Source organism: Taurulus bubalis (genome assembly GCF_910589615.1).
Source record: "Taurulus bubalis genome assembly, chromosome: 12".
NCBI lineage: Eukaryota > Metazoa > Chordata > Actinopteri > Perciformes > Cottidae > Taurulus > Taurulus bubalis.
The window spans coordinates 373,669-445,757 of NC_136600.1; the positions used below are offsets into that span (position 1 = coordinate 373,669).

Here is a 72,089-nt window from a genome sequence, read left to right on the forward strand (position 1 = left end):
TGTTTGTTTGTTTGTTTTCTCTCGTTCTAACCAAAGAGACTCACACAGCGCCCTCGCAGCTCCAAACTCAAATGTACAAGTTTTTAAAAATAAACATTACTTTTCAACATACTTTATATATATATACATACTCCGTACGCGAGTCGACACGCTGCACCCGCCAGCTTTGGGTGACGCGGGGTGCAGGTGGGACTGAGAGAACAAACTGATGCTTTTATCAGCGACACACTTCAAATATAAGATCAGCAGTAATATGATCTCTCTAATGAGAGACCGACAAGTTTCTCCTGCTGACACTGAACAAGTGTCCCTTTAAATATAGAGACACTGCCCCTTTATTTAAAGAGACACTGACCCTTTATTTAAAGAGACACTGCCCCTTTATTTAAAGAGATACTGCCCCTTTTAAATATAGAGACACTGCCCCTTTATTTAAAGAGACACTGCCCCTTTTAAATATAGAGACACTGCCCCTTTTAAATATAGAGACACTGCCCCTTTTAAATATAGAGACACTGTCCCTTTATTTAAAGAGACACTGACCCTTTATTTAAAGAGACACTGACCCTTTATTTAAAGAGACACTGACCCTTTATTTAAAGAGACACTGCCCCTTTTAAATATAGAGACACTGCCCCTTTATTTAAAGAGACACTGACCCTTTATTTAAAGAGACACTGCCCCTTTTAAATATAGAGACACTGCCCCTTTATTTAAAGAGACACTGCCCCTTTTAAATATAGAGACACTGACCCTTTATTTAAAGAGACACTGCCCCTTTATTTAAAGAGACACTGCCCCTTTTAAATATAGAGACACTGCCCCTTTATTTAAAGAGACACTGCCCCTTTATTTAAAGAGACACTGCCCCTTTTAAATATAGAGACACTGCCCAAATTCAACGGTGGTTTGACGGATGAGCTGAAGTGGAAATCATTTTTAATTGATTTTTTCAAACAACATAAAACGGATTGTCTGAGTGCAATATGAAGTCCAGACTGGAGTAAAACATTAAAATGTTCTCTCTCCTACATGGATTCATAGAAATGTAATCCACTTTATAATCAACATTCAGTACAGCACTGTGGTACAGTTCAAGTACCACAGAGTATTAGCTCTGTTGTTACAGGAAGGAAACACATTTTAAAAAGAAAGAATAAAAATGTAATATTTTGAGAAAAAATACAGCAGTGTTTTGGGGATAAAGTTGTAATTATAAATGTAAGAAATATTAGAAAAAAAGTAACTAGTGGAATTAAGTCTGAACTTTTCAAGAAAGTCACAATATTATGAGAATAAGTTATTGTCTGACTTTATTCTTGAAATATTTAAACTTTCCTGAAAATGAACAACTTTATCTTTTTTTTGGTTCAATGACTTGTCTCCCAACATGACTACTCATGATGTTGACCTTTTCTCCAAATGATTCGTAACAAAATGTAGTTTTCCTCAGTTAGCTAAAAGATGTGATGTCATACCTCCCATCTCCAGTTACCAACAGGCTCTAAGGCCAGCAGACTGGGGGAACCGGGTCCTGAACACACAAACAGGGTTAGGGTCAGGCAACAACAAGGCGGTCCAGCTCAGACGACCTGGCAGCAGCTGGCCGGAGCCGAGGAGCAGAGGAGGCCGTCCCTGGAGGCCCCGCCCCGCTGGATGTTGACGGAGATGGTCTTCTCACACAGAGGTAGTTGGAGCACGCCGTTCTTCAGAGCGCTCAGGTGACCGTGAGCGTCCCTGCTGTGCGGCGCTGTTTTGCGGTGGTGGTGGGCGTGGGTGCGCGGCAGGGCGGCGGTGGTGGGCAGGGTGATGGTGTCCAGGCTCCCGGTGGAGCCGATGCACATCCTCCAGGCTGATTTCTCCTGGGTCTTCACGCTCCCCGCTGAGAGGCCGAGCGGGTCCATGAGAAACTCCCCCCCCCGCGCCCCCCGGTGCTGCAGCTGGGAGCTGAAGCACAGGCTCATCAGCTTCAGGCTCTCCACCAGCTCGGTGCCGCGGCTCGCCGTGCGGGACGAGCGGGACAGCACGCTGGGGGCGGGGCTAGTGGTGCTGCTGTTGTTGCAGCAGCTGGAGGGCCGGTCTTGTCCTTTGCTGCCCCCGCCTCCCCCTCCCCCGCCCCCTCCACCACCTCCTCCTCCCTCGTCGCCACCACCTTCTGGAGGACTCCCCCGGTCTGGACCCGAGGTTCCCCCTCCCTCTCCGGGAGGTTTGCCTTGCCCCGAGCCGCCGCCGCCTCCCCCGTTGCCCCCCGAGCTGCCGGGCGGCCCCTCGCTGCTGTCCCTCCGGTTCCAGCCGTAGCTGAAGCCCGAGTCTTTATCCAGACGCCGCCGGTGGCTCTCCGAGTCGTCGTCGCTGGTCTCGGAGCTGGAGCAGGACGAGCCGCGCCCCTGGCTCTTGCGCCGGTGGTAGCGCTTCTGCGTGGAGCCGGGGGACGAGGAGGCGGCGGCCCCCGAGCCCACGTCGGCCGCGGCCCCGGCCAAGTTCATCTTGAGGCGGCTGAGCTTGGGCGGCAGGCCCTCGTCCACGGCGAAGTCGTCGTCCGACTCCCCCTCCTCCTCGAAGATCTGGTTGAGCACGGGGGCGCTCTTCCTGGAGGTGAGGCGGTTGGTGATGGAGGGGGGCTTGCGCCTCAGGACCACCTGAGCTGGGAGGGGGGTCCGGCCCCGCTCTTCCTCATCCTCTTCGTCCTCCTCCACCCTGAAAACGCACGAGATTTGTGACTTTTTCTACCAGATGAGAACGGGCTCACGAAGCAACGCCAGACAGTTATGAATTATTGAATTATAAAACGATCAAATAATAGTCCGGTTAGAATGGTTTTTTCTATAAAGTCCAAAAATCTAGAAATATTGAAACTGAATCCCACCTGAACAGGCAGATCCGCTGCTTGGCTGAGGTGGATGGAGTGGGGGCCCTGGTGGAACCAGATCCAGGAGTGGGGCCCAAAGCAGCGCCGGCTCGCTGGAGTGAGATGGACATTTAAAACCAACATTCATAGCGGTGTGGACATGAAAGCAGAGCGTGAAGACGGGGTACCTGTGCCAGCGGTCTTGGGGAGTCGGCCACCGTGTCCTCTCCGCGGCGGCCCAGCTCCAGCAGCCCTTTGGAGCGGTGCCCGTTGAGCAGGTTCTCCGCGCTGCGGGCCGGGGACTGGGGCCCGCCGGCGTGGGAGATGGAGGACGCCGCCAGGCTGTCCTCGATGTCCTGGTGCATGTCCACTCTGGTGGGCCACGACTGCCTGGGGGGGCACAGCAGGGGGCACGACGAGACTCAGACTGCAGTGTTTAAGAAACGTAGCATCCTCCCATCCCTTTACTTCCCTCTATCCGGGGGCAGGTAAAGGTAAACACAGATCTGTAGTCGTTGTTAGCGCCGTTAACACGGTTAGCTGCGGGCTCGGCCACCGCCATGTTGAGAGCCGTGTGGAGGGAATAGACTTGATTTGTCACCTTAAGTCAGGATGTGATGGAACATCTACGAGACTCAGGCCCATATTAAATACATGTTATGAGTATGTCTCGACTATTTTCTCTCCCCCTCAGCCCAGCAGGTGGAGGCCTTGTGAACCCAGAAATGGAAATGAAACCTTTGGGGATCTAACCTTATAAGCCAATGCGGCAGGGCTCTGCCGAGGCGAGCCGGACCGGCAGTAGAGCGAGACGGGTCAATTACCCTCTCACGGCTCCACCGTGACTCAGATGGTCGTTATGATGATGAGCAGCAATCTTTCTGCTCCAATAAATAATAAAGAACTGGAATGGTGCACACAGCATGTGAAACGTGAGATGGTTCCTGTACCTGAAGTGGGCCTTGCTGTTGCTGGGGCTGGAGGAGCGAGTCTGGACCTCCTTCTCCTGCTTCTCCCTCAGGATCCTCTCTGCTAGCAGGTAGTACGTGGCTGTGATGTGGTTGTACTTGTTGGTCTCCAGGGCTCTGAAACACAGTCACATACTGTCAACTAGTACAACAAGAAGAAGAAATACAGTGCTGGGGGTCAACAGCAGACAATTCAAAATGATCAAACTGGACGCTTTCAGTTGAGGCGCTTTAAGACACTTCGCTGGGCAGAAGCAGCTCCGCTACAACAGCCCGTTTCCTTGTGCAGCACGACCTGCTGACCCCTGTGAGCCAGATGGAACGTGTGTAGGTGTAAAGAGAAGCCCATTCTGATGCCAACAGCTGTACACACTGGAGGCAAGAAAGCATTTGTGCAACTTGTGTTGTGCAACAGTAAATAACTCGGTGCCCCGGATACCTTCAGGAGTCAGAACATGCATCTGATAAATCATTCAACACATGTCTGTTGATTCCCACGTGTGGCGACAGTTCACGATGCATCATGTGCAGTGCTGCGGCCTCTTGTTCACTTAAAATATATATATATATATATATATATATATATATAGTATTATATCTTGTGTTGCGCTGCTGATACTGTTCCAGAGTGTCAAATACATACAAATAAATAATGAAAGAAATCCTGTAAGTTGTAGACTATTGGCCTTTAAACACCATAACTGCAGAGAGCAGTAGGCCTTTACTTCCAACACGTTCATCTTGGACATACGCTGTTTTTTAAAGTATATTTAGTCTTTATGTCAGTGATACAAACATTGTTTTGTTTTTCCAATTTGCTGCTGATGTGGTTTGCCGAGTTTACATTCCACACTTCAAAGTTCAATTCCCAAAAATCCCCAAAATCACAAATTCTCCCCAGAGGGCTTAACAATCTGTACACATAGGACATCCTCTGAGCCTGGACCTTCAGGAAAAATACCTTTAAGGGGAGAAAAAGGGCAGAAAGTTGAGGTAGAGCATCAGGACGTCCTTAGTTCACCTGTTGATGGAAGCCTTCCAGCGGCTCAAAGGGCCACAGATGTGAATCACCAAAGGGAGCTTTCCTTCAGAATTATTGTATTAAGAAATGTGGTGCCGCTGCTTCTGTTAAAAGTGGGGGCCAGTTAATAGACTGGCAGACCAGGGGCCCAGTTAATAGACTGGCAGACCAGGGGCCCAGTTAATAGACTGGCAGACCAGGGGCCCAGTTAATAGACTGGCAGACCAGGGGCCCAGTTAATAGACTGGCAGACCAGGGGCCCAGTTAATAGACTGGCAGACCAGGGGCCCAGTTAATAGACTGGCAGGCCGGGGATCCAGTTAATAGACTGGCAGGCCGGGGATCCAGTTAATAGACTGGCAGACCAGGGGCCCAGTTAATAGACTGGCAGACCAGGGGCCCAGTTAATAGACTGGCAGGCCGGGGATCCAGTTAATAGACTGGCAGGCCGGGGATCCAGTTAATAGACCGAGATAAAAAGGGAGGAAAGACGGGGCTAAGGGTGCAGATGTCCACATTATCCGGGTTGCCTTTAGTAGTCTTTTAGAGCCATTTACAGTATTTTAGAGCCATTAGGAGCCTTTTAAAGTCTTTTAGAGTCTTTGAGGTTTAGGTTTTAGGACTAAACTAGACTACATGCAGGACTGGTACAGAGTGCGTTGGTTCACCAGAGAAAAGATGTCGCACAACTTACTCCACGATGGCCTCTCGGTCGGCGATGTCTCCGAGCACCATGCGCTGGATGATGCTGCTGTGCTCCTCCTCCGACAGGCTCTTGTGGGACACCAGCGGCGTGTTGTACTTGGTGGCCGGGGACGGGTCGACGCCCTGCAGCCAGGCGTGGCTCTCGATCTCCTCCAGGGAGGCCCGGTGCTTGGGATCCCTCTGAAGCATGCGGTCTATCAGGCTAGTGCCGCGAGGAGGGCGATATAACAGAGGGAGGATAAGAGAGAAAGAGCACACACACACACAATGGGTTTTTACACCATCATATTCATGTGGTCTGAACATTCGGTTCTGGTTAAGTCTATTGTTTTTCCAACCCGCTTTAGATTAAACCACACCCACTTCTGCGTTAATGAACTGACAGACTGAATTGATGCAAGAGTTAGCAAGCTAGCACACCTAGCGCCCGCTCCTCTGTGAGACTACTTTGCCTGGGAGGGAAGTGAGGGCTGGACCCGATGCTGCTGCTGGATACCAGCCCGCTATGCGGCTCATTTTCTGGACCCCTGTGTGGCATGAAAGCATGGTGGAAATAGCAAGCTGGCTAGCTAACTAGCCAGACGCTAAAGGAGTAAAACGCAACGCTTCAAGGCCACAGAAGGAAGAGAAAAGGGCATGCTAGGATTTTAGGGCTTTGCTTCTCACTCTGAACCCCGGCAGCGCCCCGGCAGCCCCCCGGCAGCGCCCCGGCAGCGCCCCGGCAGCGCCCCGGCAGCGCCCCGGCAGCGCCCCGGCAGCGCCCCGGCAGCCCCCCGGCAGCGGTGTACCGCACAACCCTATGTGTAATGTCAAAAAATCATATTGGTTCAAATAAATTCATTGCATACGAGTTCATAGAAACATTACAAATAGGTTCAAATAATTAATATGTTTTAAGTTCAATACAAAGAATGGAGTTAGTACTATTCATTTATTTACTTAAGTATACCTAACAATAAATACTTGAGTTAAGCATTTTTTTCCACGAAAAGGCTTTGAGGTATTTAACTTAAATGGTTCAAGGCAATCAGTTTCCTTAAACTATTTGAGTTGACTTTACTCATCAGGTTTTACAGTGTGTTTTTGTACATGTGTGTCTGTCTTTGTGTGAGTGTGGATTAGGGCTGTGCAGTATACAGGTTTCAGATTTCCATATGAATTTTTCACACACCATCATACCAGTGCTTAGACACAACAACCAGCATATTTTCTGCACAGGTCAATGATAAGAGCACAGCGAAGCTACTTACCCGTCAGGTATGCTAGCTTCAGTCATGGTTAAAAATTACACCGCCGAGTGCATGCTGGGGGCAGGCCAGTTGTAGCAGGTTGGGCGGCGAACAGCTGTTTGTGTGGCGTGTCTTCCGCTCTGTCTCTTCCTGTTTTTGTGTGCGAGCTCTACCAAGCATACCCGCGGTGACATTTTATAACCTCGACTAAAGTTTGAACCATGACTGAAGTTAGAACCCTGACACTTAAGTAGCTCCACTGCGCTCTTAACATAAAGCTGTGAAAAATAAATGTTGCTCCCTGCTGTAGTGACGGCTCGCTGTCTCGTGTTACTCGGTAAACAAATAATGTTATACTGCCAGAATCTTACAAAATACCATCATATGAATTATTGGCCATACCACCCAGCACTAGTGTGTGTGTCTCTCTGTGTGTGTTTGTATGCGTCTCTCTGGCTACCTGTGTGTATGTGCATGTCTGTGTGTGTGTGTGTCTGTTAGTGTATATGTGCATGTCTGTGTGTGTGTGTGTGTGTGTGTGTGTGTGTGTGTGTGTGTGTGTGTGTATCTGTGTTTGTGTGTGTTTGTGTATCTGTGTGTGTCTCTCTCTGGCTATCTGTGTGTGTATGTGTGTGTCTCTCTCTGTGTGGGTGTCTGTGTGTTTGAGTGTGTGTCTGTTGACTTACAATGCATTTTTTGTTCTCATAAAAAGCTTAATATTTCAAGAACTTCAAAGGCAAGATGCCAAAATAATGATACTTTCTGAGAGAGAACACTCTTGTGAACGTGTAGAGGTTGTTTGTGGGTCTCTAGGCTACACAATGTGTCTCTAGTTGCAATTTCAAAATCAGGTACGGTCGTCAGGGGGAGACATTTTTGAGGAAGATTTAATATGGCGCAGTATGGAGGAAGGAGGAGGCCACCTCTCACATCTCCATCTCACAATCTGTTGGATTCAAATCAACCCAAGTTTACGAAGTAAGACAAGATTTCCAACATTTTGATGTATAAATTATGCCCAAAAAGTTAGTATTGTGGAGGAGATGGCAAAAAGCAAATAGTTTTATGACGAAATCTGGAAGTCTATCTACACTCTAGCTGTGACGTCACCCACTCTGAGCTGCGCAATACACACCCATGTTAAACGCAGAAAAGGTCGGAAAAAAGCATAAAACAAAAACGCTGACAGTTAAAAAGTTATTAAGGATATCAAAAAGCTGAGTCATACGGTAATAGCTGAAGGTTTTGTCAACATTTTAAAGTTGAAATGGTGTCACCGCCTGAAAGCAGGGCGAACCCTGAAGCTTTTGAAGTTGAAGAGATTTAAGCGGATTTGAAGATGTTCTCTATAGGATTCCATTCATTATTTTTTTCAAAAAAAGCTTAATAATTTGAATATTTGAAAGAATATCAATCATATGAAATTATAGAATAATAGCTGAAGGTTTTGTCAACATTTGAAAGTTCAAATGGTGTCTTTAGCTGAACGTATGCAGAACCTGTACGCTTTTGAAGTTGAAGAGGATTTGAAGATTTTCCCCATCCGCTCCCAGTCATTTTAATTTTCATAAAAAGGTTAATAATTCAAAAATTTGAAAAGTCAGAAATATGAAGAGGTCATTGCCATCATGTCCTTAAAGAGCTGAACATTTTAATAGCTGAACGTTTTAAATAGCTTAATATATGAAGGAGTAGAAGAGATTCAAAATACGTACAGAAGAAATAGAATAATAACAAGAAATTGCATTTCCTGCTGAAAATGCGTTGGAATGCAAAAAGCTGAAGCTTAAAGACTTGAAAATATAGCTGAATATAGAAGAAAATAGCTGAATATAAGAAATATGAAATTATAGAATAATAGCTGAAGGTTTTGTCAACATTTGAGCGTTTAAAATGTGTCTGTAGCTGAAGGTATGCAGATCCTGTACGCTTTTGAAGTTGAAGAGGATTTGAACATTTCCTCCATTGGATCACATTCATTTTAATTTTCATAAAAAGCTTAATAATTCAAGTCAGAAATATGAAAAGGTCATCGTGTCCTTAAGGAGCTGAACAATTGAATAGCTGAGCAGTTTCTGTAGCTGAATATATGAAGGAGGAGAAGAGATTCAAAATGTGTACGGAAGAAATAGAAGATATACAAGTTGAACGAGAGAGGTATAAAAGAGAGAGGGAGAGAGTGAAACAGAAGAGAGAAAGAAAGACAAAAGAGGAAGAGAGAGGGGTATAGAACGAGAGAGGTATAGAAAGAGAGGGAGGGAAGGAGGGAAAGAGAGACAGACAGAGAGGGAGGACAGAGAGAGCGAGGGGGAGGGATGGAGAGAGACAGGACATAGAGGGAGAGAGAGGGGGAGAGAGAGCAGGAGAGAGTGAGAAAGACAGAGTGAGAGGGATGGATGGAGAGAAAGAGAGACAGACAGAGAATACGTGAGTTGTTATGCCGTGTTCACACCGGACGCGACGCGAGTTTGTGGCGCCGCGTCCACCGCGGAAGTTTCCTCGCGCGAGTAGAAAGAGGGCGTTCACACCAAACGCGAATTCGCGGCACGACCAAAGGGGCGTGGCTTAGCTCTGTCGCTTGCCTCTGTGAGAGACAAGCGACGAAGCTTTCATTTCCGCTATCGACCATGGAATAAATAACCACTAGTTCTGCTTTATACTTGTTGTGGAAGTCCCAAACATGTCGGAACATGAAACGCCCTCGTGTTCGGGTTCATGACATCATCCGTAGCCGCACACAGCTCGGTGAATTTCACCGACTCCTCCAGGAACTGCGTCTCGCGTATCTCCGTAAAACGATACCGATTATGCCATCCACCATGGAAACAACCACCAGTTCTGCTTTATACTTTTTGTGTAAACTCCACATATGTCGGAACATCAAACTCCATGGCGTCTGGGTTCATAATATTATCCGTAGTCCCACAACAGCGTCTCAATGAAGCCGCTGTCAGCGCTGGTTCAGGCGGAGCAGCAGCAGTTTCATTCAGAAACGGGGAGACGGCGGTGGTGACGGGCGGGGCTTCTTAACGCTGATTCTCAACGCTGATTGGCTGCCGCAACTTTGCGTCACGCGATTTCTCCGCCAGAGTTGGGAGAATTCAACTCACGCGAATTCGCGCCGCGTCCTTCGCTTCGTTCGCCCCAGGTCAAACGTTCTGTTCGCGCCGCCTCAACGCGTCTATCTCGCCGCACATTCGCGCCGGATTGACTTTACATGTAAACTGGTCGCGCCGCGTCCGGTGTGAACACGGCATTAGAGGGAGCGGGCTTCAGAGAGAGAGGGTTGGTAGCATGTTAAGAAGCTAACCTGGAAGGACTTTGGACCCAGGGGAATGTAGATGTGAATATACCATACACTCAATACCCATAGTGCATTGCACTCTTGGAAGAGAGAATCATTTAATTTTCACAGAATACAGCTGAGAGCGCAGGGGGCGCTACTTACCTGACAGGGTACAAATGCTCAGTCACGGTTTCACATTCATAAAATTACACCAGCAAACTGAATGCTGGGAAAACTCCGCCCACTTATCATGATACTTCGTCGCACAGAAGAGAGCGTCTCCTGTGTGGGGGAGTTTCCCAGTGTGTGTGTGTTTGTGTGTGTCAATGTGTTTGTGTGTCTGTCTGTCTGTGATATGAATACCAGCCCCTTTTGTCTTTGATATCTAAAGAATCAGCAACTCCTTGACTTCAAAAAATATATATATTTATTATTTATTTTCTACGTAAGTCTGAGTGCACGCAACTGTATTACCACGTGCACGCGCGCGGCCGTTCCTTCACCAACAGCTGCAGTGTGTGTGTGTGTGTCCCCACAATGACGTTAAAACAAGAATGAGTGTGAAGCGGTGATTAGTTCAAACTGAAAACACCTGTGACATGAGGGAGAGACTGAGTTGTTTGATCTCCATAGACTCCAGTGCGTTTTCTTTTTTTATAAAAAGATTCATATCTCAAGAAGTTCAAAGGCAAGACGCCAAAATAATAATATTTTCTGAGAGATGATACTCTTGCGAACGCGTCGATGTTGTTTGTGGGTCTCTAGGCTACACGATGTGTCTCTAGTCGCAATTTATAAATCAGGGACGGTCGTCAGAGAAAGACATTTTTGAGGAAGATTTAACATGGGAGGGAATGGAAGAAGAAGGAGACCACCTCTCACATATCGTCTGATTTAAACACGCCTGAATCTGTTGGATTCAAATCGACCCAAGTTTAAGAAGTGAGACAAGATTTCCTACGTTTTGATGTATAAATTATGCCCAAAGACTTAGTATTGTGGAGGAGATGGCAAAAAGCAAAAATAAAATCTAACTAATCCTCCAGGGGAACTACACTCAAGCTGTGACATCACCACTCTATGCGGCGCAATACACACCCATGTTAAAGGCAGAAATGGTGGGAAAAAAAGCATGAAATGAAAACGCTGACAGTTAAAAAACTATAAAAGATATCAGAAATCTGAAATTATAGAATAATAGCTGAAGGTTTTGTCAACATTTTAAAAGTTTGAATGGTGTCTTTAGCTGAACGTATGCAGAACCTGTCAGCGTTTGAAGTTGAAGAGGATTTGAGGATTTTCCCCATCCGCTCCCATTCATTTTAATTTTCATATAAAGCTTAATAATTCAAAGATTTAAAAAGTCAGAAATATGAAAAGTCATAGCCGTCGTCTCCTTAAGTAGCTGAATATTTTAATATTTGAACGGTTTCTGTAGCTGAATATATGAAGGAGGAGATGAGGTGCAAAATACGTACGGAAGAAATAGAAGAATAAAGAAGTTGAATAAAGAAGACAATAACAACAGTTGGAATGCTTCAATGCTAAAGCATTCCAACTAATACACATTTGAAGAACAATAGTTGGACTGCTGAAGCATTCCAACTAATGAAGTGAGCGAATGCGACTCCTGAGACTGACGAGATGTGATCCACTAGAGAGAAGAGGCATCACTCCCTTGGGAGTTGTGGAAACCACAGAGAAGCCCTCTCGGCTGAAGTCAGCTTGGACCAAACATCAGCGATGCTTCTTTGACCCCAGAAACAGCTAATGGATGTCCATTAGAGTCAGCGTTTATGACTGTTTCTTGTTATGCCAACATGTGTGCACCTGAATCATGTTGCTGATTTCAGTCCAATCATCTTCAAATAGTTTGCTGAGACAAACCGTTGAACCGTTGAAACAACCGTTGTAATAACTGTTGTAATAACTGTTGTAATAACTGTTGTAATAACTGTTGTGCAGGCCGAGCCGACGCTGTGGTTCCAGTTGTTCATGAAGAGGGAGGCTTTGTTTCTATTCTCAAGAGCTAAAATGCAATAAGAAAACACAAAGCCAGCTTAAGCTTAGTTTAACCCGTTCACATGTCACACAGTCCATAAAAACACCATTTACATCATACCAGGAAGGCTTTAAAACAGGAGGGCTGAAACATTCAATATGTTGCAGCCAAATCAAATAGTTTACAGGATATTCAACCTTTGCTTCTTTATAATGCATTTCATACTTGTATAAGGACCATAAAGTAGTCCATGAATATGAGATATGAGTTTACAGATAACGACAAACCCTCCTCGTCACAGTGGAAGTTTGTTTGTGTCTTTTTGCCGTTACACCTCTAGCTGATGCGTCTCTCTGGGTCACTCGCTGCCTTATAGGAATCTTCACATTGTATTTAGCTGGTACGCCCTCTGGTGTTTGGGAGTGTAATGCAGCGTAAACGCCTGCGTTGTGCTTCTCACCACCTTCCTTTGTACATTTACTCCACCAGACATTAGGACCCGGCTCCCAGGACACGACCCTCAACACAGCTGATGGAAAGCAACCACTTCAGTTATTTAGCTTCCATAACGCGCCTTCTTTCAGACCAGTGAGAGAAAGCACACAAAATACTCATGTAATCGTTGGGTTTTACTACTTTGGATCTCCTGGTTCCCCCTCTGTGTCACCGAGAAGTGATCCAGCAGAGAGGAGACCCACTGGACTACGCCGAGTCCAGCCCGAGTCCAGCCCGAGTCCAGCCCGAGTCCACTTCTGCAAACCCACAAGGCTCGGTACCCGCCGCACTTATCCCAGAGTCAAACCCGGACCCCGACCTGTTGGTATCAGACCGGTGAGCAGCTGATGATGATGCTTGATATTATTATAGCCTCATTTAGTTCATACTATTATGTATTCATTGGTGGTTACCGCGGGCAACTGGTGCAGGACTCCGCCCTGCGCTGCAGGCGACGTGTGCAAAAGAGACCCACAAGTGTAAGGGACCCAAACCCGGTTCCAAATGGGGACGGTGCTAAATGAGTAAAACCTGGAGTATTGATGAGGTCCAGAGGGATAATGGTTCCGCTGTCGGCATTTTAAAACGTCATGTATAAATGTATTTAAAAAAATATTTTTTCATGAAATATACAAGAATAAGAAGGCAATGTCAGTTATTTTTGATATTCTCAATTTTTCCGACAAAATAATAGCAAAGGTGTGATGAGCAGCGTCAAAGCCCTGCAGCATCAGCAGAGAAACCCAACCCTGTGCCGTGAGCGGCTCATTCACAAGAAGACCCTGAAGCTCGGACCCAGCACGCCACACACAGCCCTGCTGCTCTGGAGCCAAAGCCCTTCAGGTTCATCACAGCTGCTTCGGCTTAGCGCTTCAATCTGGCCGCATCTCTGCTCGGACTCGCCGGAGATAAGCGTTTATTTCCTGTGTCTAAAAATACTCAGAGTGGAAATAAAGAACATGCTGAGCACTCTGAGGCCACGGCTGCTCATGACATCCACTCATGACGCTGGACAGCAGTAACAACAGCTACCTTTTGTCTCTACGTGTGTGTGTGTGTGTGTGTGTGTGTGTGTGTGTGTGTGTGTGTGTGTGTGTGTGTCCAAGTAAGGTACAGATAAGGTAAATAGTGGCTGCACAAGGCTCTGGTCTCTGTTGTAAATCTTGACTTCAAAAAATCCCTGCTGTGCATCTGGAGAGAATTAATTAGTACTAATTTAGGAGCGTGACTTTCAAACACAAATGACGAATTACACGACTGCTAATTTATCTGTGTGTGTGTGTGTGTGTGTGTGTGTGTGTGTGTGTGTGTGTGTGTGTGTGTGTGTGTCACTCACTCTTTGCAGGCGCTGGAGACGTGGGCCGGCACAGTGTATTTACAGTCCATGATCATGGTGAGAGTCTCGCTGTCGTTGGCTTCCTGGAAGGGCGGCTGGCCGCATACCAACATGAACAGGATCACACCGAGACTCCAGATATCTGAGGCAGAAGGAACCAAACAGAAGCACCACCTGAATCCATGTGTACTGCTGCTTGTTGTGTTTACCTTCTTTCTTTACAGCATATCAAGACATTTCTGTATGAATGGAATACCAAGTTCTTTCTTTACAATATGAAACACATTACATTTAGCTGACGCTTTTATCCAAAGCGACTTTCAATAATTGCATTCAATTATGAGTACAAACTCAGAACATGAATCAAGAAAGTACAATTTCTTCAATAAAGTTAAACTACAAAGTGCTATCAGTAAGTGTTAATTAAGTGCTACTAATTAACTAAATATATATATATATATATACACACACACATACACACATAATTGTTTAGTAGTGGTGTAACGGACCTTGCGGTTCAATGCGTATATGAGATGCCAATTAATTATAGTTTACCTTAACCATCACAGCGTGGGATACAGTTTGACTGACAATCGTTATCTGCCAATATTCAGCCACATATGTGATCAGAAAATCAATATATATGCTTTTCTAGTCGCCGATCGACCACTAACGGCCGACGAACGAAGGCTCAGGTTAACGCCTCAATAACGATGACCTAGGGACACAAAGGTCATTCTGCCAGCCTGGGTTCATCCAGGAGTTGAGCTATTTCACAGACTGGCTGTCTGATACTTTTATTTTTCTCAGCATGGCTAAAAATAAAGAAAACAATTATAATTTGGATATAAACTCTATTTCCGTTAAAAGTAAACATTATGAAAATGATTTTGAGCAGAGTGATCATCCATCACTTCTCCTTGGCACATCTAATGACCAGAGCAGCACAGGACTGGCCCTGGAGTCCCGTCTGACAGCACCGCGTGGTGCGGGTGTGCTGCCAGTCTGACGACAGCTTCCACGCGCTGCGTCTTATTCTGGTGGCCGTTGAGTTATGAAGCAGACAATCGGCGCTTCATGCTCCGGCACAGTTCCCCGCAACATCAGAGCTGCTTTTCGGAGCACTTTCCACCTCGACGGTGTGCTGCCGCATGTACACACAAGCTCAGCTAGAAGCCAGGAGGCGGCCGCGCACCGCCGTTTCCTTTGTGCTGTAAAGGATTTGTGTTCAACTTCATTTGTGTATCAAGACATTTTTAATTAGTGGTTTAGGAGGAAAAAGCTATTTCATTTTAACTCCGGTAACCGCTCGCTTCTCTGAGCGACTGCAAATCATCAAGTCTACACTGGAGCTTTCCTCAAGCAAAAACAACACCGTCACAGTCCAGCTGCTCTAAAGTCTGAGGCGACTACAAGCAGCAAGGCGCACAAGACGGCGGTGGCCCTGAAACACTGGCCCAACATCAGAGGAATCATTTTGTCACTGCATCCCGTGGGAGAGGAGGTGAGCGAGAATGAAACGCAGGAACAGGAGGAGGTGCAGGAGCTGGAGGAGGTGCAGGAGCTGGAGGAGGTGCAGGAGGAGCTGGAGGAGCTGGAGGAGGTGCAGGAACAGGAGGAGGTGCAGGAGCTGGAGGAGGTGCAGGAGCTGGAGGAGGTGCAGGAGGAGCTGGAGGAGGTGCAGGAGCTGGAGGAGGTGCAGGAACAGGAGGAGGTGCAGGAGCTGGAGGAGGTGCAGGAGCTGGAAGAGGTGCAGGAGGAGCTGGAGGAGGTGCAGGAGCTGGAGGAGGTGCAGGAGCTTTAGGAGGTGCAGGAGCTTTAGGAGGTGCAGGAACAGGAGGAGGTGCAGGAGCTGGAGGAGGTGCAGGAGCTGGAGGAGGTGCAGGAGGAGCTGGAGGAGGTGCAGGAGCTGGAGGAGGTGCAGGAGCTTTAGGAGGTGCAGGAGCTTTAGGAGGTGCAGGAACAGGAGGAGGTGCAGGAGCTGGAGGAGGTGCAGGAGCTGGAGGAGGTGCAGGAGCTGGAGGAGGTGCAGGAGGAGCTGGAGGAGGTGCAGGAGCTGGAGGAGGTGCAGGAGGAGCTGGAGGAGGTGCAGGAGCTGGAGGAGGTGCAGGAGGAGCTGGAGGAGGTGCAGGAGGAGCTGGAGGAGGTGCAGGAGGAGCTGGAGGCATGCTCGACCACTACAACGACAGATCGAGTTGTGTTCAGTGAGCGTTGGACGAGTCAACGTCGGTCCTCCGTCGTAGGGAACAAAACCGCGTCCAACGTGCTGAAGCACATTCGCTGTTTATCGAGCCACTTTCCCTGCTACAAGAGAGGGTCTTTAGTGTGTGTGTGTGTGTGTGTGTGTGTGTGTGTGTGTGTGTGTGTGTGTGTGTGTGTGTGTGTGTGTGTGTTCTTTTTTCAAGAAGCATCTTTATTTTTATGTTTAAAATGAAGTTTATTTAACGTAAGGTTTGTCGTTTATTAAAATGAAACAAGTTGCAGTCTGAAGTAGAAGAGCATCATCATCTCATATCGGGTGTGAAAACAATCAGATTTTATTTTTTATTTAGTTTGTTGGCATGTGCCCCGTTTGGACCTGAGCCAGAGACCACCAGAGATCACCTCACACCTGAGACCCGCTCACACCTGAGATCACTTTTTTTTTTTTTTTCAAACGCAAAAAAAAAAAAATATGTGTAAAAACATTTGACGTGCAAAACTGTTTTAAATGGCACTAAATGGACACTCTGTACAACTCGTTGAACAACAGCGTTGAGTGTGTTTCCTCAAACCAGTCATATTATTTTGTTTACTCTTTTACCATTCAAAAATGTATAAATGATGATCAAAAGAATCCCTCCTATATGCCCATTCAGACACCGTCAAGACCTTTTGTGTTTTTGTTTTCTGATACACGACATGTACACACAATTCATTTTGCTGAAGGCGTTCTTTCCGAAGAAATGTTTTCTAAAATGCTCTAATGCATCTTGTTTTATGTACATCATTTACTTGGGTAGCAGTGCTTGTGTATGTTCTCAGATGGATGCTGTTGTCATAAACTAATATCTCATTCTATTTTACAGATGTCTGCTTACACTTTTGTACTCGATAAAAATGCATCAAAACATTATAAATTAAATTTATACATATTTCTATGTTTATTTATACATATTTCTATACATATTTCTGAGCCGCACGCTTTGCTGCGGCGCAGTCGGCCAGACACTTACCAAGACCCAGAATCCCCAAAACATGATTCTAAAACAGACAACTTGTATTCTTCCCCTTTGGTAGTTTTCAGCACCCGGTTCTGATAACTATACGGCGTCAACAGTGGCGGTGCGTCAATAGAGGGCGCTAGGGTGCCGCCCCTCTTAAAATGTTGCGATGAAAAAAAAAGAAGAAGAAATAATAATAATAATAATAATAATAATAATAATAATATATACTGTCAAAAAACATTATATACCAAATAATTTCAATAAGAAATATACCGTGTTGACGCGCTACATGTGTGTGGGAGACCGTAAGCCAAGTCAACAACCACTTAAGTTAAATGTGACCAAATATAATAATAATAATCGCGTTCATCGTCACTGAGGAAAGCCCCTCCCCTCTCGGGGCGCCGGACAATGTGAGTCTATGGAAGCGAGCAAACGTTTCAGGGGCGTTACGGCGAGGACAGCTTCTCATTGGCGGATGAAGGGGAATCTTCAATGACATCGTTTCTTATTGCAACGTGGTTGGACTATTCGTCGAATCAGAGACCTTTATCATTCCCTCACAGCCCATACAGCTCCCACGTAGCTACGAGCAACACTAGCAGAGGCTTTGATTATGTTAGCATGGCGACTGAACACTCTGTGGCATCTCTACGCGAAACACCTTTCAACCGACGGTCAGGTGTTGACAAGAAGAGGCTGAAAGAGTTGGGACCCGAACGTCCGGATTTAAAACTTCAGCAGCAAAGCACTGACCGCGGGAGCTTCTCCTCAAGCTATATGCTAACCGGAGCTGGTTAGCTGGATGCTAAGTGTGGAGCAAAGCAGTGGCTCTGAGCAGCGAGGAAGCGCCGGGCTGTGAAGGAAGATGAGCTTGAAGGATCGCTGCAGAGGTGAGTGTCAACATCAGCAGATGCCTGTGTTAGAGTTTAATGTTTTATCTTTCCCACAGCAGGACACATGCTGGACATTGTTAGCTTTGGGTGGATATCACATCAGACTATAACTTTATCTAAAATACCAATTTAACCCCGTGTGTGTGTGTGTGTGTGTGTGTGTGTGTGTGTGTGTGTGTGTGTGTGTGTGTGTGTGTGTGTGTGTGTGTGTGTGTGTGTGTGTGTGTGTGTGTGTGTGTGTCATAGCTCCAGGCTAGAGCATCAAGGTGCTCCTGGCCTTTAGTCTGTTGATCAGCCATCAAGACACACAAAACATAGTTTTTTGTCAACTCTGATTGTTGGCTTTTGTCTGTAGTATGAAGCCTGTTTGTAGGAGATATTTCCCACATCTTATCTGTCTGTCTCTATATATTTATCTGTAGGTTGGTGACACCATACTTGGACACACCAGGGAACGCGTTGCCTTCAAAGACCACCTCACCAGTGCCTCCTTACTGCAGGGCCCCAGTTTAAATGTCTTTACAAGTAGTGGGGCCTACTCTGTCAAACAACCAATGTGATGCCTCTCTTTCTGACTCTATTCTGCTCTAAGCCTCTTTCATGTGAGGGTGTGGGCACCTCTTTTATTCTGTAAACCTCTGAAACCCAACCCAATGTTTCTTAAACCTGCTCTGAACCTCTCATGCCCAAAGTTACAGTTTGTTGATAGTTGTTATTGGACAGTGTTGAGCACTAAAGCTTTGTTTTTTAGAATATTCTACTCAAAACCTCTTTTCTTCTCATTGTGGAGTGCTATTTAAACCACGCCGCCCAACTGCGCCCCCTCCCCCAAAAAAATTCACCAGCTGCCACTGGGCGTCAACACAACGTGGATTCAAACCAGTCGACAAGCGAGCTCAGAGACAAGCCAACAAAGTGAATCCTGACTTCAGTCCAAAGCAAAGCAGATGCCTTGCCCATCACAATCACTAAAAAGCTCCCTGGCAGCATGAAGGGCCTTTTCCACCCACACTTGTTAATGTCTTTGAAGTGCACTCTAAGCTTTCCAAGGCCGGGTCTAAAGAGGGTTTAAAGCCATTCAGAGTGCAGCGGCTACAGAGGAATTACTGCAGGAAAAAAGAAAGATGGCATTGCACATATTGCACTATTCCTTATGTTCCTTTGAATTCCCTGTCACAGTCTCCAGAACAAAGAGAGCAAGTGTCTAAGGCTGCAACGAACGATTATTTTAATAATCGATTAATCGGTTGATTATTTTTTAATTAATCAATTAATCGGATAAAAAAAACAACAGAAAAGCACTAATTTCCAACCCTTTATTGAAAAACAGAAGTGATGGTGCAAATTCACAGTGGAAAACATCTTCAGAAAGTGCTAACAGGTTGCTTCTTGAACATCCCTGAGCTGTTAATTAAAAGAATATTTAAAAAGTTGACTAACACAAAAAACATACACATGTATGCTTTACATCTGCCAAATGTGAGCCCTTTTTACTGTAATTGATCTCCTTGGAGCAGAGGCTGCATATAGCATACCCTGCTTTATCAATATGTATGAAACACTGGACAGAGGGAAGCTGTACTGCTCCTTTCATGTCTGTTTTGACCTCCACCTTCAGGCCCAGCTCCACCTCATCTCAGCCCTGCATTACGTTTTTTCCCAAGCAAGACTGAACTGTAACGGAACATAAAGTAACTCTAACGACAATACACAACCCAGTCACGTTAGCTAACGTGATAGCAAGCTGACTAGCTTCCATTCAAAACAAGTTTGAGGGAAATGAAGCCGCTGGAAACATCTTAACGCTGATTGGCCAAGACTCGATACGTCACATCAAAGATCTTTTATTTTTGAGAAGATCACAACCTCAGCTTTTCTCGTGTCTCACTCCAATCTCAGAAACGCTGGCCGGCCAGTTGCTCTGCTCCGCTCTTTTTTTCCTTCTCCGCGACTTATTGAATGGCGTAATAATCGCGCGACACAATGAATCGATAATGAAATTCGTTGCCAACTCTTTTGATAATCGATTTTTATCGATTTGTTGTTGCAGCCCTACAGGTGTGTCCCACCTGTCCTGTGTTAGCGACCGTAGAGCCAGTCGGTGAAAGACGATAGCACACTACCGTCAAACCAAGTCCCTCAAAACCTGAACACTCAATTGGTTTTTAGGCCAATTAAGGATGATCATTTTACACATTTTCAGAATGATGTAAGGAGAATACGTCAATATAGAAAACAGAGCAAGAAAATAAGCACTGTTAGTCCAATTCATAAAATATTATGACTAATTGGGCTGTTAGCAGTGTGGACTGCCCCTGGGATGCCCCTCCTCTCTACCTCCTTCTGCTTAATGGATCATGGTTATCTGGATCATGCCTACTACTCATTATATGAATCATTTCTGTCACATTCATGTAATGTGCTGTAACTCCGTTACGTTATTCATTCTGGTCACATGACATCTATTGCTTCTGTCCATCCGGGGAGAGGGATCCTCCTCTGTTGCTCTCCCTCAGGTTTCTTCCCCTTTTTTTCCCTGTGAAAGGGTTTTTACTATCTTTATTGGGGGAGTTTTTCCTGATCCGATGTGAGGGGACAGGGATGTTATGTGTACAGATTGTAAAGCCCTCCGAGGCAAACTTGTATTTGTGATGTTGGGCTATATAAAATAAACTGAATTGGGCTCTGGTCCTGAACTCAAGCAGCTTTGAGCGTGTCGTCATGTCTCCAGCCGAGTGCAGTTAGTTCCCAACAGTCGCCACCTGTCACCCCATTCATGACACGGTCTCTGCCTGCCTGTCTCTGTCTGGAACATGGCGAGCTTTGACTAATCCCAACAAACTGACAGCTGACCATTTGCTCCCTCAGCCGCCGTGCCTAAGTAGGCCACAATCCTTCCTAGGGCCTAGAACACACACAAACCTGCAGTGTTTTCCTGGTCTTTCGAATCCAAAATGTTGCCATATTGATGTATAGCTTTACCTCGATACTAATGTTGCAAAGTCTCATCACCCCAAAACCCACCTGAACGTTCTAGAAAACAAACGGTTCAAAAAGTGAAGCTGATGCTTCATGTGTTAAAGCTGCATTCTCTCCCCCAACCACCAGGGGTGACTCCTCTGGTTGTATAGAAGTCTATACAAATGACTACTCAAACAGACCATAAAGCAGAAAATACTTTAGGGCGGGGCTACAGGGTGATTGACAGGTTGCTACGCTGACGTATACGGCGTCACTCCTTTGCAGTCCTAATATGGTCACTTCTGTTCATTGGTTGCAAAAAGTAAAGATGGCGACAGCCAACAACTTCAGAAGCCCACAAACCGATGGGAGGCGTCACAACGTGTACGTCCATGATTTTGATGTTCAACTGCATGCTCCTTGTGTGTTCATTCTTTTCTTATAAAACCCAGTAAGAAACCCATGAAGAGCCGGTTACATTACTAATGCATGACAAGTTCATTTTAGCACCCCAACTCTGTCGTTTTGCCTGAAATCAAACCGGTTTAATCTTGTTCACCTGACCGGGGAAAAATGGAAATCGAGCCAACTCAGCCTGCCAACTGTCATTAGTAACACGGTTTGATGGATTAGAACGGGAAGTGGGCAACGTGTTCTCTCACACACACACTTTGGCTCAACATGTAGAGAAACGTTCTAAAACGAGGGAGGGTGGTTTTGTTTAGTTTTTCCTTTACTCCTTCCTCTGACTACGGGAGGCTGGCCACGTATTATATTAATCTGCGTATAGCAGGAGTATCAAACTCATTAGGCTCGTTGGAGATGAGCATGTCCTGATCAGAATCGATCACCTTACGGTTAGTTTTGTGTCCGACTTGGTCCTGACTTGCTCTGACGTCATGCACGCGTGGTCAAAGTTATTCTCACAAGATCAAGGCGGCCGTCGATTTGAGAGCCAGGCGCCGCAGTAGCCCTCCACAGAATGCGTGGCCCAGTGCATGATGGGAAACGCTTGGCTGTCTCCATATCAGAGAGCTGATTGGCTCTTAGATCTGACAGCTAACACCACGTCGGGTCGCCGGCTCTCCCGGCTTCAAACATCCGCCTGGCAGGCGAACGTTCTCGGACGGACGAGCCGGCGGTCAGTTCATTTAATATAGCCCAACATCACAAATACAAATTTGCCTCAAAGGGCTTTACAATCTGTACACATAACATCCCTGTCCAGGGACCTCATCACATCGGATCAGGAAAAACTCCCCTGAATAAAGATAGTAAAAACCCTTTCACAGTGAACAAAGGGAAGAAACCTGAGGGAGAGCAACAGAGGAGGATCCCTCTTCCCAGATGGACAGAAGCAATAGATGTCATGTGACCAGAATGAATAACTGAACGGAGTTCCAGCACGTTACATGAATATGACAGAAAGTATTAATATCATGAGTAGTAGGCATGGTCCACGATCCATGAAGCAGAAAGAGGTAGAGAGGACGGGCATCAGCAGGGCCGCCATTGCAGGAGGCAGGACTGGCTCTAGGCACAGCCACAATCCATGGAAACTTGAGGCGAGGAAGCACAGAGGCTCACGAAGAAGAAGAAAAAGGGGGAAAAAAGCAAGCTGTTGTAACTCCACTGTACTTTGTCAAAACTGTTCCAAAGTTAACATGCTTTATGAGAGGCATGGCTGGAAGACTTCTGCATGCCAATATTAACTCATAGTCAGAGCGCCACCTACTGGGAAACTATGGCAATTTGAACTAGAATTAACCTCTTTGGGGCGTGGCTCAATATGTCAATACACATAACTTCCAAATTACTTAGCCTATCTTCACAAACTTTGTAGCATATGTCAACATCGTGTCCCTGCCAGGCGGATGTTCGAGGCCGGGAGAGCCGGCGACCCGCTGATTATGATTATAGCCCTACACCCACCTGGGAAACACTAGCCTTGTTATTAGACACATTTTATGATTTGATGCTTCACTGATCTGGTAAGCGTACTACGTCACTTCCGGTTTCACCGTGTGTGTATGTGTTAGCCGATAACGTACTTGTCTCAGCTCCAGCTAAACCGAGCTAATTGTGTGATATTCTCCAGTACAAGCGCCTGATCACCTGCTGTACATCTTTCACATCTAAACACTCGACTCTCTTCTTCTTTTAGCGACTCAACGCTTAAATCTAACTGTCCTATTTTTCACTTTGTTTGTTCTGCTAATCGTTAGCTACCTTACTTAGCAGCTAGCGATGTCTTCCCCCTCTCCTGCTCAGCGTGTCACATGTATAGCTATTCCCCTGCCTTCTTTAATGATAACGGTACATGTAATAAGTGTAGTTTATTTGCTAGGCTGGAGGCAGGTCTCAGTGGGTTAGATGCACGGTTCCGCGCCATTGAAGCTCAGACGTTAGCTACGTTAGCCAGCCCAACTCCCATAGTCGGTGCGGACCAACTAGCTTTAGCTTCTGATAGCGTTAGCTGTTCCCCGGCAGCCCCCGAGCAGCTGAGGGACTGGGTGACTGTACGAGGGAAGCAGAAGTCGGGGTCTAAGCAGTCCTCTGGACACCGCCAGCCTCTTCCTGTTTCCAACCTCTCGCCACTCAGCGGCACTGAGAAACACACTTTGGTTGTCGGGAGCTCAATTGTTAGAAACGTGAGGATAGCGAAACCGGGGACCACAGTCAAATGTATTTCTGGGGCCAGAGCGGGTGACGTTGAGTCCTATTTAAAACTGTTGGCTAAAGACAAACGTAAATACAGTAAGATTGTAATACACGTCGGCGGTAATGACTCCCGACTTCGCCACTTTGAGGTCACTAAAATCAACGTGGAGTCGGTGTGTGCTTACGCCAAAACAATGGCGGACTCCGTAGTTTTCTCTGGCCCGCTCCCAAACACGGTGACGGATGAGATGTATAGCCGCATGTCAGCTTTCCACCGCTGGTTGTCACGTGGTGTCCAGCAAACAATGTGGGCTTCGTAGATAACTGGCGGTCTTTCCGGGGAAACCCAGGTCTGATTAGGGGTGACGGCATCCATCCCACTTCGGATGGAGCGGATCCCCTTTCTGCAAATATGACCAAGTTTATTGGTCGACTTGGTACATGACAGACCAGGAAGCAGAAGCAGAGTTGTAGTCTTACACCCTTCTCTGCATTCCCTCTTTTCTTTAGGGCGGCTGCCCACATTTACTCTATAGAGATTGTGTCTGTCTCACGGCCACTTAAACTAATTAAATTAAAAGTAACCAAAAAGATGAGTTACAGAAAATAACCTCATAAAGGTTAACACCACTATTGCAAAAGTGCAACATGATAGGAGAATTAAATGTGGACTCCTAAATATTAGATATTTGTCTTCTAAAGCTGTATTAGTAAATTAATTAATATCAGATAATGATATTGATGTGTTGTGTTTTACTGAATCCTTGCTGAGACATGAGGAATATGTCAGCCTAAATGAATCTACTCCTCCAAGTCATGTTAATATACACATTCCTCGAGGCACCGGTGGAGTAGCTGCCATTTTTGACTCGGGTCTGTTAATGGGTCCTAAACCTGGATTGAACTGCAACTCATTTGAAAGCCTTGTTCTTAGTCTTTCACATCCAACCTGGAAAACAGTACAGCCCATTCTGTTTGTTGTGGTATATCGAGCACCAGGTACGTACTCAGAATTTGTCAAGTTTGGTCCTTTAGACTGATGAGGTTATTATTGTAGAGGATTTTAATATTCATGTGGATGTCAGCAATGACAGCCTTAGTGTTGCATTTAGCTCATTGTTGGATTCGATTGGCTTCTGTCAGAGAGTACAGGAACCGACTCACTGTTTTAACCACACCCTCGACCTTGTTCTTACATATGGCATTGACGTGGAGCATTTAGTAGTGTTTCCACAGAACCCTCTTTTATCAGACCATTGCCTTATAACTTTTGGGTTTATACTACCGGATTGTACAGCATTAGGCAAGAGTTTTTACACCAGATGTCTAACTGACGGTGCTGTTGCTAGATTTAAGGAAGCGATTCCTTCTGTATTTGATTCATTACCATGTCTCAATATAACAGAGGACTCCTGTGCTAACTTTACTCCCTCCCAGATTGATCAGCTCGTCGATGGTGCTACTGGCTCATTGAGAGTGACACTGGACTCGATAGCCCCTCTAAAAAAGAGGATCATTAAGCAAAGGAGGCTCGCTCCATGGTACAACCCTCAGACCCGCATATTGAAGCAAGCATCACGGAAGCTTGAGGGCATATGGCGTTCCAACGGTCTGGAGGAGTCCCGGTTGGTTTGGCGGGATAGTCTGAGAACATATAAGAAGGCCCTCCGTAATGCCAGAGGAGCCTACTACTCATCACTAATAGAGAAAAACAAGAGCAACCCTAGGTTTCTCTTTAGCACTGTGGCCAGGCTGGCTGAGAGTCATAGCTCGGTGGATCCGTGTATTCCTAGAGACCTCAGTAGTAATGACTTCATGAACTTCTTCAAATGGTAAGATTCTGGCTATTAGAGACAGGATCGGTAATCTCCTGCCCTCGACTACTGCCGATCCATCCTCAGGTGGGATGGCCATGGAGGAGGCTGTGGGCCCTGCTGTGTGTCTGGATGGATTTTTTACCATCAACCTCGACCAACTGTCTTCAATGGTTTCTACTTCTAAATCGTCTACCTGTCTCCTGGACCCTGACGAACCTGTTAAAGGAAGTTTTACCTTTAGTTAGTGCCTCTCTACTAGATATTATCAATGGGTCTTTACTAACGGGTCATGTACCACAGTCTTTTAAAGTAGCTGTAATTAAACCTCTTCTTAAGAAGCCCACTCTGGATCCAGAGGTGTTGGCTAACTACAGACCTATCTCTAACCTTCCCTTACTCTCTAAGATACTGGAGAAGGTAGTTGCAAACCAGTTGTGTGACTTTTTACATAACAATAGTTTATTTGAGAAGTTTCAGTCAGGATTTAGAAAGCATCATAACACAGCGACACTAGTGACAATTACTAATGACCTTCTAGTTGCATCAGATAGGGGACTTGTCTCTGTTCTGGTCTTGTTAGACCTTAGTGTTGTTAAAGGACTTGTCTCTGTACTTGTCTTGTTAGACCTTAGTGCTGATAAAGGACTTGTCTCTGTTCTGGTCTTGTTAGACCTTAGTGCTGATAAAGGACTTGTCTCTGTACTGGTCTTGTTAGACCTTAGTGCAGCGCTTGACACCATGACCATGACATCTTATTACAGATTGACCAGTTGATTGGTATTAAAAGGTACAGCACTAAGCTGGTTTAAGTCGTATTTATCAGATCGATCTCAGTTTGTATTTATAAACGATGAGGCCTCGGTTACCACTGCCGTTCGCCATGGAGTTCCACAAGGGTCTGTGCTTGGACCAATTTTATTCACCTTATATATGCTTCCTTTAGGCAATATTATCAGAAAACACTCCATAAACTTTCACTGTTATGCCGATGATACTCAACTATATCTGTCGATCAAGCCAGATGAAACCCACCAGGTCGCCAAACTTCAAACGTGTCTTAAAGACATCAAAACCTGGATGACCTGCAACTTCCTGCTGCTGAACTCGGACAAGACTGAAGTTATTTTACTCGGTCCAGAACACCTCAGAAATCAAGTATCTGATGATATGGTTTCTCTGGATGGCATCGCTCTGGCATCTACCACCACCGTAAGGAATCTCAGAGTTATTTGTGACCAGGACCTGTCCTTTGGCTCCCACGTGAAACAGATCTCAAGGACCGCCTTTTTTCACCTATGGAACATCTCAAAGATCCGGCACATCCTGTCGCAACGCGATGCAGAAACATTGATCCACGCATTTGTTACCTCGAGACTGGATTACTGTAACTCCGTATTATCAGGCTGCTCCGGTAAATCCCTTGGATCTCTCTAGTTGATCCAGAATGCTGCAGTTCGTGTACTAACGAGGACACGGAAGAGAGATCACATTACTCCTGTACTAGCTGCTCTCCACTGGCTTCCTGTAAGATTGAGAATCATATTTAAAATCCTTCTCCTTACCTACAAAGCCTTAACTGGTGATGCACCATCATATCTTAAGGACCTTATAGTGCCATATTACCCCACGAGAGCATTACGCTCACTGAATGCAGGGTTACTTGTGGTTCCCAGAGTGTTAAAAAGTAGGTTGGGGGCTAGAGCTTTCAGTTAACAAGCTCCTCTTCTGTGGAATCAGCTTCCACTTTCAGTCCGGGGGGCAGACACAGTCACCTCATTTAAGAGTAGACTTAAGACTTTCCTCTTTGATGGCGCTTATAGTTAGGGCTGTTTCAGGCTTATAGTTAGGGCTGGCTCAGGTTTGCCCTGGTCCAGTCCCTAGATATGCTGCTATAGGCCTAGACTGCTGGGGGACATTTTAGGATACACTGAGCTCCTCCTTTCTTTCTCTTCCTCTTTCGCTCCTCCTCTCCTCTTCTTCTTTCTCTCCTTCTGGATAAATGATTGTCTCTTCAATGCATATTACTAACTACATTCTTTTTCCATGGATTCGTGGCTGCCTGGATGCCCTGCTGATACAACCATGGCCCTGCTGATGCAACTGGCCTGGAGCCGTCCTGCCAGCTGCCATGGCCCTGCTGATGCCCCTCCTCTCTACCTCCTTCTGCTTAATGGGTCGTGGTTATCTGGATCATGGACCATACATACTACTCATTATATGAATCATTTCTGTCACATTCATGTAATGTGCTGTAACTCTGTTACGTTATTCATTCTGGCCACATGACATCTATTGCTTCTGTCCATCCGGGGAGAGGGATCCTCCTCTGTTGCTCTCCCTCAGGTTTCTTCCCCGTTTTTTCCCTGTGAAAGGGTTTTTACTATCTTTATTGGGGGAGTTTTTCCTGATCCGATGTGAGGTCCCGGGATAGTACAGATTGTAAAGCCCTCCGAGGCAAACTTGTATTTGTGATGTTGGGCTATATAAAATAAACTGAATTGAATTATAATCGTTCAAGAAAAATCAAAAATATTATGCCCTTGATGTTGCGTCACCTTTTTCCTGTGGTAATCAAAACAGATCTATATTTTTCAAGGCATGGTGTCAAAGTTAAACATTCCAATGTCGTGACAACACGAGTGCATACAACATCTCATTACAGTCATTTCCAGAGCTAGACACATACAAGGCTAATGGCCACAGCGTCACCGGCCCCACAGAAACCTCTGCCACTCTGAAGCAAACTGAGCACAGACAGCACAGTACCAGAGAGTGGCCATCAGTGGCTCCAAGTCCTCTCAACCCTACAACCTCTGCAGAGGGCTGTGGCTGGCTCGTACAGACACGAGTAGAACCGAAGTGCGTCGCTCACACAACAGCTACCTGGCAGATGCAGCTCGTTGGGCCCGTAAACAGCCGGCTCAGCACGATAAAGTACAGCGAGCTGCAAACGTCCAGTGGCCATCAATAACTAACACCAGCAGTGCAGTGTCGAATGGAAGAAGGCGTAAGACACAGCGACGCACGGCTCGACACACGGCTCGACACGCGGCTCGACACGCGGCTCGACACGCGGCTCGACACACAGCTCGACACACAGCTCGACAAACAGCTCGACACACAGCTCGACACACAGCTCGACAAACAGCTCGACACACGGCTCGACACACGGCTAAATGAGGACCTCAACAGTTGGGCAAACCCTGTGATCAAGAACTAAGAAAGTGGAGTTTTCCTTCACGGCTCTTCTGAAGGGTTCATATCAAACAGAGGACCGCTGAGCAGACCTGGATACGGGACTCTTTTGAAGAACACGTCGTGAACCTACTTCGTCCCCAGAGAGCAGAGACTCCTCGTCGTGTCCACAGTCTGCAGTGATCAAACAAATTGCCAGCGCTAATAAGAGCGTGGACACATATGAGGCGGCCAAGTGGTTACAGAAAAATTGTGGATAAAGAGGGGGAAAAAACTACTTAAATATGGCAAATATCAGTGTTAATTCTCCATAAAACAATGTTTCGCCTTCCTGGACTTCAGGTGACCTTCAGGTTCATCTGAAAATCAATATTGCATGTGATCTTTTGTTGGAGTCAGCAATATTTAAGTATCCCTAAAGCAACACAAAATCATTTATTGGCATATTTTGCCGTTTTTCGCCCACATTTACATGAACTATGTTTAGGTCGTGTTTTCAAACACATACAACATTAAAAACCTAAACTTCACATTGAAGAATAACAACTGAAAACATCCTCTGAGAACAGTTCTCATAGAACAATATGCCTCTCCTCACTTTTCAGGGACAAACAGCACATCAATGTTCTGAGAGAGAGAGTGCGAGTGAGTGAGTTAGTGAGTGAGAGTATGAAGGTCAATGAGAAAAGTAACCACCGGTCCCTCATTGCCCATTAGGTTGATGAGAACCGTGATGCCTAGTGGCCATGAGACTGATTTCAGACTCCCTTCAGGATTAACACCACATGAGCAACCACACCGGCCCAACAACAAGCTTAAGTGGGAACATCTCGTTATCCAATTCCAGAGCTGGACTTAGTCCCGTGTTCTGGCCGTGGCTCAAGCTCCCCGCTGTGAGACATATCATATCAGTAAACGGACGGACAGGTGATTTGTTTGTCTGCGGCCTGTCAAGCATCATAGAAAATCAATGAGCCAGTTAATTCAGTGCGATGGGACACCCGCCGACAGCAGCGCTAGAAGAGCTGACCTTGGCCCACGGCGGCCTACAGAACGATCAGCGTCAAGTACTGTAAGCAGCATGTTGCTAATGGCACACACAGAGTGGTTTTCAAAACAAGTCCCACTGGGAGCGCTGGCCTAGGACTGATGGCCGTCCGGGATCGAGGCGATCTGAACGCGAATGGAGCCGCGCTGGCGCGTTGGGAGCCGACCAGCAGCCGAGGTGTTACAGCTAGCTGTGACAATAACAAACGTGTGAAACGGGCATCACCACGGGGCCGAAAGCCGGGTCTTAATAGGACTTTGACAAAGACGTCTGGTGTAGTTTGATGCCATGGGGGGTCTTTTGACACGGGGAGGTGCTTTTTTCGGGGAGGTGAGGGACTAAACACACAGGGACATCGAGTTAGTGCCACGGGCAACAAGCCTGTGGCACTAACCGGTCGATGGATCATGAAGCCAGAAGGCACCAGACCTTCAGACATGGACTGAATCAAAGAGCTGCTGTGCCGTTTCTCCTAATTACCAGTGTGACTCATGTCATTGCTTTAGCATCATTCATACGCCCACGTGTTTTGCATACCTACGGCTGGAGCATCATACTCGTCGCCCAGCAGGATTTCCGGTGCCGAGTACGCCAGAGATCCACAACTGGTCGTCAGCTTTTTCCCCGGCTGAAACTTGTTGCTGAATCCAAAGTCGGTGAGCTTGACGAGCCCTTGCTTCTCAAAGAACACCACGTTCTCCGGCTTGAGGTCCCGGTGCACCACGTGCAGTCGGTGGCAGTAGGAGATGGCGTGGACGATCTGGGCGAAATATTTCTTGGCCAGCTCCTCGTTCAGGCCCTCCTCGTGTTTCATGATGTAGTCGAACATGTCCCCTCCGTCGCCGAGCTCCAGGATGAGGTAAAGCTTGGTCTGGGTGTCTATCACCTCATAAAGACGCACAATGTTGGGGTGCTGGACCAGCTTCATGCAGCGGACCTCCTGGAACAGGTGGCCCGTGGCCACGGTGTCCAGCTTGGTCTTGTCGATCACCTTCACCGCCACTTTCTCCCCGGTGAAGACGTGGCGCGCCAGCTTGACCACGGCGAAGTGGCCGCGGCCGAGCGTCTTGTCCAGGTCGTACAGGCCGGCGATCTTGCCATCGTAGCCCCGCTTGAAGCCTGCCATAGCTGGGGAGGGGGGCGGCTTGGCTGAGTGGTGCGGGTCCAGCGTGGTTCAGTTCATTGAAGGCTGGGGGATGAACCCATGGCTCCAGCTTCCTGGAGGACACACACACACACACACAGTCAACAAACACAGATTACGTCACACAGGAACCATGAAACTGAAACTATCTGAACACAAGGCCAAACATGCAGCTCGGTGTCGTATCTGCAGCACTGAGGCTCTGCTAGTGTTGACAGGACCCCCCGGCTGGCTAACGGCCTCCGGCTGCAGCAGTACCCGGGCTCCTGAGCTGTGATGAAGGGCTTCCTGGAGCTGGACGTACAGGCAGCTGTTTGACAGACTCCTGCGGAAGTTAGCAGCATAACGGGCTAGCCTGCCGTTACCGAGGCTATAGCCTCCCATTAGCCTCCCGTTACCGGGGATAGTTTAGCTCGTCGTTCACTGATTCATAAGCGGTCGCTGCTCACCGGCCGACTGGCGTGAACCGCTTCCGTTGCTCCTCTTGAAACAGTCTCCGGGAGATCCACCAACCCCGCTCAGCAAGAACCCGTGAGCGGACCCACGTAGCGGGCACCGACAGTCCGGACGGCCGCACGCACACGGCTAGCCGAGGTTAGCTCGTTGAGCTAAAGTCAGTCTCCGGTGAACATAAAGACCCGAGCCCGGTGGCTCTGCTCTCTACTGAAGCGTATCGCAAACGACCAGGGACGACGAGGAGCTGCCCGCGGGCCTCGGAGGTGCCTGTGGGTGCCTGAGGGTGCCTATGCCCGAGGTTCTTCTAGGAGACGAGGCATCGCTCGCGGGAAGCCGAGTCGGAGTCGCTGTTTCCTCCCAGCCGCGGCGGTGGCGCTGCGGTGCTGTCTTCAGGCACCGGAACACAGCGTCGGCTTTTTTACAACCATGTGGGAGTCGTCGTACGCGCGCGCGGAAAATGTGTCCACTGGTATGTAGATTGTTCGATTGTGAAATGAAACAACATTTTCTTTTTCGTCAAGTCTCGTTTTCGTTATTGTCATTATTATTGTTCGTTTCCTGGGGGACAAATTTGACAAGTTGCATTCTCTATTTATAAGCTTAGAGTTTGGTCCTTCCGAGGAGCACCCAAAGGTAGCACCAGAGCATCATCAGCCGCATTGAGCTCTGACGTCAAGCGGGTCTTTTGATTGGGTAGGTGCTGAGACATTGTTCTGTTGACACAACAATGCACGTGCAGCCATTGATGAAGGCCATTGATGTAGTGTTACGTGTATTTGTGTATCATAGATGTACTATGTGTGTAGGTTCTGCATCATAGTGTACTATGTGTGTATTTGTGGATCATAGATGTACTATGTGTGTAGGTTCTGCATCATAATGTACTATGTGTGTATTTGTGTATCATAGATGTACTATGTGTGTATTTGTGTATCATAGATGTACTATGTGTGTACGTTCTGTATGATAGATGCACTGTGTGTGTATTTGTGTATCATAGGATGTACTATGTGTGTATTTGTGTATCATAGATGTACTATGTGTGTAGGTTGTGTATCATAAATGTACTATGTGTGTATTTGTGTTTTGTAGATGTACTATGTGTGTAGGTTGTGTATCATAGATGTACTATGTGTGTAAGTATGTGTGTGTGTGTGTTTCTGTGGGTCCATTCCCGCGGTGCTCCACTGGCTGGCGTGCAGTGCCATCTATTGGCGGACATGAAGACATGCATCCATCAACATTCACACACACAATGAGCCATGAGTGATGTTGTTCTTTTCCAACTGAAACCCCAAACTAATGCAGATGAAGGTGCTTCCATGCAGTCTGCTGCATGATGCATTGAGCCTTAAGGCAAGACACTACAGCCACACACATGTTGCTTCATGCACTGGTCCATTTTGAGATATTTGGGCTATTTGTCTGCTTCCATTAGATGTCTTCTTTCAGACTACTGAAGAAAAAAAACATCAAAAATACAGATATAGTTTATTTTACTACTTTGACTATGCAGGTCATAAATTGACCCTGAATTCTTCAAAAGGCAGCACTGGACATTGTCTCATTTGTATAATTAAACAACATTTACATTAAACAAAAACTAGCATAGAAAAAATAGAATTGTCTTAATGTAAGCAATCAACTTGGAAAGTGTCATGGAGATATATATTAGTTTAAAATGTGAACCCTCCTCACCTACTGTCTCGCTGACATCGTTATAAATGCTAAGTGAGTTTAGGTAAGAAGCTCCGGTCCAAAAAGAAGTAATGTGACAACATCACAGTGTCACAGAGGAAAGGGTCATGGCAAACTGGGACTTCCTCCTTTGATGCAGCATTCTCTGATCTACTGGGAACAATAATAATAATTGTGTTCATCCCTCCAGTAGCGTTCAGAGACTTGCACTAGAGCCGTTCTGAAGCATGATGCCTTATTCACCTCATCTGGAGGACTTTGGGATTTAACCACAGTGTGAAAGACAAGCACAGTCAAAGGCCATGCCTTAAATATGTATTTAATATAATATGAATGTATCACTGACTATCTGTCCACGTGTCTACATTTGTCTGTATCTAATGATTGGTTATGATTTCCTACACGCAGCAATAAAAACAACGCTGGCAGTGTTGCTTTTTAAACTCCAGGGGGCAGTTGCCTTGTATTGGACTCGACAAGACCAGCCAGCCAGCACCTGTTCACCTGCTGCCCCCGCTCCCTTGACCAGAGCAGCTTCTGTCCTCTGCTATGAGGCGACCTCACCCTCCACATGGGATGCAGGCAGGCCCGTAGAGATTACCCGCGCAGCCCCCGCACCGCGGGGGGGCCTCGATGCCTGGTTTGTGTACGTTCCAAACTTTCTTTGCTTCCCGATCTCTGTGGCCGTCAAAATAAAAGTCCCATTACGGTCCCGTTACGTTTCCTATGACATTTTAACATTGAAATATGCAAATTAAGTATTATCTAATCACATTTGTTGTGCATTTAGGAGGAAAGCACAAATAGACAAAGTAGTAAAAATAAACACCTACAATGTGCATTTTGGATGTTTTCTCCACACTAGTCTGAAAGAAGACATATTATGGAACTAAATAGCCCAAAACCTCTAAATTGACCAAAACTCCCGATGCTTTGGCATAATAAAGGCTCTTCCCTTGAGGCAGATCAGTATGCTCAGCATGCGGCAGTGACATGTGACACGTGACCATCACAGAGGCGCGTGAGCCATCGCGAGATCTGAGCGCGAGATTTGCTCTCGGTGGGGGCGGGGCCTGCGCCAGCGGAGTGAGTCGGTATCCAGGCAGCTGCTCTGCCGCCTCTCGCTCTCTGACAGCCGGGTAAACGACCCCGCGAAGCGCCGCCCGGCTCCCGGACAAGTGGACGACGGAACGCGACGTGGTTGCGTTGGACTCCCGTTGTCGGTGTCGGCCTCCCGCCCGGTGCTCCGGCTGCAGCCTCTCCACGGGCAGCCTCCGTGCTGCTGGAGGAGCTAGCCTCCACGGACCCAAAGCCCCTTCCTCACTGAGACCGAAGGTAGGCGTCTATGTGCGGGCAGCGGCGCGTCCGGTGTCCCGGTGCCGTGAGCCGGACTCTGTCACGGGGCTTCTTCTTGGTGTTGATGGCTCTCAGAGAGAGGTGTGTGTGTGTGTGTGTGTGTGTGTGTGTGTGTGTGTGTGTGTGTGTGTGTGTGTGTGTGTGTGTGTGTGTGTGTGTGTGTGTGTGTATTCATCACGCATGTCCTTAGTGAACATGAATACCGGTACATTATTTTATTATTATTATAGTTTGATATGTAGTGCCTACCTACTAAGGATGTGCCCTACCAGTACCAGTGTAGGAGCGGTCGGTAAAATAACGCGCATTTTCGTAATGTCACTTCATATCCTTTTATTGTTGAACAGAAAAATAAATGAAAACTCGTCCTGCCAGCTGCCATGGCCCTGCTTTCTCCTCCCACTGCCCCTGGGATGCCCCTCCTCTCTCCCTCCTTCTGCTTCATGGGTCGTGGCTATCTGGATCATGGACCATGCATACTACTCATTATATGAATCATTTCTGTCATATTCATGTAATGTGCTGTAACTCTGTTACGTTGTTCATTCTGGTCACATGACATCTATTGCTTCTGTCCATCCGGGGAGAGGGATCCTCCTCTGTTGCTCTCCCTCAGGTTTCTTCCCTTTTTTCCCTGTGAAAGGGTTTTTACTATCTTTTTGGGGGAGTTGTTCCTGATCCGATGTGAGGTCCCGGGACAGGATGTCATGTGTACAGATTGTAAAGCCCTCCGAGGAAAATTTGTAATTTGTGATTCTGGGCTATATAAAATGAACTGAATTGAATTGAACAGAAAAAAACCCGCTTTGTATCTAAATGCTTTTCAATATGTCGATATCTTAATATGCATACAATTACAAATCCTTCATAATAATATCCCTTATTAATTATCATATTTCATGCATTTTAATTTACACATGAACAATTTATTTTACGTAAATGTGCAAGTCCAAATGTGACAAATTGAGCTTAAAAAACACTACAAAAGCCAAACCCAAGTCAGTGATGAATCATGTCAGCTTTAATTTGTGTAATAGTGTTTTCTAAAGTAAAGATCATTGAAGCGGTTTCCAAGTTTCTGGGCAGCGTCTAAAGATTCCGGTTTCTCGCTGAGCTCAACGCTCCACTCGGCCCTCCCTGAGGGGTTTTGTTGGGGGAACACAACAATCTGTTTAGTGCTAATTCATTGTGGTTATCCAGTTTGTTCCCGAAACGTTCAAAGATACCGAAGTGATCCGTTCCAGTTTCAGGGGAACGCGTATAAATGGATGCACAAAGAGACTTTCTGCTTAAAACCACCAAAGAGCAGACGCCACCGGGTTAACGGACAATATAAGTGTGGGTTCTAGTTTACAAACTCCCATATGAACTTGCCTGACTTTACGCTCTTTATATAAGCCTGGGGTTCTTCTTGGGTTGTCGGTGTCTCGGGAACAACCTTAGCAGTCATTTATTCAAGCTTGTACCCAGCTCCAGATTACCTCAGTATCTGTGAAACCAAATGATGCTTTCCACCTGTATCTCTCATTAAAGACCAACAGTGTTTCTGTGCATTCACAATTTAGGCCTCGTGGTCGTCCTCAAAGGGCGGTTGTAGCTGTAACACTGTAGACGTTTAACTCCTCCCGAACATCATGTTAACTGACTGTGTTTGTATGAGATTATTGTTTATTCAAGTGTAACAATATTGTACATGCATTTCTATAAATGTAAAAATATATGGAAGCAAATTTCTCTGTTACTATGACAGAAGTCCATTTAATTTAGGGTTAAGAAACCCACATTGCTAAAGATCAAACTTAAAACAGAAGAAAAAAACAAAGACAAAGATCAAACGCACGTTATTATATTAACTTTCTGCAAAGCTTTTTTGTCACAGTTGAGAAGGACATAACTGGTCCAACAAATAATTGTGAGCAAATAAAGACATGCATGTGGTCTGGGGCAGTGGTTGAACTGGTCTGGGGCAGTGGTTGAACTGGTCTGGGGCAGTGGTTGAACTGGTCTGGGGCAGTGGTTGAACTGGTCTGGGGCAGTGGTTCTACTGGTCTGGGGCAGTGGTTCAACTGGTCTGGGGCAGTGGTTCTGAACTGGTCTGGGGCAGTGGTTGAACTGGTCTGGGGCAGTGGTTCTACTGGTCTGGGGCAGTGGTTCTACTGGTCTGGGGCAGTGGTTCAACTGGTCTGGGGCAGTGGTTCTGAACTGGTCTGGGGCAGTGGTTCAACTGGTCTGGGGCAGTGGTTCAATTGGTCTGGGGCAGTGGTTCAATTGGTCTGGGGCAGTGGTTCTACTGGTCTGGGGCAGTGGTTCAACTGGTCTGGGGCAGTGGTTCTACTGGTCTGGGGCAGTGGTTCTACTGGTCTGGGGCAGTGGTTCTGAACTGGTCTGGGGCAGTGGTTCTACTGGTCTGGGGCAGTGGTTCTACTGGTCTGGGGCAGTGGTTCTGAACTGGTCTGGCTGCAGGACCCACCTTGACCCCTTAATGACAAGCTGAGATCCAATGTGAGGAACATTTTCAACTTCTCAAATTGATGTAATAATATGCTGCAGTTTAAACCTGAGAAAGTACACAATATCACAGTATGCCAACACAAAAAAAATTGTTTGAAATATTCCCTTTTACACTGAATTAAAAACCAAAAAGTGCATCTTAAGGACATGAGGTGATACAACACACATGATATTTTTATAACTTCAGTCTTTTTTAACAGACTCAGTGTTTTCATGCACAAACGTGGAATAAAAAAGTCGTTAATGAAGCTTAACAATCACAAATAGTCCAACGTGTAAACTCACGCATGTAAAGCGTGTTGTGAACGCAGCATTGAGGAGTGTGAATAGATGGCACTCCGCTGCATAAAAAATCTCCTTCAAAATAAAAGCCCATTAAAAAAATCCCCTTAAAAATAAAATCCCACGCAAAGGTCCGCGATTCACTGAAAACAGGTCCGCGAGCCGTCGCGGGCCACATAAAATGACGTAAATCATCTCCTCATGATACTGGCCTCCTCTGGTAAAATCTCCTACATCCTGAGTTGAACAGATCATGTGATTCTACCCCTGTAGTATAACGGCTGATGTCAAGAGTGTGACTTAGGTCATTTTGTTTTGCCTAAGTCAAAAGGCAATGTGACTTAGGCAATTTTACGAACTTTTCAAGATGGCATTTTGAAGCTAGCATTTAAGCTAGCAATTTAGTTAGCATTTTTGTCAATGAAACTCTCACTCGAACATAATATTAGTAATCATAACATAATTTGACCGGTATTACAGTAAGCCTGTTGTCAGTGTCTAGAGTTTTTTGTGTTTTCTGAAAAACCTGAAAAAATTACTTTGGCCATTATTTTAGGAAGGTGACGATATGGGAGCAGCGACTCCTGCAGATATCTTCAAGCGTCCATCCAGAACTCTGCATTTTAAATTCCCTTCTGGAATACTGCCTGTAGTCCCAAGGCCGGTCCTGAAGTGCCATAAGGGATGTGTCCTTCTCAATTTGTTCTGCTTTGTCTGTCTCACAACACACACAGACACAGACACACACACACACACAGACACAGACACAGACACACACACACACACACACACACACACACACACACACACACACACACACACACACACACACAGATTGTCCACATCAGCCTGCTTCTTCTTCCCCTGGCTGAAGGGGAGCACAGTGTGGGCACAGTCCTGTCTGCTGTATTTCACAAGGCATCGCGGGTCGCTGTTAGCGGATGATGTAGAGAAGGGCGGAGACGTCAATCCGTAGCAGGCCATCAATCAGGCGAGTAAACAGCCACAGGTCGGAGCAGGCGGGTAGATGTCGTGTGTCTCGATGCGGACCAGGGCCTTTTCTGACTCTCACTGCCAGTCATTATGAAGCCAGCCAGGCTATTTCCCACCAATAGATTGGATGGCATTGCGCTGCTTTTATGTAACAGAACGATGTGTGTGTGTGCCCGTCTGTCCCAACGTGTTTTGAGAAAGGGATGCAAAGTGAGAAAAAGGGTATGAGACTTGTCTTTGTACGGCCAGATTATGGCTGCTGGGCCATTCATTCTCCCCTAGTGCCACACTGAGCTCGGAGCGGCCTGATCCGGCCTGACAGGCCACATTTGGTCCAGGAATACCGCCCACAAACGAGCACCGCGTCCAGAGGAGATCAGCACCCAAGTGGTCGAAGAGAAAGGGAAGCAGGTGCAGGGAGGAAGGGAAAAAGCGTCACAGTCAACGTCACCGTTTAAAAAAAATCCTCTTTGAAGAGGCATGTCAGAGCGCTCCTTGGTGATTTGAAAAGAGAAGAAATGTGGGCAAAGAGGGAAGATTAACTCCTAAGAGGAATGACGGGGAGGTGCAATGATTGATTGAACACCAGGGGCCCGACTGAGCCGCCACTCTTCCTCCCACAGCCCCCTTTGCTTTCCCGGAGTCTCTTTAACATGCATTAGTCTACAGTCTGCCCACCTTCCACCACATCACTGGGCCGCTTATTGTCTCCAGAGCAAACTGGATATGCTAACCAGTTACATTGGGGAAGCCCGAGCTCCAAAGCCCGCCTGAGAGAGTGGTTACTCGCAGAGAAAGAAAGAACATATTTTGGTGAAGCCATGGGGAAGTTCCAAAAACTGCAGTTCCTCAAATGGCCTCTCGAGGCTAGTCAGTCCATCCCCATAGACTCGCATCTTAAAATGACAAACTTTACAGCAGAAATAAAGATAATTTACAGCTCGGTACAAAAAACGGTTGTGCTTCTAGCTAATTTCTCCGTTCATCATAACTGGACATGGTGAATCTTTGAGTGAAGGGTGTGTCTCAAGCCAGCGTCAGGTGGCGCCACTGCCAAGATGGCGACTGCCGGAGCTTCACAACGTCCATATTTCATACAGTCTGGTTGCTGGCTTGCATCTCACTGGCTCGCTGGGTTTGCAAAAGACCTATAAAAAAAGTGAAACATTGCTGCAGCATGTATCTGAAAGCGGGTTCAAGCCTTAGCATGCACTGCTGTGGCTGCACTATGGTGAGGAAACTGCCTAGCGGCAGGCCCGAGCTGGGTAATGGGGAGAATCGGGAGAGTTCCCGGTGGGCCGCTTCACTTCTGGGCCGGTCGAGAATTGTATTTGTTGACATTTGTCACGTTAGTCCATCTTCTCTTAAAGTGGGCTCCACTCGTTCCGCATTCTGACACCCCAGCCTCTGCATGGGTTGTACCATGCGAGGAAGTTCCCCCCTCCCAAAGAGTTGGTTCGGTCCGTAGCCCGTCTTTTCCAAAAAGTTTTCTCAGATAGGCTACTGATAGCTGGGCCGGCCCGACCGCAGCGATACGCGTCAGGGAGGATGGACGGGAGGAAGAGGGCAGGAGGGCTGAAAAAAAGAAAGGCGTTGGAGGAGAATGCTGCCAAATGTGCCAAGCTTACCGATTTATTTTCAAGAGGACAAACACAAGTGGCAACTGGTAAAGAGAGACAAAGGCCTAATGGTTAGCAACGTAACTATTCGGCTAACGTTGTAGCCTTGATTAATATCGTTGTAGCGTTGTCAACCTATTCCCAAGCAAAATATTAAATTGAATTAAAATATTAGCCTTTTTATATCACCCACAATATGGCGATCCATAGACTTTGCAACTATTATGCAAATATTTATATATCTATATGTCTCTCTCTCTCTCTCTCTCTCTCTATATATATATATATATATCTCTAGATATATATATATCTCTAGATATTTGGATATTGATATTGAAGTATGCAGTAATATGACTTAATTGTTCTTTGTAGCTTCGGAGCAGCAGATACGATGTGTCCATTTGTGTCCATTTAAGACTCTCACAGTACAATCTCCTCACAGATGCTTATCCTGTCATTGGGTTAGCATATACGTTTATGTTGACTTTGTCCATCACACAGGTTGCATGTGAGAGAAGCTTCTCAACCTTAAAATGCGTGAAGACTAGGCTACGAAGCTCATTGAGGCAGGACAACTTGGAGGCGTTCATGTTAATGTGCACAGAGAAGGAAATCCTCATGTCTATCAGCAGCGACACAGTTCTAGATCCAGTGGCTGAAACCAGTGCACTGCTTAGGCGGTTACTGACGCTGTAGATGCTGTTGGTGCTGTTCACCATGTCACTGTATACTGTACTGTGAGTTAAACTGTAAACATTAGTTCAATATGCCTCTTTGTTGAAGAGTGGGATACGTTTCAAATGTTTGATTTATTTACTTCTGCTTTTGTTAATTTATCAACCAATCCTTGTGGAATAGTGGAATCTTTTTTGTTAACTTCTCATCTTAAGTGGATTATTATTGTTGTATTTAACCATGACATTATTTGTTGGACCATGGTATTAATAAAAAAAACTACAGGATAGTAAGAGCTGAACTGTTGCTTCATTTATCCAATATCCACTACCATGGAAAAAGTGGGCCGGTCTTGAGCCTGAAATTCCCGGGCTGAAAAGCGGCCCCACTCCGGCCCTGCCTAGCGGGGTTCATTTACACACAGGAGGACATGCAGCACGTCCTTGAAAAGCCAAGGCCATGGTTCGGAAAACATCCGCAGAGGATTTAATGAGCCCAGCTGAGTTATCAACACTGAGGTCGGCTGCGGGTTTGTGTTTGCCTCAGAGCAACAGAGCTCTTAAGTTCAAGACACTGATGCCGTGGTCACACCGGACGCGACGCGAGTTTGCGGCGCCGCGTCCACCGCGGAAGTTTCCTCGCGCGAGTAGAAAGAGGGCGTTCACACCAAACGCGAATTCGCGGCGTGACCAAGGGGGCGTGGCTTAGCTCTGTTGCTTGCCTCTGTGAGAGACAAGCGACGAAGCTTTCATTTCCGCTATCGACCATGGAATAAATAACCACTAGTTCTGCTTTATACTTGTTGTGGAAGTCCCAAACATGTGGGAACATGAAACGCCCTCGTGTTTGGGTTCATAACATCATCCGTAGCCGCACACAGCTCGGTGAATTTCACCGACTCCTCCAAGAACTGCGTCTCGCGTATCTCCGTAAAACGATACCGATTATGCCATCCACCATGGAAACAACCACCAGTTCTGCTTCATACTTTTTGTGTAAACTCCACATATGTCGGAACATCAAACTCCATGGTGTCTGGGTTCATAATATTATCCGTAGTCCCACAACAGCGTCTCAATGAAGCCGCTGTCAGCGCTGGTTCAGGCGGAGCAGCAGCAGTTTCATTCAGCAACGGGGAGACGGCGGTGGTGACGGGCGGAGCTTCTCAACGCTGATTCTCAACGCTGATTGGCTGCCGCAACTTTGCGTCACGCGATTTCTCCGCCAGAGTTGGGAGAATTCAACTCAGCGAATTCGAGAGAGAGGGAGAGAGAGAGAGAGAGAGGGAGAGAGAGAGAGGGAGGGGGAGGGAGAGAGGGAGAGAGGGAGAGAGAGAGAGAAAGGGAGAGAGGGAGAGAGAGAGAGAGAGAGGGAGAGAGAGAGAGAGGGAGGGGGAGGGACGGAGGGAGAGGGAGAGAGGGAGATAAAGCGAGAGAGAGGGAGGGAGGGAGAGAGGGAGGGAGGGAGAGAGAGAGAGAGAGAGAGAGAGAGAGATAAAGCGAGGGGGAGAGAGAGAGAGGGAGATAAAGCGAGGGGGAGAGAGAGAGAGGGAGGGAGAGAGAGAGAGAGAGATAAAGCGAGAGGGAGAGAGAGAGGGAGGGAGAGAGAGATAAAGCGAGGGGGAGAGAGAGAGAGGGAGGGGGAGAGAGAGAGAGAGAGCGAGATAAAGCGAGGGAGAGAGAGAGAGAGATAAAGGGAGAGAGAGGGAGAGAGAGAGATAAAGAGAGAGAGAGGGAGAGAGAGAGATAGAGGGAGAGAGAGAGAGAGATAAAGGGAGAGGGAGAGAGAGAGAGAGAGGGAGGGGGAGAGAGAGAGAGCGAGATAAAGCGAGGGAGAGAGAGAGAGAGAGAGGGATAAAGCGAGGGGGAGAGAGAGAGAGAGGGGGAGGGAGAGAGAGATAAAAGGAGAGAGAGAGATCGATCTGCAACCACACGGCTCGATGCCCCCTCGTCTAACACCGTCTCGAGAGGTTTTATGTTCAAAATGTGGCTGGTTTTTTGTTGGAGGATAATATTACAATGATTTGACAGTTTCACTGACTTCCGGATGGTTGAAATTATAATTTATTACAGTTCTTAAAAAATAAATGGAAATCGTCAGATCAGTATTAGGAATCGGCTGAGAAAATTCCAATTGGTGCATCTCTAAATATCCGGTTATTGATTTCAACCATATTGCTCTGTGGTGAAATAATTTGGGGCAATAAGGAAGTAATGCAGTCTGTGTGTGGAGAAGGAGAAGACTTGAACCCGGGCCGGCAGTGGGCTGCAGACGCAGAAGCGTCACTCTGGAATAGAATATGGAGACGAGACGCTCCCCGTGCTAGCGTGGCTCAGGAGATGGCTCTCATCTAGCATTTGATTATATTTGGAACTGCTGTGACCTTTTCCTCATGTGAACATTGTTATCTTCCCGGGCAGTGCCTCTGCTCACTTCAGATGCACTCGTGTTCAAGGTCACTTTGGCTTGTTTTAAACCACCAGACCCCCCGGTTCTGGTGGTTTAAAACAAGCCAAAGGAAGCCGAACACGCGAGAGCACTTCCTGGCGTGCACGGCTGGCGCCGGTGGACTGGTGCTGTCCTCGCGGACGAGAAGGAGGCTGCAGGAAAGCCTGCCTGCAGCCTCCTCTTCACACTTCACCTCAGCTGATTTGGGCTGCCGAGTCAGCAGCGAGGCGACACTGCAGTACATATTCACATTGAGCGCCCGTGACATTTTGTCATGGGAAATAACACGGAGCGTTCTCAGGCTCAGGAGGGAATTTATAATGGAGGTTTAGACACATCTCTCCATGACCTTCATGACAAATAAGTCATCTCAGATGCAAAGTGCAGGGTTTGAGAACCTAAAGTAGACAATAGCTAGTAGACTCCAGTGTAAGACTTGCTATCTTTTAATGCGTTTTAAGGCTGTGTCTTTTCAATTGACTGCATTATGAATTGTGCATATTGTGCCTGCGTGCATTGGCTGTGTTTCATCACAAAGACTGACCCTGTTGCCAGTGACATATTGTACTTTTTGGGATGTCAGAAATAGCTCTGGGACTCGGAGGCAGCAGCACAGCAGAAACCGGAGAAGGAGTGGAAAGAAGGAGATTAGGAAGAACACCACAACTAGGTAGCAAATACATTTACATGTGTACATCGTGTTGGGCAGTAACTGGGAATAGAAACATAATACACAATTATAGGGAGCATTAGGAAAAGGTCAGTTGAGTGATTCATGAATACTACTCACTAAAGAGGATAGACGGAAACGAGCTGATCGACGTGTTGCAGCTTGGACTTGAGTCTGTTCATGGCCACTCGTGTGTGTGTGTGTGTGTGTGTGTGTGTGTGTGTGTGTGTGTGTGTGTGTGTGTGTGTGTGTGTGTCTGACTACCGTCTGCACTGAGTTGGCCCTGATAAGCTTCAGAGAGGAAGAGTTGCTCTCTACCTCCCCTAGTGGACGTCATACCAAAGTACGGCCCGGACGTCGTCCCTTTCCCTCCTCTCAGCTGCGTGTTGGTGCGTTTGGATGTCAACGCAGTTTTTGCTGATACGGAAAGCGGAAATGTGTCCGATTCAGCCTGAAATGCTGGAGCGTGCACCTATCTGATATCACGTTGCCGTATCATTTATCAACTAATTTACACTAACAGGTGTCACTTGCTACCCGATCCGTACGTCCTGCCCGATCCGTACTGCACAAACTAATACCAAACCTCTTGTGCAGCCTCTTTTCTCCCTGATTAAACTACACTGGGAACAACCCATCCCTGTCGAAGTCTTCAGGAGCAGAGCTAGTTAACGTTAGCCGTTGGCAGCCGAATGGCAGCACAGCCCTTCTTGGCTAAATAATGGCTAAGGAGCTAACAGCTAAGGAGCAAACAGCTAATGTTAAAGGAGGTTTTGTTGAGGTACAGTAGAGTAAAAATGAGTTGGGCGAAGGTAAACTATGAATGTACTATCATAAATGCAGAGCTACCAACTGTCACGGTTTCGCCGTGTGACTCACGCTTTTGCATGTTTTCACACACACTCACGCCATACAACCAATTTCTCACGGCAAAAAAAAAATCTGATTTTGGGCCGAGGCGCGTTCGTTCCTTTTCAAACTCCCCGACGATAGATGGCGCTAAGGAGCGCAACTGTAAACCTATTCGCTGCAAAGACATCCTATTTACCCCAAAGAGTGCCGAAGTTAGCAACAGAAGAAGACTTTCAAACAGACACAACCGCGGGAGAAACTCAGGAGGAGCAGAGACTAAGGCAGACCTGGGCATCTTACGGCCCGCGGCTCTCCCAGTCTGGCCCGCGTGAGGTCAATCAAAAATGAAAAATAAATAAATAAGGTGCACGCCATGAATGCAATACAAACGGCACTGCTTTTACTTTGAAGGCGATTTATTTATGCGCGCGCGCTTACGCAGCCTCACTACGGGCAGTGTTGCCGACTTGGAGACTGAAGTGAAAGCGTATTGTTCTACAGTTTCTGTCGCGAGACCCTGCCTCCCAAGCAGCCTCGCGCTGCAGTCTCCGCCTCCAGATTGAACATTAATCGCGCAAAGCCGCCGCGGATCTGACCTGCGGTCTGATCCACTATGCAGAGCACTTTAAGTCAGGATCACTTCTGGATTTCTATTCTTCTCTCAAAGAGGAGAACGTTCCTCATGAGGAAAGATGCTCAGAAGATGTTGGTTCTCTTTGGATCTACCTACATGAGAACAAACATTCTAGTGATGAAGTTCAACAGATCAGATCCTCTCTCTGATACCTGTCAGCTGTCCTTCATCTCCACCTCATTCAACCAGACTTCATGCTCTAGTTCAAGCAACACAGACTGGACTAAGGAAGAACAACTGAACTGGAAAACATCAAAAGCACTTATTGCTTTTGTTTAAAGTTAATAAATTGCTGGTCTTTAACATACATATTTAAGGTAAGGTTTAAAACAAATTACTTATTTTCATAGCCTTATTGTAACATGTATTCTTACCAGTAGCAGCTCAAAACCATATAATTTACAGTTTTTTAATAAAGTAATAACATTCATATTGAGTTAATTGAATTAAGTTCAGACTATTGGTTCGGCACTCCACAACGGTCCAAATTTCTCATGTGGCCCCTTGGGAAAATGAATTGCCCACCCCTGGACTAAGGTATGTTCATGACATGTGGTTCCCAAGCGCTCTTTGGTGACGTGGTTGATTACGTTACTGTCATCTGTCCATCATCGTATAAAGACCGCCCTGACAACCAAACTTCCAGACCTCAAATGTTGTGGGCGGGGCTAAGTTCGGCTGGTACCAGGCTACATCTTTAGCATTCCACCCAAAAATCCACTAGAATGCATGAAATAACATCTACTTCAACCAAAATGTCCTGGGGGTGGACCATCAGCTATGTCTTTGCTTCACAGAATGTAACCAATGTTGTCCATCTCCAGTAGGCCGCACCTATCAACAACTTTGGGCCCCACAAACCACCAGAATGCAGGGTACAACATAGGTACAACATAGGTACAACATGGGTACAACATGGGTACAACATGGGTACAACATGGGTACAACATGGGTACAACATGGAGACAACATGGGTACAACATGGGTACAACATGGGTACAACATAGGTACAACATGGGTACAACATGGGTACAACATGGGTACAACATGGGTACAACATGGGTACAACATGGGTACAACATGGGGACAACATGGGTACAACATGGGTACAACATGGGTACAACATGGGTACAACATGGGGACAACATGGGGACAACATGAGTACAACATGGGTACAACATGGGTACAACATGGGTACAACATGAGTACAACATGAGTACAACATGAGTACAACATGGGTACAACATGAGTACAACATGAGTACAACATGGGTACAACATGGGTACAACATGGGTACAACATGGGTACAACATGGGTACAACATGGGTACAACATAGGTACAACATGGGTACAACATGGGTACAACATGAGTACAACATGAGTACAACATGAGTACAACATGGGTACAACATGGGTACAACATGGGTACAACATGAGTACAACATGGGTACAACATGGGGACAACATGAGTACAACATGGGTACAACATGGGTACAACATGGGTACAACATGGGTACAACATGAGTACAACATGGGTACAACATGGGTACAACATGGGTACAACATGGGTACAACATGAGTACAACGCCAAATTAATTCAAATTTCCTGATATTTGAGCCACCAACGTGTGTCGCTGTGTGCGAGGCAAAATTTTGGTCACCTCTGACAAAATCTCACACTAAGGTTTTTTGAAAAGTTGGCAGCTCTGTAAATGTTATCTTGTAAAATAAAGTTTTCAGCAAGAAACTTGAATGACTGTGGTTGTTTGAAGGAGATGTTTTCACAGCAATATAAAAAAGATATGAGAGGGAATTATAACCTCTAACGTTTAACGCACTGGTGCGGGATCAGTACCGTGTATCGGCCGGCGCAACTTCAGGTGTCAGAATTGGTATCGGTAGGGAAAAGGAATTGGTATTATCGGATCGGAGAAAGGAAATGGCAAAGTAATTATGTGCTGCAGTTGGGTTTAGCTAGCCCTCAGACGAGTATTTAGCATGCCACTTGCTCGCGTTTGCAGGCAGCTTCTGGAAGCTGCACTTAACGGTTACCGGTTTGATTTAGAGTCCATCAATGACTCACTTGTTCCCTCAGTATGCAAATGAGTCGAGTTGAGAGTAATGCTCTTGTTCTTTTCCTGTGCCTCCTCACAGGGGGATTTCTCTTGACAGATCCAGGGAGGGTGACAGGAGAAATAAGGTTAGGAAAATGTCTCTTTTGTCGCCAAGGTAAACAGCCATGTTCCCAACGGGGAGAGCTGAACCCTCTCATGTACCGCTGCATTGCTTCGCCAGTGTGACAAGAGCACTTCAGCAATATAGGCTAGTATTGACTTGTTAATTATATCAGTGCTATTTGCTGTAAACTGCACTGTTAATCAGTTAATTTCTGGCAGTAATCATGACTTTTTGTTGTGTTTTTTTAGACTGGATTCCTGATTAATTTGTTCTTAACCTTATGTAATTTGTTCTTTTCTTGTCCTTGCTCTCTCCTCACCTCCCCTCCTCTATCTTCCCTCTTTCTACCTCTGTCCCCCTTCTTCTGCCTGCTCTTTCTTCCTTTTATAAGCTGTTGTCCAGCGGCGGATGTCTCGTCTCCTCCCACTGAGGTTGGAGGCCAGCTGGAGACGGGAGGTGGGTCCACCCCGGCAGTGATGCGGGCTTCGGTGGCAGGCTGCAGGATGAGCGTGGGCGCGCTCCTTAACGGGCTGCTGGTCTCCGTGGTCGCAGCTCTGCTTTGGAAGTATTCCACGCTGAGTGAGCATGCCACCCTGCTGGAGGAAGAGCTGCACATGACACGGCAGTCCCAGGAGCTCTCGCAGGCCCGCATCGACTACCATGTCGCCCTGCAGGCCCTTCAGGAATACGGCACCCGCATGGTCTGCACCGGCAAGATGCACACCGACCGCGTCTGCCGCTTTGACTACCTCTGCTACTGCTCCGAGGCAGAGGAGTTTGTGTTCTTCCACTCCAATTCCTCTGTCATGTTGCCAAACCTGGGGTCGAGGCGCTTCCAACCTGCCCTGTTGGACTTATCGTCAGTAGAGGATCACAACACCCAGTACTTCAACTTTTTGGAGCTCCCGGCTGCTGCTTTAAAGTTTATGCCGAAGCCTGTGTTCGTACCGGATGTGACTCTAATCCTTAACCGATTTAATCCAGACAACCTAATGCACGTGTTCCACGATGACCTGATCCCAGCCTTCTACACCATGAAACAGTATTCAGACTTGGATGATGAGGCACGTTTGGTTTTTATGGAGGGCTGGGGCGAAGGCCCACACTTTGACCTCTACCGACTTCTCAGCAGCAAGCAGCCACTGCTCAAAGAGCAGCTGAGGAACTTTGGCAAGCTCATGTGTTTCACTAAATCCTATGTTGGCCTCTCCAAGATGACCACCTGGTACCAGTACGGTTTTGTTCAACCACAGGGGCCCAAGGCCAACATGTTGGTCTCAGGAAATGAGATCCGACAGTTCGCAAGGGCTCTGATGGAGAAAATGAACATCACAAGAGTGGAGGAGGTGAACAAGGATGGAGGGAGTGCTGAAGATGAGAAAGAGAGAAAGGACGATTACTTCGTCGTGTTCAGTCGCTCCTCGACCAGGCTGATACTGAATGAAGCAGAGCTAATCATGGCCCTGGCCCAGGAGTTCCAGATGAGAGTGGTCACGGTTTCCCTTGAGGAACAGTCTTTCCCCGGTATCGTCCAGGTGATCAGCGGCGCTTCCGTGTTGGTCAGTATGCATGGCGCTCAGCTCATCACTTCACTCTTCCTCCCCAGAGGAGCTGCTGTGGTGGAACTGTTCCCCTTCGCTGTGAACCCAGAGCAGTACACCCCATATAAAACCCTCGCCACCCTTCCAGGCATGGACCTTCACTATATCTCCTGGAGAAACACTCAGGAGGAGAACACCATCACCCACCCTGACAGACCCTCGGAGCAAGGGGGCATCGCGCACTTAGAGAAGGAGGAGCAAGAGCGCATCCTGGCGAGCAGAGATGTCCCCAGGCACCTGTGCTGTCGCAACCCAGAGTGGCTGTTCCGGATCTACCAGGATACTTGGGTGGACATCGCTTCCTTCCTGGAAGCCCTTAAAGAGGGCATGAAGACAAAGCCCAGCGTGAAGAAGTCAAAGCCGGCCAGCACAATCCACCCGGGCCGGGTCAGAGAACCCCAGTGTCAGACCTCGGTACAAACCACCAACGAGGCTAAACTCACAGTCTCCTGGCAGATCCCGTGGAACCTGAAATACTTGAAGGTAAGAGAGGTGAAGTACGAGGTGTGGATCCAGGAGCAGGGAGAGAACACCTACATGCCTTATATCCTCCCCCAGCAGAACTACACCTTTTCAGAGAACATTAAGCCCTTCACCACCTACCTGGTGTGGGTCAGGTGTATCTTCAACACGAACCTCCTGGGCCCCTTTGCGGACGTGCTCATGTGCAGGACCTAGTGCAAACACCAGGCCAGGTTGTTGCGGTGCACCTTTACACAAAAGGTGGACTCGTGCTTGTTCCAGACAATCGCAATGGAACAGGGGAGTGTTTGATATCAGTTTGTTCTGTTGGGGTTGTACACATGTGATACGGAATACCTTCACAACCCTCCAGCAGGCTGCTGAGCTCTTGCACAGCAATGTTCCTTGGCCAGCAGACAACACCGAGACGAACTGCAAAACACTTGAACCACAGGGTCAGAGCTCAGCGGCAACAGCCCTTAATGAATGGAGAGTATATTGTACCCAAGAGAGAAAGAAAGTTCTAAACCACGTCTCTACCGAAAAACAAATCAACAGATTTATTTATGTGCAAATGATATATGATATGTTTTTTAGTATTAGTCAAAACTCTGGTTCTTTACCTTTTACAGTATGCAATATAGGTTTTCTATGGACAGCAAGAAAGACTTTAGATGAGCAGGATTTTTTCGGACTACCTGTGTGGTACACCTCGCAGTTGTTCAATTACAAACACCGTTATTTGCAGAAACTAGCCAAAACCAAAGCAACATTTTGAATTGTTCCCTCACATCTCATGAATATAACAACACACACATGTTTGTTTCCAGTGTCCATCCACAAATAATTAACATCCGTTTTACTGCATATATAAATAATTGTTCTCTAATTGGCACTAATTACAAATGTAATAATTATAATTTCTGTGGATAGTGAACCCATGCTATAATTAGTGTAGCAGCAGTATGCTGCTGGACAGTGGATTACGCTGCAGTTTCATTAAAATAACAAATATGTCACTGCCGTGTGTAAAACCCTTGATTACAATGAAATTCCCAGCTGAGTTTTAATTTACTTTCCTCAAAAGTTTTTGTAGCTGTTAAGAAGAATGTTGAACTTTAGATTGAAACAACAGACATCCAAAGGTGGCTGTTGAAGTTGTTTTTTGTACCATGGTATAAGTCCTGCTTGTTGGTAGCTAGACTGCAAAAATGTGTTGATTGTTTTAGACACTTGCATCGGAGGTGTTAGTTTGTGGTAGTAGAGCTGTAGCAAGAGACGAATTATTTATGGTAATGAAGTTAAACAAAACACTGCCACCAACATACTGTGTGATATTGTGCCATTGTTACGGAGATGTTGTGTACTTTTTCCTGAATATAATTACCAGCGTGTTCTCACTCCCAACTCGTCAAACATGGCAGTATTGAGTTTTGAAGTGGAGATGGGGGGGATGTCCAGCTTTCAATGAGTTAGTGAGACTGTGGTGGGTGCAGCTTAGAGGGAACACTGCTCCTCTCACATGTGAGTCTTTTTTGTCCAGATGAGTGAGGGTGGGTGGAGAACAGTGTTCCGGCAGTGGGTGCACCTCGGACCCTCTAGATTGGTCGGGGGGCATGTGAACCTGGAAGAAACTAGATCTTTTAAGAACTCTGTGCTCTAGTAAGTCACACCCACAATGCCTCGCAAACAAGATGGGGTCCGAACACTAACTCCACAGTCCTGGGAAGTGGCTAAGTCCTGGCGAAGGGTGCTTTAAAGCCCACAAAGCCGCGAGCCAGCTATACCCCGGGCCATTCCAAGCCAACCGCGAGCTGGTTTCAGCGTACCGGAGGAAATGCGCCCCACGAGAGTCGGCCAGAGCACGGGAAAGGTCCCACGAGGGGATCCAAACGTTGAGAAGTGTAAAATTATTGCAGGCCTACCTGGACTGTGGCAGGCTGAATGTCAAATCACTTTGATTTCATTTGAATTAGGCGACCCAATGGGGGATCAGGATTGGATAAAGGTCCAACATGTTAGAAGGAATGGAAGTTAGCGCTTAATTACCTGAACACCTGAAGGTGGGGGAACAAAAAGTCTAGTTATCCCCCAATGAAGGAATATGTCAAACAAATACAGGACTTTCACCCAGGAGGCCGCTGTTCGTGTGACACGTGAAAACAAGTCAGTGTTGATTTATTTTAACTTGTGTACCGTAAAATGCGTGTTATAAGCCGCATCTACTAAATTTAAAGAAAAAGTCGTATTTAATCATAAACAAGCCGCGGCAGTTTATAAGCCGCTGTTGCTGCTGCTACTGCCCGCGTCCCGCTGCCCGAGTTGGGCGTCAAGCCGGGGCTGGTCCCGCTACCTTCGGTGGTTGTCGGGGAGCTAGCTGTCGTGTTTTTAAATACACATGAGACAGTACACTGACAATACTTTTTGTGAAGGTGGTAGGAGAGGCAGGGATTCCCTCGCCGTCAGACCTGTTTTCCATCACCTCCTTGGGTGAGTGTGGTGTCATCGTTGGTGGGTGCCGGTGGAGAGCCAAGCAGGGTGGCTGGGTGAGCGGCACGGGGAGGACAGCAAGGAGTTTGACTGCTGCTGAGAGGACCCTCTATTACAGTGAGATCACTCGTGAAGGGGATTTGGGAATATTTCACATGAATTTTGTACCGTATGTCTCTGCAACTGCTGCTAAATTTAGAATTGGAAAAATCCTTAAATAAGCCGCACCGATATTTAAGCCGCACGGGTCAAAGTTGAGGAAAAAAAGCAAAAAAAGTAGTGGCTTATAACCCGAATTTTACGGTGTACAATACATACTTAACGTACTTATTAAAACACAAACCATGAGTTTTATTCCTCAACCTAACCAAGTAGTTGTGTTTGAATTATTCACCAGGTGCAACCCTGCATGTTGAAAACTGACACTTCCTGGGTACCCAGTGTGTTGAAAACTGACACTTCCTGGGTACCCAGTGTGTTGAAAACTGACACTTCCTGGGTACCCAGTGTGTTGAAAACTGACACTTCCTGGGTACCCAGTGTGTTGAAAACTGACACTTCCTGGGTACCCAGTGTGTTGAAAACTGACACTTCCTGGGTACCCAGTGTGTTGAAAACTGACACTTCCTGGGTACCCAGTGTGTTGAAAACTGACACTTCCTGGGTACCCAGTGTGTTGAAAACTGACACTTCCTGGGTACCCAGTGTATTGAAAACTGACACTTCCTGGGTACCCAGTGCTCTTGACCAAGCGTCAGTAGTTGACAGGTTGGGAGTGAGAGTGTGTTGCTATGAAGTGATCCTCTGAACATCACATTTCCCTCTTTGTAAAGTTTGACTGCTGGCCACTATGAAGATAATTTCCTTGACCTGAGAGCTTAAATCCTTTTTCTCAGTATTTAACTTCCCTGATATCTTTTTTTTTTTTTTAAGTTCTCAAATGCAGTTCTGTTTGCCAATGCATGTTTTAAGAGATTATTTTTGACCATTGTTGTGTGTGCAGGATGTGATAGATTAGACATGTTTGTGTTTGTATTGTTGTTTAGATTGGTGTGGCCCTGCCCCCCCTCAGTGGAGACATCATACTGGATATGCTAAGTGAAATGAGAGAGTCTCTGTTTTCTACATGAGCAAATAGTTAACGTTTCTTTTTCAGTAACTGTGATTGAATAAAGAAGCTCATTTCCTACAGTTTCTGTTTTGTTGTCAGTGATTTTTATCAATACTATATTTTGAACAATGCTTTACCCAAGACAATATAATAAGAGGCCTAAATAAGAGACCAGTCTAAATGGAGAAAGGTCACTGAACTGTAGTTTTTCTAAATTGTATGACTAAAGGATACAATTAGTTTTCTTGCTGACAGTTAGATGAGACTATTCCCACCACTCATGTGTGTAAAGTGCACACAGCAGCTAGTTAGCTTAGCATATAGCTAAGAGTGAATGCAGGGAAGAACAGCAAGGCCTGGTCCAACACTACCTTGAAAGCTCACAAATGAACACGTATAGAGACGCAAAGTCCCTCCCCTTTCAGCGTCCCCCATGGGACCTTATTTTAGAAAAAACTATTTAAGATAGCAGTGGCCAAAGATATATATCATCTTTGACTCTGAGTTGTGGATTGATTTACACATGATGTTTGTCAATTTAAAAGATAATTTGGCAAGTCGAGAGTCTCAGTTTGTCAGATTTGTCATAGTATCCTTTAGTTTGCATTTACTATGTCTGTTCCATGCACAGATATGACGTTATCTCACCTGATGTGTTTCATCCATTATTATTATTATTACAGAGACTAGACCAGTCAATTGGTATTAAAGGTACAGCACTAAGCTGGTTTAAGTCCTATTTATCAGATCGATCTCAGTTTGTATTTGTAAACAGCCTCGATGACCACCGCTGTTCGTCATGGAGTTCCACAAGGTTCTGTGCTTGGACCAATTTTATTCACCTTATAGGAATAGGAATAATCCCTGACAGGTGCAAAGTGAGTGTGGCTTTGCCCGGAGTGAGAGGGGAGGGAGCCCTCAGCAGCACCCGGGAGAGGGACTGGGTAATGGACTGTGTGTGATGAGGGTCATAAAACAGCCACATATTGCATGTGGAGGGGTGGAGGTTAAATCCATCTCATCTGACAACAAGAAGAACGGCGCGTTTTCACAAGCCTAGAAAAGACAAGGTTCCTCATTTCCTTTGCAGACGTTGAATATTTGAACGACTCCCCAGAGTAGATTCATCATCATTACATGGAAGCAACCACCACCTCCATCTGTGTTTTATTAGCTCGGTATCAACATCAGAGGAGCTGTGACGGGCTGAGGATTATCTGGCTTTTTCCAACATTAAACCAACAGACAGAGAATATCAGAGATAATACACACTGAGTATTCTCTGCAAAAAGGTTCAGACAGTGCACACTGCAGGGAACAGCTGCAACGAAAGGGATCATATCTTAATGTACAACATCGTAAAAGACACTTTTAATCCCCCAGGGCATGCAAACATCCTCGCTGCCCCGACGGTCTCATTCCTCCTGCTGGGGACTGAGGTCACATTTTCACAAGCAGTTTTCATCATAAAAATAAGGAACATTTTAAACATGTATGTATTTCACTGTACGGACACGAAACAAACACTTTCCCAAAAGGCAACAGCTCACAGTGGCTTTAAACTGAAAATACTAAACAAATAGAATAATACTAAATGTGTGCACCTAGGCTGTGTGGCAATGTACATGTTAATCCATTCTTTGATTATTTCATCTCGTTCTGCTTTTGAGTCTAAAATCCACAGACCGTCTATAAGAAGTGGTCGTAGTCATGGTGACATCACCCGTCGGTTTGTGAACAGATGTTTTGAAGACTTTTTGCAACCAATGAACGTCCATTTCTGGAATGCAGAGGACATAGAGACGCCGTATACGTCTCTTGTGTCGACCTGTCAATCACCTTGTAGCCCCGCCCTAAAGCATCCCCTGCTTTATGGTCTGTTTGACTCTAAATGACCATAATTTACTAAATGAACATCATGCTGTATTGAAGAAGACTTGAAACTAGAGATTGAGACATAAACTCATGTTTAAAATGTTTACTGAGGGAATACATCAAGAGAGAAGTAGAGTCATTTATATAGACTTCAATACAACCAGAGGAGTCGCCCCCTGGTGGTCAGAAGAGAGAATGCAGCTTCAACACATGAAGCATAGACTTCTATACAACCAGAGGAGTCGCCCCCTGGTGGACAGGAGAGAGAATGCAGCTTTAACACATGAAGCATAGACTTCTATACAACCAGAGGAGTCGCCCCTTGGTGGTCAGAAGAGAGAATGCAGCTTCAACACATGAAGCATAGACTTCTATACAACCAGAGGAGTCGCCCCCTGGTGGTCAGGAGAGATAATGCATCTTTAACACATGAAGCATAGACTTCTATCCAACCAGAGATCAAACGTTCATGTATCATTCTGTTTTTAAAAAATCAGGTTAGCAAATGCAATTGGAAGATCCAACCTAGATAATGTACAGTTTTCACCACCAACAGAGCAGCTCCTGTATTTATTTACCTCTTGACGCTGATGACCTCGCCCTCTGTCTTTATTTAAACCACCATCAGTGCAAGTTGACCCCACTGGCTGCGACGACCTACTGTATGCGGGAGGAGCTTTCAGGTGGATTATTCCAGCGAGCTTCGTATTCTGACGACACCCCCGGGCCGATTTCGATTTCTCCAAAAGGACTCACTAACGGGTTTCTGGCTTTCTTTTGCAGATACAACGTGCAGCTCTGAGCGAGAGGGTAAGGTTAATCTGTATGTGTTTGAAGTCAGGGCTGTGCCTCATTGACTCCTCATCTCTCCTTCACTCTTTTGCAGACAGACAGACACACACACACAGTGCTTTGAACTGTGACTAAAGCTTCCTCTGAGTCTCTCTTTGCTCCGTGTTAAAAGGTTAAGCTGACTGGGGATGGGCGGGGTGGGGAGTGTGTAAAGTTCATGATAGTTTAATCAAAGTTTTCAGCTCGTTAGCACAGAGCCAAACACTTTCATCAGTACATGACTGTTTTTATAACGAGTCCCACACCAATATTTCTCACGGTACAGGAGCGCTCCTCTAAAGACACAAGATCATAATATGAAGCTTCAAAATGTGATGTACATGGACAGAATAAGAGGAACACCCGACAACAGAATGGAATCCACCAGCTGCAGCTCTCCAAGGGCCAGGAGATAATGTGTCCCAATGTGCAGAGAATCAGGTCCTGATGTTGTCCTTAGTCTTCCCTTTGTCCGAGTCTCACTCGTTCTCCTCTCGGTGTGTTTGGTGGTCGATGGCGCTGATGACGCCGCTGTCACCGCTGTCACCGAATCGGATCGTCTTTTGCTCATTAACAGCTGAGTCTCTCGGATTTCCTTGAATTTGTCCGTCCCTCATTGACAAGTTCCCCAATAATAAAATGGAACGTTCACCCCAAAATCTAAAAATACATATTGTTCCTCTTACCTGTCGTGCTTTTCATCAATGTGGATTCTTCCGGTGTGAGTTGTTAGTGTTGGAGGCATCCTTGGTAGAGATGTCTGCCTCCTCCCCAACACTGGCTCAGGGAAACATTGGTAGCAGTTTGTACTGTTAGCTGCAAACTGCTGGATCAGCCGCTGCCATGTTGAGTCATGTGCAGGCAAAATAATTCATATTCAACACATGGAACTAACATTTTAATTCCTTTCAGCGTTTACCTCATAACTGACATTTTGACTCTCAGCTTTTTTCATGTCGCCAAACTTCAACTCCTGTGAGCTGTTACATTTTAATGGAAACTCTTTGTCGAGCCCATTTGAACTCTTCTCCGTAGCTTAACTTCAGTCTGTTGGTTTCAGTAGAACAGAGTCAGTTCTTTAATCAGAGCTATACTCTCCAACAAATACATTTCTAAAGCTCAACAAGGGAAGAATTCGAAGCTGTCTCACATTGCAATTCTTCTGCAGAAATAAGTTCATCAGTGAAGTGTTCGGAGTGATCCGTGTGTTCAGGGTGGGGAACGAGGTGGCGAGGTAACGAGGTAACGAGGTAACGAGGTGGCGAGGTAACGAGGTTACGAGGTGGCGAGGTAACGAGGTAACGAGGTGGCGAGGTAACAAGGTGGCGAGGTAACGAGGTGGCGAGGTAACAAGGTTACGAGGTGGCGAGGTAACGAGGTGGCGAGGTAACGAGGTAACGAGGTGGCGAGGCAACGAGGTTACGAGGTGGCGAGGTAACGAGGTAACGAGGTGGCGAGGTAACGAGGTGGCGAGGTAACGAGGTGGCGAGGTAACGAGGTAACGAGGTGGCGAGACAGCTCTTCAACAAGTTGCAGCCTCCCAGGCGACGGATAGCTGTGCCGCTGCTCCTTCACCTCTTCCATTGTTTTATTCTGCTCCTCATTTTCAGTCTCTCAGTTCTCCTGGTTTCTCCCAACGTCATTTAGACACCGCTTTCTCCTGCATAATTCTTTTCTCTGCTCATTTTTCCCTCATCCATCCAGTCAGAGCCGTCTCCATCCATCTGTACGTCTCACCCTCGGACCCAGGGGAGCCCATACAGAGACATCAGCATAACTAAGGTATGAGGTGGTGTACCATTACCACACACACACACACACACACACACACACACACACACACACACACACACACAAAGGGGTCCCTGGGGAGGATGTCCATGTTTGCCTTGAAGAGGGAGACGCCAAGAAGCACAGAAAAACAATTGAGAAGACGAGGAATGAATCCAGCGAAGGTGGAGAGCTATAAAGACACTTATGAATAGAACGTGCTGGTGGTTAATACATCTTTAAACCCCTGGCTATAAATGAGAAACAATATTGCAGAAACTACTCTCGGTGATGAGTGCTGAAAAATGTATAGGACAATTAGCGGTCTGGGAATTAATATTAGAGTAATTACAGGATTCAACGGGTCCCTGTTTGCCCAGCTGGGAGGCAGCCATGAATATTTCACCCCTAAAGCACCCTGGATGAGTAAGGCCTCTTTAACGTGCTCCGTTGTGACTCTATGAAAGATTGAATATCTCCCTCGAACATTATGACTTGATTGTTAGAAATGACTCACAGGAGGGAGAAATCACACATGGAATATATCAGATCTTATCATATCACATCTTATCATACCCAGAGTGAAAGTCTTCAGCACGGTTCTGAAGCAAGTCCGGGTGTGGCCAGAGGGGGCCTCCGCAAAACAGGATTACACAAACAAGATAACCTGTCACCTTAACGACAGCAGAGACACACGCAGCCTGTGGCAGGGTATTCAGATCATCACAGACTACAAACCCGCGCCACAGACCTGCGACAGACACATCTCTCTGCTAAATGACCTCAACAGCTTCTTTGCAGGGTTTGAAGCACAGAACAGCACTTGTCTACACAAGACTCCGCCTCCTACCCATGATCAGGTGCTGTGCCTGTCTGCTGCCACTGTGAAGAGGACTCTCTCCACCATCAACACCCGCAAGGCAACAGGTCCAGACAACATCCCTGGGCGTGTGTTGAGGGACTGTGCAGAGAAGCTTAAGGACGTCTTCACAGATGTTTTTAATACTTCTCTGAGACAAGCTGTTGTTCCATCATGCTTCAAGGCCACCACCATCATACCTGTGTCAAATAAATCCACTCCATCCTGCTTTAATGACTATCGTCCAGTGGCACTTACCCCCATAATAATGAAGGGTTAGGGTTAGGGTTAACCCTTCGAACGGCTAGTCATATCACATAACAAATCCATTCTCCCCCCCCAACCTGAACCCTTTCCAGTTTGCATACCATGCCAAACGGTCCACGGAGGATGCAATCTGCTCTGTTCTCCACCAATGTTCCCTCTAATTTTTTTCAGCACTGAGTAAATTTTTTTTTTTCTGAGCGCACATTTCAGCACTGTTAGCTATTCGCAACTACGCGACCTGCCGAAAATGACCACAAGCCTGCGTTAGCCATAGGGGATTCAAAGAGATGACAGCAAATGCATCAATATGTATACAAGGTTGATATTTATTCAATATCCTTTATAATGGCTGGACTTTGGGAACATTTTAATGATGTCAGTTTAGTTGAACTTAAAGGATCTTTGTTGAACTTCAATAAGGGGAGGTTATGACTGGTTCACTGGTTATGACTGATAATGATATATATAAAAAATAAAAGTATCAAAGGTGTTTAGTCATTTCTCAGCAGGTACAACATTTAAGTGGAACTTCATTGAAAGAAAAATGCTAATGCAGCGCTTAACAATAATTATAGGCCTATTAAATTTACATGGTGTAATTTTTCCTAAAGGTAGCCTATATAAACAATTTAATAACTTCATATTCTTCATATTTAAATATGTCTGAAAGTGTCATCCTACCTGTGTCAGTTTGGACTATTTCATCTAGCCACTCATGTTTGAACGTTAGGCAGACCTTTTTCTGGGGCGCCTGCTCTGCCTTTCTTTTCGCCATGGTAGCCTATGGCTGCTGGAGCAGGGCCCGCCAAGAGGAGCCTAAACAGCGCCGGCCCGAGCTCATGTGACGCTCTGGGCGAGCTTCACTCCTGGCGCCCGGAGGAGGACAGCGGGGGTGGGGGGTGCTAACGGAGGCAGAGCGCTAGCAGAGGTACAGAGAGCGCATGTCGAGAAACGGGACGCTGATTGGCAAAGAAGACTTGGCACATCAAAGATCTTATTATTGTGGAGATAGCTCACTCCTATCTCAGAAACACTGGCGCAAAAAAGATTTTTAACCCCTGAAAAAAAATCGTTTGTGCGGTCTGAAAAATCTATTGCGCAGCCACTTCGACTGGCCTGCGCGGCCGCGCAACTTAAAGGGAACACTGCTCTCCACCCACCTTCACTCATCTGGACAAAAAAGACTCATATGTGAGAATGCTGTTCAGCATTCAACACCATCATCCCACAACAACTCATCTGCAAACTTGACCAGCTGGGGCTCAACACCTCGCTGTGTAACTGGCTGCTGGACTTCCTCAGTGAGAGGCCACAAGCAGTACGCGTCGGCAACAACACCTCGAGCAGCATCACACTGAGTACAGGGGCCCCTCAGGGCTGTGTGCTCAGTCCTCTGCTCTTCACCTTGCTGACACACGACTGCAAAACCACCTACAGCACCAATCACATGGTCAAGTTCGCAGACGACACTACTCTGATAGGTCTCATCACCAAGGATGGCGAGACCCACTACAGGAAGGAGGTCAACCTTCTGACCACGTGGTGCAGAGACAACAACCTCCTGCTAAACAGCAGCAAGACCAAGGAGATTGTTGTTGACTTCCGGAAAGGCCACACCCAACACCTACCACTGACCATCAACGGTGCTGACATTGAGCGAGTCAGCAGCACCAAGTTCCTGGGGGTGGACATCAATGAGGACCTCTCGTGGACAGCCAACACTAAATCCCTGGCAAAGAAGCACAGAGGCGCCTCTACTTCCTCCGCAAACTGAGGAAAGCAGGAAGCTGTATGTTTGCACAAATGGAGAAAGTGACAATAAAACTGACTTTGACTTTTGATGTAACCTTACTTAGTCATAGCTAAAAACCTCTAATGTGAGGCGTCCAGGAGGCATCCTGACTAGATGCCCGAACCACCTCAGCTGACTTCTTTCGACACGAAGGAGCAGCGACTCGACTCCAAGCTCCCCCCTGATGTCCGAGCTCCTTACCCTATCTCTAAGGCTGAGCCCGGCCACCCTACGGAGGAAGCTCATTTCGGCCGCTTGTATCCGAGATCTCGTTCTTTCGGTCACGACCCAGAGTTCGTGACCATAGGTGAGGGTTGGAATGTAGACCGACCAGTAAATGGAGAGCTTCGCCTTCCGGCTCAGCTCCTCTTCACCAGGACGGACCGGTACAGCGCCTGTTTTACAGCTGCAGCCGCACCGATCCGTCTGTCGATCTCCCGCTCCACCTTACCCTCACTCGTGAACAAGACCCCGAGATACTTGAAGTCCTTCGCTTGGGGTAGGCAGTTTGTCCCCACCTGGAGGGAGCAATCCACCGGTTTCCGGCAGAGCACCATGGCCTCAGATTTGGAGGTGCTAACTCTCATCCCTGCCGCTTCACACTCGGCTGCAAAACGCCCCAGTGAATGCTGGAGGTCACGGTCCGAGGAGGCAAACAGGACCACATCATCCGCGAACAGCAGAGAGGCGATCCCAAGACTCCCGAACCGGATCCTCTCCGCCCCCTGGCTGCGCCTAGATATCCTGTCCATGAAGGTCACGAACAGGACCGGTGATAAAGGGCAGCCCTGGCGGAGGCCAACACCCACCGGGAGCGTGTCTGACTTATTACCGAGGATACGAACACAGCTCTTACTGCAGGCGTACAGAGACCGGATAGCCCGTGTCAACGGGTCCGGCACCCCATACTCCCGCAGCACCCCCCACAAAACCCCCGAGGGACCCGGTCGAAAGCTTTCTCCAGGTCTACAGAGCACATGTAGACTGGTTGGGCAAACTCCCAGGACCCCTCCAGTAATCTTGCGAGGGTAAAGAGCTGGTCCACTGTTCCACGACCGGGACGGAATCCGCACTGTTCGTCTTGAATCTGAGGATCGACAAGCGGTCGGAGCCTCCTTTCCAGCACCCCGGCATAAGCTTTTCCCGGGCACGTCCAACTGGTAGGAGACCCCGGGGAAGACCAAGGATACGCTGGAGGGATTATATCTCCCGGCTGGCCTTGGAACGCCTCGGGATCCCCCATAATGAGCTGGAAAGTGTTGCGGGTGAGAGGGAAGCCTGGGTCGGCCTGCTGAACCTGCTGCCACCGCGACCCGACCCCGGATAAGTGGCTGATAATGGATGGATGGATGGATAGTCATAGCTACACTTTAAAATGTCTAAATGATTATTAAAAAGCAACGCTAATAATATTTTCCCTTTTGCTCGGATATACAAGTGTAGTGTTGGAGATCCTAGATGAGAGGTGATGCCAGAGATCAATGAGGAAAAGAGAGCAGTCACATAAGCTCAAGGTAGCCAATAGGAACCATGAAGGGCCACTGTCAAGTCCACTCAGACAATGCGGCTAGCTGATCACTCTCACCCTGGACATGTTGGCGTCCCTTCCATCTGGTAGGGGGCTGACCATCAGGACCAAGACCTCACGGTCCATGAGGACCAAGCCCTCACGGTCCATCAGGACCAAGACCTCACATCCATCAGGACCAAGACCTCACGCCACACAGTTTTTTCCCGTCGGCAGTCAGCCTCATCAACAGAGCACCGGGTCCCCCTAACAGAGGCCGGGTCCCCCTAACAGAGCCTGGGTCACCCTAACAGAGCCCGGGTCCCTAACAGAGCCTGGGTCCCCCTAAAAGAGCCCGGGTCCTCTAACAGAGACCAGGTCCCCCTAAAAGAGCCCCGGTCCCCCTAACGAAGCCCGGGTCCCTAACAGAGCCTGGGTCCCCCTAAAAGAGCCCCGGTCCCCCGAACAGAGCCCGGGTCCCTAACAGAGCCTGGGTCCCCCTAAAAGAGCCCCGGTCCCCCTAAAAGAGCCCCGGTCCCCCTAACAGAGCCCGGGTCCTCTAACAGAGCCCGGGTCCCTAACAGAGCCTGGGTCCCCCTAAAAGAGCCCCGGTCCCCCGAACAGAGCCCGGGTCCCTCTAACAGAGCCTGGGTCCTCTAACAGAGCCCGGGTCCTCTAACAGAGCCCGGGTCCCCCTAAAAGAGCCCCGGTCCCCCTAAAAGAGCCCCGGTCCCCCTAACAGAGCCCGGGTCCTCAAACAGAGCCCCGGTCCCTCTAACAGAGCCCCGGTCCCTCTAACAGAGCCTGGTCCCTCTAACAGAGCCCGGGTCCCTCTAACAGAGCCCCGGTCCCTCTAACAGAGCCCCGGTCCCTCTAACAGAGCCCGGTCCCTCTAACAGAGCCTGGGTCCCCCTAACAGAGCCCGGGTCCTCAAACAGAGCCCCGGTCCCCCTAACAGAGCCCCGGTCCCTCTAACAGAGCCTGGGTGCCCCTAAAAGAGCCCCGGTCCCTCTAACAGAGACCGGGTCCCCCTAAAAGAGCCCCGGTCCCCCTAACAGAGCCCGGGTCCCTCTAACAGAGCCCGGGTCCTCTAACAGAGCCCGGGTCCTCTAACAGAGACCAGGTCCCCCAACGACAGACTCCCCTGCACATCCTCCATACCTCATATTTAAATACACTTGTCACTTTCACAGTACACTTACATTTCACCTTAAAGTACTGTTTCTGTTTGTCTGTGCACATTAGTTGGAATGCTTCAATAAACTTGTTTTTTTTCTTCTATTTCTTCCGTACATATTTTGGACCTCTAACACTTCTTCATATATTCAGTTACAGAAACCGTTCAACTATTAAAATATTCAGCTACTTAAGGACACGATCGCTATATCTCTTCATATGTTTAACTATTAAACTCTTTGAATTATTAAGCTTTTTATGAAAATTAAAATGAATGGCAGCGGATGGGGAAAATCTTCAAATCCTCTTCAACTTCAAACGCTTACAGGTTCTACATACCTTCAGCTAAAGACACCATTTAAACTTTTAAAATGTTGACAAAACCTTCAGCTATTATTCTATAGTTTCAGATCTTTGATATCTTTAATAATTTTTTAACTGTCGCTGTTTTTGTTTTAGGCTTTTTTCCAACCTTTTCTGCGTTTAACATGGGTGTGTATTGCGCAGCTCAGAGTGGTGATGTCACAGCTAGAGTGCTGACAGAAATATTAAGCTTAAAAGCTTTAAAAAGTATTTTCTTTTTGCCATCTCCTCCACAATACTAAGTCTTTGGGCATAATTTATACATCAAAACGTAGGAAATCTTGTCTTACTTCGTAAACTTGGGTCGATTTGAATCCAACAGATTCAGACGTGTTTAAATCAGACGATATGTGAGAGGTGGTCCTCCTCTTCCTCCATTCACCGCCATGTTAAATCTCCCTGCTAAAATGTCTCTCCCCGACGTTTGTACCTGATTTTGAAATTTCAACTAAAGACACATCGTGTAGCCTAGAGACCCACAAACAACATCGACGCGTTCGCAAGAGTCTTATCTCAGAAAGTATAATTATTTAGGCATCTTGCCTTTGAAGTTCTTGAGAAATTAAGCTTTTTATGAAAAAAAATATGCGCTGAAGTCAATGGGCCTCATCTTAGAAACAAAAACTCTTTCATGACACAGGTGCTTTGAGTTGACTAATCACTGCACCTTCACACTCATTCTTGTTTTAACAACCTTGTGGACACACACACACACACACACACACACACACACACACACACACACACACACACAGCTGTTAGTGGAGGAAGTGAATTTGATTGCTAGCATGAAGTTAGCTTTGTGCTAGACTAAGCTCACTGACTGTGTGTGTGGCCGTTTCTCAATCAGCGTTCTTCTCTGGACTCGTGTTCTCTGGACTCGTGAAACGTCATCAGTCGCGGCCCAAGTACTGGTCCAATTCAAAAGTCCGCTGCTCGCCAAGCACGGTGAAAATGCCCGGATGTGACTTGATCCGCCCATTTTACCCAGGATGCATCAGAGCAGACTTGAGCGTACTTGAGAGAGCCAATATCCCAGAATGCATTTCGGACCAGCAAACGGGGAACAATGGCAGATGAGAAAACTCATAACTGAAAGTTGACATTCTCTGAATACTACCGTTGTTGAGTCACAAAATTTAATTTTAGGATGTTTTCAGGCGAGAAGTTAGTTGTTTAAGCATCAAATCTGTGGTCACTTTCTCAAGAATCGGCCGACTTGAAAAGATGCGCTGACGGGTCGAGGTTCTGCTCGCGGACCGTGAGCCCCGCAGCACCGGGCCGTCAGCGCTCTGCTGCCCGCTGAGAGCAGCCGGATCTCGGCTGGACTTTTTGAAATGATCCGCTGGCTCCGATGTCTCCGTATCGATTAAACATGAGTTATCATTCGGTTTTGAGGATTTAACAAGCAATCATTATTATTTATTCACAGTCACATTAAATCAGTTTGACGGAGGGAAAGGTTAAGTTTATAACTTAAGATTTTAATTAACTTTTACTTTTTACCGAATTCTTTGCAATTATATGTGTATCTATATAAATATATAACTGTGTATATATGAAATACATATTTATAAACATATTATATATACATGGATATATATATATATATATATATATATATATATATTTATAAACACAATATATATACAATGATATGTGTATGTCTGTGAAACTAGTGCAAAAAGAGCAGGGCTGTCATATTTTGTTTCACTGTACAAATACTTTACAGTGAAGAATCAGAGTGAACTCATGAGCAACAACAGCTGAGGTGGGAACTCCAAAGTACACAAGTCTGGACTTAGTGTACTTGGTATTGAGAAACAGCCTCAGTGCACGGCCGCACGTGCGCGCGCGTGTTATTATGTTCGCGTGCACGTGGTAATACGGTCGCATGCACTAAGACTCTTGATCATATTTATGCAAAAAATAAATAATATATATTATTTATTTTTTTAAGTGAAGAAGTTGATGTTAGTGAAGTGAAGTTATTGATTCTTTAGAGATCAAGGACAATAGGGGCTGGTATTCATTTGGTACACATTTTGAATCTCTCCTCCTTCATATATTCAGCTACAGAAACCGCTCAGCTATTAAAATGTTCAGCTCCTTAAGGACACGATGACCTTTTAATATTTCTGACTCGAATTATTAAGCTTTTCATGAAAATTTTAATTAATGTGATCCAATGGAGGAAATCTTCAAATCCTGGATCTGCATACCTTCAGCTACAGACACATTTTAAACGCTCAAATGTTGACAAAACCTTCAGCTATTATTCTATAATTTCATATTTCTTATATTCAGCTATTTTCAGCTATATTCTGCTATTTTCATCTATATTCAGCTATATTTTCAAATATTTAAGCTTTAAGCTTCAGCTTATTACATCCCAACGCATTTTCAGCAGGAAATGCAATTTCTAGTTTTATATTCTATTGTAGATTTCATTGTAAATTTAATTTCTTGCACTGTGTTTATTGTTATGCACCACCCGCCAGGACAAATTCCTTGTATGTTTTCACATACAAGGAATGATTCTGCGTTGTTTCTGATTTTTAATCTAGATTGAAAAGACCCATGCTGGAAAACACCAAGTAATTAGTAATTATTGCGTGTATCTTTTAGTTTGGTTCTGGTTTTGAATTTACCGTAACGGATCACAGGTCTCGTAGTCCATATCTGGTTCCTGTGCTCAAAGGGCCCATTTCAGCACCTTAAACTGCAGGACTGCAGTCAAATAAATTGTAATGAATGGACAGCAGTTTGTAAGTACATATGTTTTTTATAATTTTTTATGATTCATCATTATCATTGTTAATGTTAATATCATTTCAAATCTCATGGACGCTCCTCTTCAAAAACACAAAACAGAAGCCTCTTACGTGTTGTTGGTTCATCTTTGTTTCTCCAGCTTCCATGTTGTAACTTGTTGGTTGAATCTCACCGAGGACCTCATCCGGTCTCCTTGGTGCTCTGATCTCTACGAGGACCTCCTTATCCGGTCTCCTTGGTGCTCTGATCTCTACGAGGACCTCCTTATCCGGTCTCCTTGGTGCTCTGATCTCTATGAGGACCTCCTTATCCGGTCTCCTTGTGGTGCTCTGATCTCTTTGAGAACCTCCTCATCCGGTCTCCTTGGTGCTCTGATCTCTATGAGGACCTCCTTATCCGGTCTCCTTGTGGTGCTCTGATCTCTTTGAGAACCTCCTCATCCGGTCTCCTTGGTGCTCTGATCTCTATGAGGACCTCCTTATCCGGTCTCCTTGGTGCTCTGATCTCTACGAGGACCTCCTTATCCGGTCTCCTTGTGGTGCTCTGATCTCTATGAGGACCTCCTTATCCGGTCTCCTTGGTGCTCTGATCTCTACGAGGACCTCCTTATCCGGTCTCCTTGTGGTGCTCTGATCTCTTTGAGGACCTCCTCATCCGGTCTCCTTTTTGCTCTGATCTCTACGAGGACCTCCTTATCCGGTCTCCTTGGTGCTCTGATCTCTATGAGGACCTCCTTATCCGGTCTCCTTGGTGCTCTGATCTCTATGAGGACCTCCTTATCCGGTCTCCTTGGTGCTCTGATCTCTATGAGGACCTCCTTATCCGGTCTCCTTGGTGCTCTGATCTCTATGAGGACCTCCTTATCCGGTCTCCTTGGTGCTCTGATCTCTATGAGGACCTCCTTATCCGGTCTCCTTGGTGCTCTGATCTCTACGAGGACCTTCTCATCCGGTCTCCTTGGTGCTCTGATCTCTATGAGGACCTCCTTATCCGGTCTCCTTGGTGCTCTGATCTCTTTGAGGACCTCCTTATCCGGTCTCCTTGGTGCTCTGATCTCTATGAGGACCTCCTTATCCGGTCTCCTCGGTGCTCTGATCTCTTTGAGGACCTCCTTATCCGGTCTCCTTGGTGCTCTGATCTCTATGAGGACCTCCTTATCCGGTCTCCTTGGTGCTCTGATCTCTTTGAGGACCTCCTTATCCGGTCTCTTTGGTGCTCTGCTGCAGGACATGAGGACATGTGACAGTCGCCTCTCAGAAGAGGCTGGCTGGGGGCTTGGCATGTTCCCTCCATGTCACGGTGGGTTCCTTCCAGGGTTCTCCGGTTTTCTCCCACAGTCCAAAAACATGCAGCTTGTGTTCTGTGTGGTCAACCTGTCCCATGTCAGCTGAGACCAGCTCCAGCCCCCCTGAAAACTGTGGACCGGGTAAACGGGCAGATAATGGCTGCGTGGTTCGTTTTGATGAGACAGCTGTTCTGTGCTGGGTCTGATAAAGAGGTGAACATTGATCCGTTTGACGGGTTTTAGAGTTTCAGTGTGGGATCTGTTGACATGGGAGAAAAACCAGCAAGCAGGTGTTCAGAGTTCATGTTTTGCAGATGCCATGATGAGTGCTGCAGATATATTTACCTCTCAACAAGTGGCGGCCGTGGATTTTTTTTGCACTTGACTGATGATTTCAAATGTATTGATAAATTCCCAAAACCAACGTAAGAGCTGTGTAAAAAGGCACAAAAACGATAATTATGTTAGCTTACCCCTCGTTTGCATTAATAGCATCAACAATGGCCAACTCTTACGCTAATTTCTCTAAAACATACATATTTATTACAACTTTAACAAACCTTGTGCCTCTTCGGTGAGTGCTAATACCGCTACTGTTTCTAACTTATATACAAAACTGACCATATTTTCCTAGCTTTTCGACATACAATGTGACTTCCTTTTAAACTCCGCGAGCCGCCTTCAAAATAAAAGCATCTCATCTTAAAACACACGAAAGACGAGAACGAGAGACAAGAACGAGAGACGAGAACGCGCACTTGTGGGCGCTGATTGGACACATTGTTTCTCATTTATATCTTTAATCAGTAATTGGCTAAACTGCTTCTTAGACCCGCCTCACTTGGCCCTCTATTGGCCGGCCGCCACTGCTCTCAACAGTTGTTTTATGTCTAAATATTGTCTGTGCACTGTTTGGACATGAGCTGTCCGTTTCAAGCAAAAGGAATCCGGTTCACTGCAACGCTATAAGAAGGTTCTCTGGTCCCACAAGACAACAACTGTTCATCTGGCTAAAATCTAAGAAGTTTGGCTTAAAAAAGACGAATGCAGTGTTCAAATGTGCAAAGCTAATTAGAGAGCAGTCAATGCTCTCTAAATAGGAAGGAAAATGGTCTGGCTGAATATTTGGAGGACTGACGGGGGCGAGGCTGATCTGCCATTAAATCGCTGCGGAACAAATTTAACGAGACCTGAGAAAAATGGAAAAAGGGTGGCAAAAGGAAAAGAAGCACACGAAACCAAACAGTCAGTTTTAAGCCCGGGTGTTATTAATGCACCACAAACAAGACTAATCCACTTGATCCCAGATCTATTTGTAAATCCAACACAGAGCAGTCGCTGGGATACGCCGTCCTGAGCCCTCTACTTGCTGGCGGCTTCGCCCGTCTGCGCGCTCCTCAAACTCCAGACTTCCCAAAACAAACCCTTGCGTCACTTCCCCCGGTCACATTTTATATGCAAACGACAAATACAAATAACAATGACAATAACAAAATATCCTATTTAAACCTGTGTTCCTTCAGGCCGCCGATAATAATACCAGTACAGCACTTAAAGTGCAAAGGTAATTAAAGCTGCTCGCAGCTGTGACTGGGCCCTCGCGGGTCGCCGGCTCTCCCGGCCTCGAACATCCGCCTGGCAGGCGAACGTTCTCGGACGGACGAGCCGGCGACCCTTTGGCTCAGGGGTGTCAAAGCTTTTTTCACCGAGGGCCACAAACAGAAAAATATATGAAAGTCTGGGCTACTCAGGTGAGGTATATGGCCAAATGAGGTCAATTGTGTATATATATATAAAAAGAATCACATCAGAGGAAATTTGGCCTTTTCCAAGCTCCAGTAGAAGTCGGTAGGGAGAGAAACTGAAGCTGGTTCTTCAGAGATTCATTACTGCATCTCCATCAGTTCTAGTTTAGACTCTCTTCACTTCTTCTGCATCATCAAGAAGGGAGTCGAGAACAGCTTGAATTCGTTCTCAATAGCAGAAAGATCTGGGAAGCGCAGACTGAGTTCTGTCATTTGATGTGATGACAGACACATATTTCCTCTTTTTCGCAGAAAGGTTGACCTCTGGAAAATGGAATATATGTATATACATTTTGTACATGTAAATATATATATAAAAGATAAAAATATGTATTAAAAGTGATCAAAAGCTTGAGGTTTCATGGAACGGCGTGGAAGTGGTGTGACGACTATTGCATATGGTTCGTGATCATGCAGCAAGCTGTTGTAACTCCACTGTACTTTGTCATAATAATAATAATAATACTTAGAATACTTAGCATTTCAATAGGTCCTCGGTCTGACTACGTCAGTGCTCGGGCCCTAATAATAATAATAATAATAATAATAATAATAATACTTAGCATTTCAATAGGTCCTCGGTCTGACTACGTCAGTGCTCGGGCCCTAATAATAATAATAATAATAATAATAATAATAATAATACTTAGCATTTCAATAGGTCCTCGGTCTGACTACGTCAGTGCTCGGGCCCTAATAACAAGAACCCTTTGTATTTCAATAGGGTCCTACTCGGACTGACTCTGTCAGTCGCTCGGACCCTAATGACTTTCTTGATTTTTTCCCCCAGTAAACATTGTAAACATGACTTTATGTCTCAATCTCTAGTTTCAAGTCTTCTTCAATACAGCATGATGTTCATTTAGTAAATGATGGTCCATACAGTCAAACAGACCATAAAGCAGGGGATGCTTTAGGGGCGGGGCTACAAGGAGGAGGCTTCAAAACATCAGTCCACCAACCAACGGGTGATGTCACGATGACCACGTCCATTCCTGATATACAGTCTATGGACAGCATAGACAAATAATCTAATGTAAAATCTGATTAATTCCTAATAAGGGAGGATAAAAAACGTCCTTGTTTCCTGTTTGTCCTCCTTACTCAAAGAGAGCATGACTGTGACTCACATCTCTGTCTCGGGCCTCAAGGTAGCAACAGCAGCCCGGTGTCCATCTTGTTATAGTCCATAATTATGGCTCCGATAATGACCTTCACCATACTGCTGCATGATGAAGGCCATTGTGAGTCATGGTGACCGGCCGTTTAGGTTCACATCGCTCCGTCTGTCGCTCTCACACACACGCACGCACACACACGCACGCACACACACACACGCACACACACACACGCACGCACACGCACACACACGCATGCACACACACACACGCACGCACACACACACACGCACACACACACACGCACGCACACGCACACACACGCATGCACACACACACACGCACGCACACACACGCATGCACACACACACACACGCACACACACACGCACGCACACGCACACACACGCACGCACACACACACACGCACGCACGCGCACACACACACACACGCACGCACACACACACGCACGCACACGCACACACACACACACATGCACACACACATGCACACGCACACACACACATGCACACGCACGCAGACACACCAGCCTCATGTGGGAGTGGACGACGCCATCATCCACCTGCTGCAACGAGCTGCTGAGTGAGAATAAGAAGCTGCAGGTGGTGGGGGTAGACCAGTCCACCATCACCTGGATCACTGACTACCTCACAGACAGACCAGTCCACCATCACCTGGATCACTGACTACCTCACAGACAGACCAGTCCACCATCACCTGGATCACTGACTACCTCACAGGTAGACCAGTCCACCATCACCTGGATCACTGACTACCTCACAGGCAGACCAGTCCACCATCACCTGGATCACTGACTACCTCACAGGCAGACCAGTCCACCATCACCTGGATCACTGACTACCTCACAGGCAGACCAGTCCACCTTTACCTGGATCACTGACTACCTCACAGGCAGACCAGTCATGAATAAACACGCGCCCTCGCTTTTTTTTTTACAGATTTTTTGAAGATTTTTGGACTGGAAAGGCTTGAAAAGGTATCATTGCTTGTGTTTATTGTGATTATTATTGCAGATTTGGATGATTTAGGTCGTAATCTTTCTAAAAAAGTGCAGTATTACTCTGGGGCATGATGGGAAGGCACCGGAAATACAATTTTAAAAACCCGGGGGGCGATCGAAGAGTCATTTTTTGACCAGACTCTTGACTTTTGATCATATTTTTTTTTTTAAAGCCAAGGAGTTGCTGATTCTTTAGAGATCAAGGACAATAAGGTCTGGTATTCATATCAATGTCATATGAGCTGCAGAACACCTAGGTCAGGGGACCATAGGGTTGATGAGGTTACTTAATCGTTTATAAAGCATTGGTCCAACATGAACACTCATTAGTAACTCATTAGTATTCAATTCATAAACATTTATAAATGTTTCATTCTTAAAGTGGCAGTGCTAGACAAACTAGATCTGAGAGAGAGGTGACTGTATCATCCCCTTTAGGAACAGTTCCTTTAGCCAGTCTGCGTCCCCAGTAAGAGCAGGACACCTCTGCAATGCCCTGCCCCTGCAGATCCGCACTAGCAGATTTTAAACACGGCCTGAAGAACTGGATCATTAGCAATCAGGTGTGTGAGCATGAACCGTGACTCCCTCCTCAATGATTGTGTTCAAAATGTGTGTATGTTTATTGATCTTTATGATGTTTTTATGATGAGGCCTATTTATATATTTGATCGTAACCTGTATATTTATTGGTTTTTATGATGTTTTGTAATAACCATTTATTTCCTTTAGTGATGGCTTGTTATATCTGGCCACAGGGACTACGGTTG

At 46.5% G+C, this 72,089-nt stretch overlaps 2 protein-coding genes across 2 annotated transcripts; one reads left to right on the forward strand and one right to left on the reverse strand.

Moving 5' to 3' along the window:
• Positions 1-1,460: 1,460 nt before the first annotated feature.
• Positions 1,461-31,397, reverse strand: snrka (SNF related kinase a). The gene is made up of 8 exons (XM_079227661.1): positions 31,268-31,397; positions 30,212-30,892; positions 13,891-14,032; positions 5,532-5,744; positions 3,799-3,933; positions 3,037-3,238; positions 2,867-2,961; positions 1,461-2,697 (listed from the first exon to the last, which is right to left on the reverse strand). Exons 2-8 carry the CDS (start codon positions 30,798-30,800, stop codon positions 1,584-1,586), a joined length of 2,490 nt encoding a protein of 829 aa, XP_079083787.1. The 5' UTR covers positions 30,801-30,892; positions 31,268-31,397; the 3' UTR covers positions 1,461-1,583.
• Positions 31,398-47,666: 16,269 nt separating this feature from the next.
• Positions 47,667-49,469, forward strand: pomgnt2 (protein O-linked mannose N-acetylglucosaminyltransferase 2 (beta 1,4-); the record flags this gene model as incomplete). Its single annotated transcript, XM_079227428.1, has 1 exon — positions 47,667-49,469. One exon carries the CDS (start codon positions 47,667-47,669, stop codon positions 49,467-49,469), a length of 1,803 nt encoding a protein of 600 aa, XP_079083554.1.
• Positions 49,470-72,089: the final 22,620 nt, after the last annotated feature.

What these genes read in the sequence shown, in the direction of transcription:
- snrka (XM_079227661.1), bottom strand. Translation starts at nt 30,800, where the DNA reads ATGGCAGGCTTCAAGCGGGGCTACGATGGCAAGATCGCCGGCCTGTAC. An exon ending in GTATGATGCTCCAGCCGTAG is followed by an intron (nt 14,033 to 30,211) that starts GTATGCAAAACA and finishes CTTCTGCCTCAG; the next exon opens with ATATCTGGAGTCTCGGTGTG. An exon ending in CCCCAAGACCGCTGGCACAG is followed by an intron (nt 2,962 to 3,036) that starts GTACCCCGTCTT and finishes ATCTCACTCCAG; the next exon opens with CGAGCCGGCGCTGCTTTGGG.